General features: G+C 43.3%; 2 protein-coding genes across 3 annotated transcripts; both read left to right on the forward strand.

Annotated features, from left to right (window-relative positions):
* The first annotated feature begins 19,101 nt into the window (after positions 1-19,101).
* Positions 19,102-22,637, forward strand: LOC124702566 (cytochrome c oxidase subunit 6b-1-like). The gene is made up of 5 exons (XM_047234717.1): positions 19,102-19,220; positions 20,967-21,227; positions 21,315-21,397; positions 21,479-21,560; positions 22,304-22,637. Exons 1-5 carry the CDS (start codon positions 19,185-19,187, stop codon positions 22,355-22,357), a joined length of 516 nt encoding a protein of 171 aa, XP_047090673.1. The 5' UTR covers positions 19,102-19,184; the 3' UTR covers positions 22,358-22,637.
* Positions 22,638-24,909: 2,272 nt separating this feature from the next.
* On the forward strand, positions 24,910-28,770 carry LOC124702565 (uric acid degradation bifunctional protein TTL-like). 2 transcript variants are annotated; one of them, XM_047234715.1, is made up of 6 exons: positions 24,910-25,161; positions 25,284-25,357; positions 25,435-25,492; positions 25,574-25,675; positions 26,114-26,270; positions 28,165-28,770. In XM_047234715.1, the coding sequence occupies exons 1-6, from the start codon at positions 25,027-25,029 to the stop codon at positions 28,626-28,628; spliced, it is 990 nt and encodes a 329-aa protein (XP_047090671.1). In that variant the 5' UTR covers positions 24,910-25,026; the 3' UTR covers positions 28,629-28,770. The 2 variants fall into 2 exon arrangements, with proteins under 2 accessions (XP_047090671.1, XP_047090672.1); XM_047234716.1 differs by having other exon boundaries at positions 24,911-25,161; positions 28,240-28,770.
* Positions 28,771-72,089: the final 43,319 nt, after the last annotated feature.

The raw sequence follows: 72,089 nt of genomic DNA on the forward strand, positions 1-72,089 counted from the left end.
CCACCAGCTCCACGACGTCACCAGCAACGCCATAGACATGCCCACTTGGCTGCGGGAACCCTGTGCACGACGCCATGGCCGACGCCATCCGCCACAGATGCCAGGACGCGAGGACGATGACGAGCGCCACGGACCCTTGTTTTCACCGCAATCACGCCCTGCGTCACCGCCAGGACGTCGCCTGCACGCCTGCGTCATCGCCAGGACCCCTCCGCCCATGTAGCTGCGTCGCCGCCGATGACCTCACCGCAGTACCCTGGCCTCGCCTCGCCGCTATAAAAGGAGGCCCTCCCGCGACGGATTTCACACACCACTCACCTCCTCTCATCTCACTGAGCCTCCTCGACCTCTTTCCCCTCGCCAATCCTCACCGTAGCCGTCCAATTTGATCGCCGGAGCCGCGGAGGTGCTGAGAAGGGCGCCATCGATTCCGGCCACCGTTGGAGACGCCACTGCTACCAGCTGCTTCCTCGTCGTCGACAACCTCGCCGCAGCACGTCGCCGACCATCGCCGCGCCGCCGGTGAGCCTCCCACCCCCTGGCCTCGCCGCCAGTAGCCGTGCCTCTCGTCGCCGTTGACGATGCACGAGCGCCGTTGGATCCCCTTCTAATCCTGCGGCGCAGATAGGGCGTACCGGTTCGGCGTTTGAAACGCCACTGACATGTGGCTCACACTGTCAGGCGGCCCGCGGCGTGCGAGACACGCTAGCTGCGCCGGCCCGTTTAGTTTTTCGTCTGTTTAGCCCAATAACGTTTCCCGCCGGCCCTTTTAATTCAAATGCGAATTTCTGTTTAATTCAAAATTGCTCACAGATGCCGTTTTCAAACTTGAATAGTTTCAAATCCACTGGGCCAAATTTGATGAATTTGGTATTGTTGGAAAGCTTGTAAAAAGCTCTATCCAACCCCACTGGTCTCATCTCAAACTTGTTTGTATAATTAATGTGATAAAAATAACAAGGCAGGGACTTTTTTAAATTCAAACAATTATTAAAAATCAACCCTAAGTGATTTTGAGTTGATTCCAACTCTCATAAATCACATTTCACATACTCTACATGTTTATATAAAAACATCACATAGTTGTTTGTATGATCATGGACTAGAGCAAAATAATGGCTATGTGGCTATTTCTAGTTCATTTAAATCATTCAAAATTATTTTCCAATTAGTATGAGAGGTTCTCTCTCATTTAAATAATGGTCCTAAGCAATTCAAAGTGATGTGTTGACTTAGTCTATATCATCTCATATTGGATTACTTAGAGACATTAAACTGTTGTTAAAGTAAGAATGAAAGGGTATGAGGTTAGTACCTCATTTAAATCATGGTTCCCAAATAATAGATATGAAGTGTTGACCTTGATCAATATGAATTCATACCTTATTATTATTTGAGGAAATTAAATTGTAAAAAGATTCAATGAGAGGAAATTATTCCCCTCTTACAAGTTTTCTTAGCACACAAGCCAAATACCCCCTTTGTGATAAGTGTTGTGATAGAATAGCTTGTGTGACTCATGTGTGTGTGCTTAATATAGTCTTAAGACTTGTTTGGTGATGGTATACCTCGTATTCGATTTTTTAGACGCTAGTACCGAGGAGTATCAGGAAGAGGAGGTCTACCTACAGGAAGAAGAAGATCACTTTGACCAGTACATCAACCAAGGCAAGATAATATTCTTGCAAGCTACCTTAGTGTAAATCTCTCCTTGAGAAAGGCACCATTGCCCTTTTTCACTTATGTTCCACTTTACAAATCCCAGTTTTATCTCTCAAAGCTTTACTTTGCTTTACAAGATTTCATTTATAGTTGACTTGAGTCTATTTGTGTAGTAGTACAAGAGTATCAAAGTTAGCCTAGAAAGCTACAAGCTAGTTAGCATCCCTCATGCTTAGTTGCTAGTGCTAAATTAAAAATGACTACTCTAGCTGGGAACTTGTGAAACTTTGGAATTCTGAAAACCTTGGAATGACGAGTCATTCTATTGAAAGATTTTGAAGGTGAATGTGACTTGAATAAGATGGTGTCTTTGATGAAAACTGATGATTGGGTTCGGATGCGATACCATTCCAATTCTTTAGTACCCCCACAATACCTGATTATGGGTAAGGCTTTAGCTGGAAATTTATGTGTCTTAGTATGGGTTCCCTCTCGAACAAGCGTCATAGAGGTTATGCCGAGGCTGCCTCCGTTAAAAGTGAAATGACGTGAACTGAGGTGAATGTACGACCCAAGCCCTGTGCAGTTCCCGGGATAACAGTTGGCTATCACCGGGAGGCCAAGCTCATGGGGAGAGGTGCCTATACTAGAGTGTGTAAGTGAAAGGTTAATGGTTGATGATCTGCGTACTGAGTTACGATTATTCATATCCTTGACGGATGTAATCAAATGTTGTGGCACAAGCGTGCAACCTCTGCAGAGTGTAAACCTATTCGAATAGCCGCGTCCGCGGTCATGGACAGTTGGAAAGGCCATACTGTTCCGTCATCAGAACTTTTACCAAAGTGTGACTTGTGCTGTGAATTTGAAAGATGACTTTGATTTGAATCACAACAGAGTTGTGGGAATGACACTAATGTTCCCACTTGAGTTAGTAGCATATGAGGGGTCTTTTACTAAAGTGTTTATGAACTAAAATTGGCTTTATGCAAATAACTTAGAGCTTAGCATACTTTCCCTCAAACTGTTAGTGCTTACACTAGTATTAGTTTGCGAGTACTTGAAAGTACTCACGGCTGTGTCCCTGGCTATTCAAATGGCCAGACTATGAAGCTGAACAGCAGTATGAAGATGACGGCTGATACGTTGATACGTCTCCAACGTATCTATAATTTCCGATGTTCCATGCTTGTTTTATGACAATACCAACATGTTTTGTTCACACTTTATATCATTTTTATGCGTTTTCTGGAACTAACCTATTGACGAGATGCCGAAAGGCCAGTTGCTGTTTTCTGCTATTTTTGGTTTTAGAAATCCTAGTAAGGAAATATTTTCGGAATCGGACAAAATCAATTCCGGGGATCTTATAATTTTGCGAAGCTTCCAGAGCACCGGAGAAGGGCCAGAGAGGTGCCAGGGGGGCCCACACCACACCCCGGCGCGGCCAGGGGGGGGCGCGCCCCCCTATGGTTTGGGCAGCCCGTGGCCCCTCCGACTCCGATTCTTCGCCTATATAAGCCGTCGTGACCTAAAAACATCGACAGAAAGAACCACGAGACGGAAAACCTTCCAGAGCCGCCGCCATCGCGAAGCCAAGATCCGGGGGACAGGAGTCTCCGTTCCGGCACCTCGCCGGAGCGGGGAAGTGCCCCCGAAGGCTTCTCCATCGACACCGCTGCCATCTCCACCGCCATCTTCATCACCGCCGCCGCTCCCATGAGGAGGGAGTAGTTCTCCATCGAGGCTCGGGGCCGTACCGGTAGCTATGTGGTTCATCTCTCTCCCATGTACCTCAATACAATAATCTCATGAGCTGCTTTACATGATTGAGATTCATATGAGTTTTGTATCACAATTCATCTATGTGCTACTCTAGTGATGTTATTAAAGTAGTTCTATTCCTCCCGCACGTGTGTAAAGGCGACAGTGTGTGCACCGTGTTAGTACTTGGTTTATGCTATGATCATGATCTCTTGTAGATTGCGAAGTTAACTATTGCTATGATAATATTGATGTGATCTATTCCTCCTACATATGCATGAAGGTTACGGTGTGCATGCTATGCTAGTACTTGGTTTAGTCTCGTTGATCTATCTTACACTAAAGGTTACTAAAACATGAGCATTATTGTGGAGCTTGTTAACTCCGGCATTGAGGGTTCGTGTAATCCTACGCAATGTGTTCATCATCCAACAAAAGTGTAGAGTATGCATTTATCTATTCTCGTTATGTGATCAATGTTGAGAGTGTCCACTAGTGAAAGTGTAATCCCTAGGCCTTGTTCCTAAATATCGCTATCGCTGCTTGTTTACTCGTTTTACTCCGTTACTACCGCTCATATTTATTCATACCACCTGTATTTCACTATCTCTTCGCCGAACTAGTGCACCTATTAGGTGTGTTGGGGACACAAGAGACTTCTTGCTTTGTGGTTGCAGTGGTTGCATGAGAGGGATATCTTTGACCTCTTCCTCCCTGAGTTCGATAAACCTTGGGTGATCCACTTAAGGGAAAACTTGCTGCTGTTCTACAAACCTCTGCTCTTGGGGGCCCAACACTGTCTACAGGAAAGGAGGGGGAACGTAGACATCATACGTCTCCGACGTATCAATAATTTCTTATGTTCTATGCCATATTATTGATGATACCTACATGTTTTATGCACACTTTATGTCATATTCGTGCATTTTCTGGAACTAACCTATTAACAAGATGCCGAAGTGCCAGTCCTCGTTTTCTGCTGTTTTTGGTTTCGAAATCCTAGTAACGAAATATTCTCGGAATTGGACGAAACGAAGACCCAGGGGCCTATTTTGCCACGAACCTTCCAGAAGACCGAAGAGCATACGAAGTGGGGCCACGAGGTGGCGACACCACATGGCGGCGCGGCCAAGGGGGTGCCCGCGCCGCCCTATGGTGTGGGCCCCTTGTTAGCCCCCCGACTCTGCCCTTCCGCCTACTTAAAGCCTCCGTCGCGAAACCCCTGACGCGAAAACCACGATACGGAAAACCTTACCGAGACGCCGCCGCCGCCGATCCCATCTCGGGGGATTCTCGGAGATCTCCTCCGGCACCCCGCCGGAGAGGGGATTCATCTCCCGGAGGACTCTACACCGCCATGGTCGCCTCCGGAGTGATGAGTGAGTAGTTCACCCCCGGACTATGGGTCCATAGCAGTAGCTAGATGGTTGTCTTCTCCTCATTGTGCTTCATTGTTGGATCTTGTGAGCTGCCTAACATGATCAAGATCATCTATCTGTAATACTCTATGTTGTGTTTGTCGGGATCCGATGGATAGAGAATACCATGTTATGTTAATTCTCAAGTTATTACATATGTGTTGTTTATGATCTTGCATGCTCTCCGTTACTAGTAGAGGCTCTGCCAAGTTTTTGCTTTTAACTCCAAGAGGGAGTATTTATGCTCGATAGTGGGTTCATGCCTCGCATGGACACTGGGACAATGGATGAAAGTTCTAAGGTTGTGTTGTGATGTTGCCACTAGGGATAAAACATTGGCGCTATGTCCGAGGATGTAGTTGTTGATTACATTACGCACCATACTTAATGCAATTGTCTGTTGCTTTGCAACTTAATACCTGGAAGGGGTTCGGACGATAACCTGAAGGTGGACTTTTTAGGCATAGATGCAGTTGGATGGCGGTCTATGTACTTTGTCGTAATGCCCAATTAAATCTCACTATACTTATCATGACATGTATGTGCATTGTTATGCCCTCTCTATTTTTCAATTGCCCGACCGTAATTTGTTCACCCAACATGCTTTTATCTTATGGGAGAGACACCTCTAGTGAACTCGTGGACCCCGGTCCATTCTTTTAATACCGAAATACAAATCTGCCGCAATACTTGTTTTACTCGTTTTCTCTCGCAAACAATCATCTTCCACACAATACGGTTAACCCTTTGTTACAGCAAGCCGGTGACAACCTCACCGTTTCGTTGGGGCAAAGTACTTTGGTTGTGTTGTGCGGGTTCCACGTTGGCGCCGGAATCTCCGGTGTTGCGCCGCACTACATCCCGCCGCCATCAACCTTCAACGTGCTTCTTGACTCCTACCGGTTCGATTAAACCTTGGTTTCTAATCGAGGAAACTTGCCGCCGTGCGCATCACACCTTCCTCTTGGGGTTCCCAACGGACGTGTGAACTACACGCATCAAGCAAATTTCCGGCGCCGTTGGCGGGAGATCAAGACACGCTGCAAGGGGAGTCTCCACTTCTCAATCTCTTTACTTTGTTTTTGTCTTGCTTTATTTTATTTACTACTTTGTTTGCTGCATTATATCAAAACACAAAAAAATTAGTTGCTAGCTTTACTTTATTTATTATCTTGTTTGCTATATCAAAAACACAAAAAAAATTAGTTTACTTGCATTTACTTTATCTAGTTTGTTTTATTTACTACTGCTAAAATGAGTAATCCTAAAGTTGAAGTTCGTTCATTTAAGCAACAAGGAGGAGAATGTTTAAAAGATGCTTGGTATAGAATTAGTGATGCCCATAATAGGTGCACTAAGAAACACTCCACTACTATCCTACTCAGGAATTTTTATGTTGGTATCTCTAGCTGGAATAGATATGTTCTTGATTGTCTCGCGGGGGGGTAACTTCCTAGGTGCTCCCGCTTTAGAAGCTAGTTGCATTATTGAGAGTTTATTTGGAACACCACCTGTTAATGAAATTAAAATTGAAACCTCCCTTGAGGATGTTATGAAAAAATTGGAAACCATAGAGAAAAATTTTAGTGTTGAAACTAAGTTGGAGATGTTACTTGTTAAAACTGATAAACTTGATAAATCCTTAGGAGGAATTGATGAAAGAATTAGTGTCCTAGGAACTTGTGTTGACCATGATAATCAAATTAATAGGATTGGCGAACTTGAAAAAGCTATGGGAACTTTGGGTTCAACCTTTTCATCTTTACGCTTTAGAGAGAAAGCTTATGTGGGAAAGGAGCAAAAGTTTATGTATGCCTCTAAAGTGCCTAAACCAAAGAAATATTATTATAGGCCTAAAATTGACAAAGCCCCTAGTACCACTACAAATGGGGGAGCTTATGATATCAATGCTCCATCTCGCGATAACACTTGAGTTACACTTTTTGCGCCTAGCTGAAAGGCGTTAAAGAAAAGCGCTTATGGGAGACAACCCATGTTTTTACTCCAGTATTTTTGTTTTATATTTGTGTCTTGGAAGTTGTTTACTACTGTAGCAACCTCTCCTTATCTTAGTTTTATGTTTTGTTGTGCCAAGTAAAGTCTTTGATAGTAAAGTAAGTACTAGATTTGGATTACTGCGCAGTTCCAGATTTCTTTGTCGTCACGAATCTGGGTCTACCTCCCTGTAGGTAGCTCAGAAAATTAAGCCAATTTACGTGCATGATACTCAGATATGTACGCAACTTTCATTCAATTTGAGCATTTTTATTTGAGCAAGTCTGGTGGCCTAATAAAATCCATATTTACGGACTGTTCTGTTTTGACAGATTCTGCCTTTTATTTCGCATTGCCTCTTTTGCTATGTTGGATGAATTTCTTTGATCCATTAATGTCCAGTAGCTTTATGCAATGTCCAGAAGTGTTAAGAATGATTGTGTCACCTCTGAACATGTGAACTTTTATTATGCACTAACCCTCTAATGAGTTGTTTCGAGTTTGGTGTGGAGGAAGTTTTCAAGGATCAAGAGAGGAGTATGATGCAATATGATCAAGGAGAGTGAAAGCTCTAAGCTTGGGGATGCCCCGGTGGTTCACCCCTGCATATTATAAGAAGACTCAAGCGTCTAAGCTTGGGGATGCCCAAGGCATCCCCTTCTTCATCGACAACATTATCAGGTTCCTCCCCCGAAACTATATTTTTATTCCGTCACATCTTATGTACTTTGCTTGGAGCGTCGGTTTGTTTTTATTTTTTGTTTTGTTTGAATAAAATGGATCCTAGCATTCACTTTATGGGAGAGAGACACGCTCCGCTGTAGCATATGGACAAATATGTCCTTAGGCTCTACTCATAGTATTCATGGCGAAGTTTCTTCTTCGTTAAATTGTTATATGGTTGGAATTGGAAAATACTACATGTAGTAACTCTAAAATGTCTTGGATAATTTTATACTTGGCAATTGTTGTGCTCATGTTTAAGCTCTTGCATCATATACTTTGCACCCATTAATGAAGAAATACTTAGAGCTTGCTAATTTGGTTTGCATATTTGGTTTCTCTAGAGTCTAGATAACATCTAGTATTGAGTTTTGAACAACAAGGAAGACGGTATGGAGTCTTATAATGTTTACAATATGTCTTTTATGTGAGTTTTGTTGTACCGTTCATCCTTGTGTTTGTTTCAAATAACCTTGCTAGCCTAAACCTTGTATCGAGAGGGAATACTTCTCATGCATCCAAAATACTTGAGCCAACCACTATGCCATTTGTGTCCACCATACCTACCTACTACATGGTATTTATCCGCCATTCCAAAGTAAATTGCTTGAGTGCTACCTTTAAAATTCCATCATTCACCTTTGCAATATATAGCTCATGGGACAAATAGCTTAAAAACTATTGTGGTATTGAATATGTACTTATGCACTTTATCTCTTATTAAGTTGCTTGTTGTGTGATAACCATGCTTCGGGGACGCCATCAACTATTCTTTGTTGAATATCATGTGAGTTGCTATGCATGTCCGTCTTGTCCGAAGTAAGAGAGATCTACCACCTTTATGGTTGGAGCATGCATATTGTTAGAGAAGAACTTTGGGCCGCTAACTAAAGCCATGATTCATGGTGGAAGTTTCAGTCTTGGACATATATCCTCAATCTCATATGAGAATAATAATTGTTGCCACATGCTTATGCATTAAAGAGGAGTCCATTATCTGTTGTCCATGTTGTCCCGGTATGGATGTCTAAGTTGAGAATAATCAAAAGCGAGAAATCCAAAATGCGAGCTTTCTCCTTAGACCTTTGTACAGGCGGCATGGAGGTACCCCATTGTGACACTTGGTTAAAACATGTGCATTGCAAAGATCCGGTAGTCCAAGCTAATTAGGACAAGGTGCGGGCACTATTAGTATACTATGCATGAGGCTCGCAACTTGTAAGATATAATGTAGATAACTCATATGCTTTATTACTACCGTTGACAAAATTGTTTCATGTTTTCAAAATAAAAGCTCTAGCACAAATATAGCAATCGATGCTTTCCTCTTTGAAGGACCATTCTTTTTTACTTTTATGTTGAGTCAGTTCACCTATCTCTCTCCACCTCAAGAAGCAAACACTTGTGTGAACTGTGCATTGATTCCTACATACTTGCATATTGTACTTGTTATATTACTCTATGTTGACAATTATCCATGAGATATACATGTTACAAGTTGAAAGCAACCGCTGAAACTTAATCTTCCTTTGTGTTGCTTCAATGCCTTTACTTTGATTTATTGCTTTATGAGTTAACTCTTATGCAAGACTTATTAATACTTGTCTTGAAGTACTATTCATGAAAAGTCTTTGCTTTATGATTCACTTGTTTACTCATGTCATTACCATTGTTTTGATCGCTGCATCCACTACATATGTTTACAAATAGTATGATCAAGGTTATGATGGCATATCACTTCAGAAATTATCTTTGTTATCGTTTTACCTGCTCGGGACGAGCAGTAACTAAGCTTGGGGATGCTTGATACGTCTCCGACGTATCGATAATTTCTTATGTTCTATGCCATATTATTGATGATACCTACATGTTTTATGCACACTTTATGTCATATTCGTGCATTTTCCGGAACTAACCTATTAACAAGATGCCGAAGTGCCGGTTCCTCGTTTTCTGCTGTTTTTGGTTTCGAAATCCTAGTAACGAAATATTCTCGGAATTGGACGAAACGAAGACCCGGGGGCCTATTTTGCCACGAACCTTCCGGAAGACCGAAGAGCATACGAAGTGGGGCCACGAGGTGGCGACACCACATGGCGGCGCGGCCAAGGGGGGCCCGCGCCGCCCTATGGTGTGGGCCCCTCGTTAGCCCCCGACTCGCCCTTCCGCCTACTTAAAGCCTCCGTCGCGAAACCCCCGATGCGAAAAACCACGATACGGAAAACCTTACCGAGACGCCGCCGCCGCCGATCCCATCTCGGGGGATTCTCGGAGATCTCCTCCGGCACCCCGCCGGAGAGGGGATTCATCTCCCGGAGGACTCTACACCGCCATGGTCGCCTCCGGAGTGATGAGTGAGTAGTTCACCCCCGGACTATGGGTCCATAGCAGTAGCTAGATGGTTGTCTTCTCCTCATTGTGCTTCATTGTTGGATCTTGTGAGCTGCCTAACATGATCAAGATCATCTATCCGTAATACTCTATGTTGTGTTTGTCGGGATCCGATGGATAGAGAATACCATGTTATGTTAATTATCAAGTTATTACATATGTGTTGTTTATGATCTTGCATGCTCTCCGTTACTAGTAGAGGCTCGGCCAAGTTTTTGCTTTTAACTCCAAGAGGGAGTATTTATGCTCGATAGTGGGTTCATGCCCGCATTGACACTCGGGACGAGTGACGTAAAGTTCTAAGGTTGTGTTGTGCTCGTTGCCACTAGGGATAAAACATTGGCGCTATGTCCGAGGATGTAGTTGTTGATTACATTACGCACCATACTTAATGCAACCGTCTCGTTGCTTTGCAACTTAATACCTGGAAGGGGTTCGGACGATAACCCGAAGGTGGACTTTTTAGGCATAGATGCAGTTGGATGGCGGTCTATGTACTTTGTCGTAATGCCCAATTAAATCTCACTATACTTATCATGACATGTATGTGCATTGTTATGCCCTCTCTATTTGTCAATTGCCCGACTGTAATTTGTTCACCCAACATGCTTTTCTCTTATGGGAGAGACACCTCTAGTGAACCGTGGACCCCGGTCCATTCTTTTAATACTCGAAATACAAATCTGCTCGCAATACTTGTTTTACTCGTTTTCTCCGCAAACAATCATCTTCCACACAATACGGTTAACCCTTTGTTACAGCAAGCCGGTGAGATTGACAACCTCACTGTTTCGTTGGGGCAAAGTACTTTGGTTGTGTTGTGCAGGTTCCACGTTGGCGCCGGAATCTCCGGTGTTGCGCCGCACTACATCCCGCCGCCATCAACCTTCAACGTGCTTCTTGACTCCTACTAGTTCGATTAAACCTTGGTTTCTAACTGAGGGAAACTTGCCGCTGTGCGCATCACACCTTCCTCTTGGGGTTCCCAACGGACGTGTCAACTACACGCATCAACGGCCAGCAGGACGTCTACGACAACTAGGAGCTTCTTCTAACGTCAAGCGTTGCCTGTGGAATAGATAGTCCAGTACTACTTCGCTTCCGCTACGTATTTGTGTATTGATCATTAGATCAAGTGTTGTAATGAGACTGGATCATGTGATCCTTTTTATGTAATGACTACTATGGTATTGTAATGAATGATGACTCTATGATATTCAACTGTTATGTCTCGCAAAAACAATCTTCCTGGGATTGCGATGTATGGCATAATAGGCATCTGGACTTAAAAATCCGGGTGTTGACATCAAAGCCCGAACACATTGTGTCATGAGGCAAGTGAGGGTAGGTTGTTCCGTGTGGAGGTACATAAACAATAGATGCCAGAGAAAATGGAGCATTTGAGTGAGAGAGTTGAACATTTTTAGCGATACCATGTATTGAATGTGATAATGCTAACAATGACAAGGTGCACATAGTCACAAATGATTACGAACAAAATAGTTAGGTAAGGAGTGATATAATGAACTGTCTTCTAACAATCTCTTGTCTTGCATTTTCCTTTCACAAAATGTAGTTTAAATTCTTGTTTAAAATTATATGGCATGATGATTTTATTTAGTGTTAGCATTTGTAAAAAAAATGTTACTATTCACTACCATTTTAATGTCACTAGATGCATTGTCGAGGAGGTGAACGGGTAGTGAAGATGGAAAGCAAGGCAAGTTGATCAGGTGAGTGCATTGCAATGGAGAAGAGATCAAGCATAGGGGAGCATGGTCGATGGTTGGAGGCAAGTCACCAGTGGGAGCGATCTATCATAAAAGAGTGATTATGTACCATTAGTTCATTTCAGATCTCCAAGCTCCGCGGAAGAACAATTTAAGTGCTATAAGGGCCTATCCGATTCAAAGTGGGGGATTAGAAACCGTAGCATTTTCCCCCTTGTGTGGAATGAACCATATAGAAATTTTCAGAAGGATACTTTTGCACTCTACTATTACACAGCGATTTTCAATCAGGCAAACTCCATTTTTTACACCTTTACCATATGAAAATCCCCTACGGTGTAATTTTTATATTAAAACACAAACTCCTTGAGAAGAGGCCTAATTTTTCCAGTGTTGAATCAAACTAACTCTGGTGCAAACAAATAATCTTATATATTTGGAGTAGTTATGACATTGCAATCATTTTTTTCTATTCCCGCATCTTTGAAATCTTGCAAATCGAAAGTCCTTAATCCATCATGTCCAAAAAAAAGGTTTAATCTATGCGTGGAGGCTGGACCACAATCTTTTTCTGATATAGTATGGAAATGGAACTTTAAATCATGCACGAGCAGGTTTCCGGATCTCCGGACATGTGTGCAATCTTTTGGCAGAAAGAGCATTACCTAAATTCCATTCTTAGAAAATTGCACGTACTCCAGCTGATTGGACCAAACGAAGGCGCGTCACCAGATTGTCGAGTCACAAAAGAATATGGAGCAACGCGCATGTGACCATATATGTCTGCCAATCTTGCATCGCATATATAGGGCCATGCGAAAGTTACCCACACATGCAGTTGGTCACTTCTTGGGCAGGATATCTCCGAGTGCTCACGAAAGAACACTCGGAAGAAGATGATGGATGATCACATAGACAACGCACAATGACATGCAACAAAGAGGATATTGGTTAGGCACTCACGGTGCCTTTTCGAGCTTTCGATCTCATCTTGGGTCCTTGGTGGATCGAGCACAACTGCACAAGGGCACAAGTGTATCTATGCTCAAAAAATAAAGGACAGTACGTAGCCATGGATTCCAGACAGGTTTCCAGCTCGACGGCCCTACTTGAATGTAAGATGTGTACATTTTGTACGGCATTACCGTTTTCTATGAGCATTTGGTTTCGTGAGCCTTGGACTCCACGTTTGCAACTCTAGAAGCCCGGGGCCACGTACCTTTCACTAGCTTCATCCAGTGTTTGTGTCATGCTCCGCCACTGATTAGACGTTGGTTTTGAGATACTCCTTCCGTTTCCTTTTAATTGACTCTAAGTACATTAGTAGATATATATAGAACTTAAATAGGTATAAACGGGAACAGCAAAATCGGGCGACAATTTCCCCCCTCACCCCCTCTCAACTCGCTACAGTACCTGAGCCGTCCCTCGTTCTCACCGGGCCGCTCCTCCTTCCTCTCCGCCGGGCTAGCCGGCCGGAGTTGGAGAGGAGATGGCGCCGGAGTAGATAGGTGTAGTTTTAGTTCTAGGTTATGGTCCTATATGGCGTATGGCGTGGATGCCGGGAGGGAGGAGGCAGATCTCTGCGACCAGATCTGGCTTTGCATCGTCTCCAACCTCTGCTTCATGGTACTCCGGTGGTTGGAGTCGAAGGTGTGGCGGAGGAGGGAGGCGAAGAACTCCGTAAATAAGGTGGCTTTCTATGGATTTGGTGGCCGACGAAGCAACAGTAAGCTCTTTCTCCTTGTTCGTCATGGTGACGAGTACGGGGATGAGCTGCTGCTTGCTATCGGTGGATGGCCGCTGCATCCACAACAGGGGAGTATGACTGCTTCTCACCGGAGGACTACAACGACGCCTCCAACCCTCTGTGATGACGGATCTTCGCCGTCCTCAGGGCTTTGCTCACTGGAGGATTCCCACGGCGCCGTTGTCGCCGTATTCTATGGCCGAAGGGCGGCTCCTCCAAACTTCTGTGATGGCGGCGGATCTACGCCATCCTCAGGGTTTCAACAACCTCCAGGCACCTTTGTTGTTGTGGAGGCTCTCTTGCTTAGCTGGAGTTGGCTCCCACCTCTGCGCCCCAAGTGGTCATGTCCGGTGGCGTGGAGGTTGACTCCGGCGAGGCTCTGCGTGGTGGAGCAGGAGCTTGACCTGATCGCGTTTTTCTTCTTCTTTCTGAGGTCCTTAGTGCAAATGTTAAGGGTTGGACTGTATTTTTTGTTTTCTTTAGGACCCTTTCTATGATTTGTAACGCCACCGCTGTTAAAGAAATGAAGCTCTAGGTCCTTCGGGACCTCTCCTGTTAAAAAAAATAGGTATAAACTTACGGTAATATTTGATATGGCAACTGAGCTGCCATGTCGGATGCGCAATATATGTTTGAGTTGTTCGCCTAATTAGCTGCCACATTATCTCGACGTGTTGAATCAACTTGTCACCATAGGAAACCATAACATTTAAAAGTCAAAATAATAAGAATTTTTCAATGGCTATATTTTTCCAGAACTTCAAAATTAAACAAATTCGTATCCTTTTGTTAAATGTTTTGGACACTTAGAGCAGAACACAAGAGACCGAGGGAAGTACCGCTAGTTTATTTAATCATTTTGGTGACATGTTAACAGTGTAAACATGTGAATAGGAGATCCAGAATTGATCTAGGGTTTATGTCCCTCTTGTCAGCGCTGCCCCTGGTCTGTCCCACCTCCAAAAGCTTTTGGGCCTTGGAGGTGTGGCGGACCACAACCCCTCGTCATCGGGGGGATTTTAGTTCTTCTTCTAGAAAGTTTCAGTGTCTTTTTTAAGATGGTGAGGTGGAAGTGACAACCTGAGGTCACGATAAGGTTCCCTGTCCCTTTATGCGCTTAGTACCAGCGGAGGGCACGTGAAGTCATGTGTCCGGCGGATCTTCTAAGATTCGGTCAGTTTTCATTTTCATTTACATGGTTGCATGTTTGTATCTTTTCATCTACGGTTCACATCATTGACGATGGTTGCTGCTCTCGTGTGCTAGTTCATGGAGACCTTAGCACGATAACTTTTCATCTGTCTACTATAACAAGTTTTATAACGACATGTTTTGCCTGGCTCTAGTGAAGCAGAGGTAAAGACACTGGCACGCATTTAGCTGAGCGTTTATAATAATCGCTAGGTGGTCTAAGGGCTGTATGTATTTTTTGTTACTTTTTATATTTATTATACATACGTTGGTGATTATTAATAGATCGGGGGAGAAAAATATGAGCGGAAACAGTTGCTTTCCTAAATAACTAAGCAAATAGCTTGGACTTGGGAGAGTCGGATCGAAGGCGTACCGGCAAGACCCATGTTTACGTACGTGATTGGCTTTGATCGCGTGGAAGCGACCGGGTGTTTATTTCATTTCGTGAGCGCGTCTTCATACTCTGTTCTGATCCAAGCTCGTGAGGAGGCATTGACGTGCACAAGGCGATAAACTGATAATCCATGTTGAATCTTGGTCATCGAGGTGGCTGACCAGGAAGAGGCTACGCAGAGACAGCTACCTAGAGCTAGTTTACGAGAGCAGGGCTGATTGGTTAAGCCATCGATCACTAGTCCTTGTGAAAAGGATTGCGATATTTTGCCGACATAGCTGACGGCACGGAGGCAGCAGCGAAGTCGGAATGAACTGACGTTGATTATAGTTGCTCACGTAGTGTTAATTTGGATCGGACATCGGAGGATAAAATAGTCGCGAAGGAGACGCCGTCCCACCGCCAGCTGAGCACGTCGCATCGACCGTCTGGATGGACGCGGTATTTCATTTTCCAAGCCCGGTCAGCTTGTCTCCAGCATAGCTCCAGTACAGGAGCGAGCCGCAGTTGCTTTCGCATACGGGAGGCTCGTGGATGTCGCGGCACGGCGTCCAAACGGCCTTCACCGCGATTTAAGAAAGGATCCACATAGACGGGTGGGATAACCCGCACTATGTTACAGCCCTCTTCGTGGTGATCATGGGGCTATGCGCGTCCTACTGTCGTCGTGCATACCAATGCCGGTGATCACCGCGCCACGGCCGTGCGTGTACGTGCTCGTTAATGTTGGTGATCACAGCACAACACGACGCTCCTCTCCCAGAGCAGGAGGATAACAGCCCCGTCAACTTGTACCGTGAGCATGACGTGAGCAGAGGGCCGATGTTCATGGAGTGGATGTGCATCTGGCAGCGGGGGGCGAGAGGGGCGTCGTGCACGCTTGGGGCATCAAGATTTCCCTGTTGTACCTCGCTGGTTCTACATGCAGCTCAAGGCGAGCGATTTCACAGGTAGCTCTCTCCTTGCCCACTGAGATTGCGCATGTCATGGCTAGGCAGCTCAAGATCGTTGTACTTGCGCATGTGAGTGTGGCGGCAAGACCTGGTAAGTTCTATGAGTTTGGCATGCATATATAGTGGTACCTGTTAGAATTATATCTTTCTATATATGAACGGAACATGCTAGGTGTATAAAACATATTTTGATCTAGTCAATCCCCTAGTTAAGTCAATATCTCTAATCGTGTGTAACCATGTATGGCCTATTGAGTTGACTTTAAACACGCACACGATATCAAGACAGAGGTATCACTTCCACAAAAACGCACAATACCATGACAACTTGTACTTCATGAGAGGGCAGAAAAGTTCGTCGAGAAGACAACCCCGCGTGAAAAATACATCGCCGTCTTCAAGCTGTTGAGCGATGGCTTCAAGATGATGCTACTCAAGAACACCACCTCCTCCGAGACGTTCATGTTTGTAGATGCCATGGCACGACAATGTAAGTATTGTTAGTTTTATTGGCTAGTTAGTTTGTTGGGAGGTCGTTTAAATCCTTCTTTTTGTGGCAGGGGAGTGTTCCCTTGGTGTAAATAGTAGTCAGATTACATTGGATGCGCGTGATGTTCAACTTAAGTATCTATGTCACTAATTCTCAATTGTGTGTGTTAGTTCATAATTCAACTATGGTTGTGATGTCGTAACCTCACCATTTTTTTAATACGGCGAGCACATCTCATTGTGGGTGTCCCTATGGCAGCTTGGCAACCAAACAACACTACTTTGTCTCTGCTCCTCCTCCCAGAAACGGAAACTTCAAGCATCCAATCAATTGCACCTCTACGTTTCTAGTATATGACCCGACAAACCAAACAACGTCAACGACGTGGATTTTGGGTCATTTCCCTATGGCCATGCCCCCTAGGGCATGCTCCCTCATAGCTCCAAAGTTAGCGCATGCAACCCATCATGCCCTTAGACTATACGCCTTAGTGTGGGGATCCCACAAAACAGACGTGCATGCAAACTCGTATCCAACCATATCGATTATGATTTATCTTCTTTAATCATTTTTTTTTACTTATTTTTCATTCTTTTCTTACTTATGATGCTACTTTTTCATAGGAGATTGGATGATAATCTAAATAAGACACAATTCGACAAATCCAAACTAAAATGTGGCACCACATGCTAGTTGCACCTCTTCGATATGGATTATCATATCTGGAAGGCTATTGGCATGGCTGCATCACATGGGGATCAATAAGGGTGCATGTGGAATCCCACTCGTAAGTCATGTGCAAACCCACAAGTCAACTTTTGAGCAACAAAATTCAAACTAAATGACTTTGATGCAGTCAACCTCACTTACACCCTAAGGATTAAGAGGTTGCAGTTTTGCAGGTGACATGCACGATGGCCTTGGTGTTTTGCGCTATTATTAGATGCATGACTATTTTTGTGTTGACGCTTCACAAAATTCGAGGGGTGTAAACATGGAATTTAAGACTATCACGTGATTTGAAAAGGAAAAAAAGACTTAAGAAAGAAAAAAGACTTTGAAAAAAGGAAAAGATTCGACAAAAAAATGAGGGACGAGAGACCACATACTTTTTGGGAAGGCTTAACGGTGATTTATGGGCATGTGCGCTAGAGAAAAGCGGATGTTTTACACGTTCATGTTACAAAGCAATGGATTAATCTTCCCAACAAATTGAGCATGTGTCAAGCTCTCACAATTGGTGGACGATTTTATGGAAGTTAGAAGTGCCAACCAAATTTCGTTCTTTCTGGTGGTAGCCTGGTAGGGTGATCAATGAGCATATTCCGTGCAGACAAGAGCTTAAAATGAGACATATATAGGAACTTGCATTCTACAAGACTTGCGGTGTGGAGCAGGAGACCATATTCCAGGGACTCTTTGTGTGCACCTAGGTACGTATATTTTGGCAAGAATTAAAGAAAGCAGTGCAGATCAAAATCCTTAAACTTCACCGGCCTAGATCATGCATGGAAAACTGATTTGATTCATGGCACAAAGTCCACAAGGGATGAAACTTGTGTGATTCTATGTGGCAGCTGGTCAGTCTGATAAAAAAGAAACTCGATGGCAACAAAGGCCAACTGATCATCGACTTAGTGCATTGGGCCCTAGAGGCAGAGACTAGAGATGAGAGTTCCGGATATCAATTTTGATGCTGAAGCACATCATGGTACCTCAACCTTGGTGATGAAAGATCATGATGGTAGCACTCTTTTGGGACAAGCGTTGTGGTATAGCGATGCATCAAGCACATTAATCATGGTAGCACTTTCGATTCCTCATCTAGTTCTTCATTACCATATGGTGGATACATTAATCATGGTATCGCTTTCGGTTCCTCATGGAGTCCAATTGGCTCTAGTTCTTCATTACCATATGGTGGATATATTATATGCTAAAGAGGTGTTAAGTCTAATGGGAGACCCTAGAGGTGGTAGAAGTCCAATTTATCATTTTTTTAATTCTTAAAAATAAAAGGAAAATAAACATAAAAGAAAAAACAGAACATAACAGAAAACCATGATTAAAAAAGGCCAACACCCAATTGCTCTGGTATGTACCCCGGGCAGGGTGTGCGACACACAGTACGCGCTGACCTAGTTGGTGTACACGAAAAGTCGACGAACCCACTATTCCCTATTCACCGCCCACTAGGGCACAACCCGCAGCGGGTGCTAGCTTGGTCAGGCCCAATAGCGGGGGTGGGATGTTTCGGGTGTTTTTTCGCTGGTTTTATACTGTTTTTCTCCTGTTTATTCGATTTTATTGCTGGTTTTTCAGTTTTCTTGCTTAGTTTTTTGAACTTTTTAATATTTTGAACATTTTTCATTTTTGAACAATTTTTAGTTTTTTTTTCGAATTTGAATTTTTTCAAGTTTGAACGTTTTTTATTTATTGCTTCAAATTTGAAATATTTTAAATAATTTTTAAAATTTAAGCAGAAAGAAAAAAAGAAAAAACGCAGTACCTATTTGTTGAGCCGCGTTGGACCGGCCTATGAATCATCCGCTTCAGGTCGCTCTAAACGACGAACCCGCCAGCTCGTACGGCCGATATTACAGCCCGGCCCGTTAAGCCATCACGGTAATCTCCATCCTCTTCTTGTATCGTGTTTGCTGGTCTCCCTCGCCCACTCTCTCGCAGCCGCCATCTCTAGAAGCTTCCAGGCTACCCAGACCATGGCAGGCGAAACCAAGGCCCCGACCCTCGCCGAGGTAAACACCATCGGAACACCCCATACCCCGTTTCCTCTTGTACAGGGAAGCTCCCGATCTAGACTTCTCGGCCCGGCAGGGTAGGTAGATCCAGCGGGCGCCTTCAGATCTGCGGTTTCTGATGGGTTTTCGCCGTAGGGGTCTAGGGGTTGCTGTTCAGCGGTTGAGGTTTTGGCTGGCTTACAGATGTTGTTTGTATTTCGCGGATTCCGAGATGAGGAGTGGTTGTCTCATTTGGTCGATGTACTTGCGAGTATAGGAGCCTGTACGCGTCAATTGTCAGGAGTCGGAGTGGAATAGTTAGTAGTTCGTGCCCCCGGCCTGTCTTGATCAGCTTAAACCAGTAATTGGCTCGTGCTAAGTGCCCGTGGATGTGAATTTTACATCTGCTATGCTGTTCAGGGTGTAGTTGGGTTGTTTGGGGATCAATTTTTTTAGTGAAGTGGGCTGATGGTGTGATTCGTGCAGAGGTTTGAGTAGTGTGGTCGATTTGAGGCTGGAGAAACTGAAAATTGTTTTGAAGGATTTGTTGTAAATGAGTAGTAGGAGCTCATACTTTTTTCTAGATTCTAGATGGGTTGAGATTTTTTCAGAAGTATAATTTTGCTGGTGGTTCTAGAATGTTCCAAAACAATTAGGACATCTTTGTATATACTAGATATTGCAGGCGAAGTTTCTAAATATGCGATCTCTTATTTGCAAGCCTCAGCCTCATTGGTTGTCCTAACCATAAATAGGGTCAACTGAACCCACCAATTGGACCACTGCCATTTGCCTCGATCCTTGTGTCGAAAGAGAAAAAATCTAGGTACTTGGAACTTCAGAAGATGATATAAATGGTTCTCGCAATACTGCTGGGTCAGTTACGCAGTTACTTTGTGAATGTGAACCAGGATACTTTATTGGAATAGTTCACTTTACAGATTTTTATTGGTAGTGCTCATTAGTAATCATCCTTTCCTTACCAAAATTTGAAAGTCTGTTGTGTCTATAACATTCTTGAAGAAAATGCATCTCATGTATATATATTCATAATTACACGTCAGCTTCTGGTGTGGCAAAAGGTTCTGCGTGGAAGTTAGTACTGTTGCTTGCTTTTGTATACTGCATTGTTTATTTTTTTATAGATGTGCTTATATTGGTGGTAGACAACTGCTTTAAGGCACTTTGCAATTTTATTTGTTTTTTCAGTTTCTGTGACATTTTCATACAATTTGTTGAAATTTGAAATAGCTTGTGATTTTGTAGGTCTTAGTGATGATTTAGTTATATGGCTTGTTTCACAAAAGAAAGGTAGTTATGTGAATTTGCATGTATGCATTATATAGTAACTATTTGTTGTACATGAAGAATTGTAAGAATGTATATGCAATTTTCTTAGAAACTATGTAGTACTTGGTCTTTCGCAGATGCAAAGAATCTGGAGCTAGGCCTTCTATCAATAGTCATATTTGGCTAGGCAATGTAGAGTAGGCTATGATAATTAAAACTTAGATATGTGTGTGTATGTGTGTCCCTTCTCAAAGTTATGCACCATGTGATTATTAGTTATGTGCTGCATGATAGAATTAGAATATTGTTCATGTTACACGCAGGATTTGATTTCTTTCTTTGTCTGCCCAAAACATAAATAATGATATATTAAGTATTTGTTATGTAAGTTGGTTTGTGTGTATTGTGGTATTCCATCACTTTTGGTCTTTTGAGATCCAGAACCTGTGTTTTAAACTTGACCTCCATTTGCAGGAATATTCACTCCCACCACAAGAGGTTCCAGCGGAAAAAGCAGCTGAGGAGAAACCTGAAATTGCTACTGAGGCTGAACCTGTCCCTGCATCAAATGATGAAGCCCCTCCAGCTGCTGAGGCGCCAGCTACTGTAGAAGATAAGAGTGAAACATCTGTGCAAGATGATGTTGACAAGTCGGAAGCAGAGGAAACCAACACTGCAACAGAGGAAGCAACTGAGACTGCTGAGGAAGAGGCTGAAGAGAAAGCAGAAATCAAGGTTTGATACCATTATTATAAACTAATTAATGGTAAAATAACAGTTCATGTTATAAGTGCCAATTACTGAGCATGTTTCATTTTACAGATTGAGACAGCACCAGCAGATTTCCGTTTTCCAACAACTAATCAATCAAGGCACTGTTTCACGCGCTATGTTGAGTATCATAGGTATGACTATTGCTTTCATAGAGTGGAGAGGTGTATTGGTTCACATGCAGGCATTCTCAGTAATTGTGGTTGCTTAATCAGGTGTGTTGCTGCGAAAGGAGATGATGCCCCTGAATGTGACAAGTTCGCAAAATACTACCGATCTCTTTGCCCTGGTGAATGGGTATGTTTTTCCTGCTTTCACACTGTCTGTAAAGTTTCCTTTCGGTATTGAGAACTTGAGATTAACAAAGTATTTTTGTGCATTCCATGATTTAGCTCGTTTGTGTATGCTCTTCATGTGGTGACAATTGTTGCAATTGGCAGTACTGCCATTAATGTTTTTATATAGATGAATTTTGAAGAGGCCAAAATAAGCTTCTGCAGTGTTATTGGTACAGACATAGTTTATTAAAGATTACTATTGGTATGAAAGTGGTATTCACTGACTTTGGTCTCCTTGCACTGTGGGTTTATTAAGCTGGATATGTAGTTCTTCCAAAAAAAGATGAATACCTTTGGATCCATGAACTTGTGATTCATTTTTAAGTGTCAAATCGGTTTGCCTGGTGAATGACAATCTGGCAGCTCTATTTTCTAGAATCATTTATCCTGCTTACTGTTACTTCTGATAATTTAATTTATAACAACGCAAAACTGTAAACCCTGAAACTTTTTTTTTTGCTGGTTTTCGTATAAACCAGTCTACATGAGCTAGAGAGAATTGAGTTGAGTCACTACTACTGTAATGCATATTTTTTTGTACATTAATCATCAGTTTCACATGGACACTTATAAGCATGATTGAATCTGCCACTTCTTAGTTGTATATTGCATCTAGTCGCAATGTAACATGTTTATATCAGTCCTAAATAACGTTTGGGCTCTTGAGAGTTGACCGTTGTTAATATTGTGTTTGATCTGCAGGTTGACCGTTGGAATGAGCAACGGGAAAACGGCACCTTCCCAGGACCTCTGTAATCTTGCGTAAAGGGAAAACTCTGCCTCTCTGATTGATGACAGGTTATGGGAGCTGGAGGGATCGTCTTTCTTTTTTGGAGAACTTTAAAAATAAATATTCTTCAGTTACCTGGATGATGTCTTAGGACTCTTCCTAACGATCACTTCCCGCCAGGGATACGTGCATTATGGCTATAATTTTCGTGCTACTGTTCTCTCAGGATGATGAGGTTGCTCGCCTGGAGAAAATACATGTTGACATAAATCTTGTCATGTTCATGCTTTGTTATCTTCACTGTAACTTTTACGTATCCAGTTTGGTGAGCGTGCAAGCATGCACTTTAGGATTTCTTCAGACCGTGCTTAAATTGTGCAAATACCGTTTTTATAGGGTTGATCTCCACCTGTTAGGTTGCCATTTCAAAATTTGCACGGAAGTACCTCATACCTCGTTTCTGACAAGACAAACTGCTGTGCTGCTAAGGATGTAGAGTAAACCTGCAAGCCCACATTATATCAAAACTAAAACTTGTTAGTCTGACGACCTGTTTGTGGGTTTATGCTGTCTCTGGTTTGCATCCTTTGCCCTACTCATTTCGCCCTGATATAGTGATATTCATGTTGCTTATCAACTCGCTCTGTTTCATAAATCTTGATGTGGTTTTAGTTCATTTTGAACTAAAACTGTGATAAGAATTTTGAAACAAAGTTTTAAAATAAAACCACGACTAAGAAGTGTGGAACGATGCATGAAGTACATTCTCAGTCTGGCTCTCCTAGCGGCACCATCATGGCTAGAGCCTCTGCAGAAAATATGCAAATGGTTGTACAGTCTCTTACAGCATGAAAGGCATGTAAAATTTCATTACAAAGATGATCATTAGTAAAAAAGAAGAAGGATTTACAACTAATGCCATAAAAAATGTGTCCAATCAATATTTCTTCATACGACAAATTGGTCATATTTGGTTAGAGCAAATACCCCATGAACACCAAGCAATAACTTGGTGTATATCTACAGCTTGTTTACGGTGTGTTAGGAATGTGATGTTCTTCCCTAAAAAAAGGAATGAGATGTTCTAGAAACATGCAATATTTCAAGTTTGAACTCATTCATTTTGTAGCCATGTAAAAGACAAATTCTACAATGGATAGTAGCGTCTACAGCTTGATACCCCATCCATTTCAATGAAGGCACCCTTATTTTCCATGTTTTTTCTTTAACCAAGAATTACTTCAAATACATAAAAATTATTGGCGTAAAATTATCACCATTAGAATGTGTTTTTAATATGAAATCCAACGATACTAATTAGGTACAATATATTTAAGATTTTGTTGCTCAATTTTTCAGTTAAACTTTGCCTTAAAAAACACATGCGTTGTATTCATCGAACGGATGTAATACTATTCATCAATGTATTTAACCTTTTTAGATCTCCTAAATGATTTTGGATCTAAACTTGAAATTTTGCGTGCTCATTGAACTACACCTAGTGAAATAACTGTTTTTCTTTGATATTTATATTTGAAACTTGTAAACATGATTTTATGATATTTTCTTTTTCATTTGTCTATGAATTTTGCTCACACTCTTTTGAAATTTGTAATTGTGCTGACTCAATATGAACACTGAGGTAAAAAAAAACTAGGAAGAAAATTAAACCACGTCTTTTTCGGAAAGTATCATTTGCTCGGAATAAACCTAAAATCATGGTTTACAAGTTTTCAAAAAATCTGAAAATAATTCTGCACATAGTTAGTGTTGTATCCCACAAGCATGTAAAATCCTGACTTGAAATTCTTTGTATTGTGGGCTACACAAAAATGACAAATCTGATAAAGTTTGGGGATTTGAAACATACTTCTACAGATCTACATTTTTCTTATTTTTTACAGCTCAGAATACAAAGTGTTTGGAATTGATATTTTACACGTTTGTGGGATAATTCATGAACTACATCCGAATATTTTTTTTCAAGTTTTTAAAGACTCACAGATATGGTTTTGAATTTTTTGAACTAACCAGGAGCACTGGAGCTCGGGAGCACGAAATCTGCGTTCCGTCTTTTTGGAAAAATTGTTACAGGACATCGCTATTTTCTGGCGTTTGCCAGAACACACCGTTCCATTGTTTCTTGCCGGTACCATTACAATTTTGTGACAGATTTACTAAAACACACAATCTTAAAAAACGGAAAGTTTTGCACTTTTTTTTTCTTCAAAACCAGTCATAGCATGGTCATTCCAACCAAAAGTGTATTTTTTTCCTTTTTAAATGTGATGTGTTGCGGCAAATGTATCATGAAATTGTAATGGTAGCTAGCAAAGACACAATCAAACGGTGTGTTTTGGTAAACGCCAAATACCAAATTTTCTTCAAATTTTTTTGGTTCCTGTTTCTTGTTTCTCGTTCTCAGTCAGATGATGTCGTTAAATTTTAATTACAACTTATAACTAGAACGAAAATCACGATACAAATTAAATGGTGTAAAACTTAACGGAGCATAAAGTTACTTCTAGCAAATCTCTTTTTGTTTTAGCTGAACCACATTTTCTCTTCTGGATCATCATCTTCTTCTTTCCCCACTCCACAGTCCCTACCAAAGCAAAATCTTGGACTGTACCGTCTCCGGATCCGGAGCCTCCTTTTGGGGAGTTTTGCGCAGTCCAGCAAGCCACCAGCGAAGATGGCGACGTTGGCTGTGGAGGATGTGCTGCGCGTGAACGGTAGCCGCCGTTTCGCCGCCGCGCTGGCCGCCGCCTCCCCCTTCGCCTCCCTCGCCGACGCGCTCCTCGCCGCCCGCCGCATCTGGCTCAACGAGGTAGGTAGCCCTCGATCGCCGAGTCTCTCTCTCCCCGCGCTCCCCTTCCTCCCGTCCCGATCCACCTCACTTCCCGTACTGATCCTTGCTGCTCATGCGCGTGCCATCGCTGACGAATCAAGGTCGACGTGAATGGATGGCTGGAGGCCTTCGCCGCGCACCCGGCCATCGGCACCACCTCTCCCTCCGTCTCCAAGTTGGTTTCCTTACTCTTACTTCTGTTGGGCTTCAGTTCGCTTCTTGCTGTCGATGATCTTCAGTCACTGACTGCAGGTGGAGCAAGGAGGAGCAATCGGCAGCGATTTCCACAGCCACTGATTCGACCGCGCAGGTGACACGCCCTTGTTCGCTGCGTCCCTCGCGTCTGTGATCTGATTTGTGGACTCAATTCCCTTTATTCGAACTGTTACAGGAGCTGGCCGAGTGGAACGCCAGATACAGGGACAAGTTTGGTTTCGTGTTCATGATATGCGCGTCTGGGAGGACTGCCCCTGAGGTCTTAGCTGAGCTTAAGGTCTGCATATGTCCATCCTAAATCCTAATACTGTATTTGGTTCCTGTAATTGACGCATATATGCCTGTCTGGGTCATTTCAATAATTCTTGTAGCAGCAATGAGGCTTGTTTGTGCTGAACACTTTGCTACTAGTCCTCTCTCTCTCTCAAATAATGTGGTATTGTCATCCGTGGAATACCAGCAAAATCATCCATGGTATAGTAGTGCCCTTCCTATGTGAATCAGGATTCTTGTACTGAAACTAAATTATGTTGTTCATTTGGCTTTTTTACATCGCTAGGGGTACATAATGTTGAGTTATCCTTGATACAGTGCATTTACATGCTATGACGTGATCCCCAAATCGTACTACTAGAAAGCTTTGATGCGACTTTTTTTCCTTCCTATTTCTGTAATGGCCTTAGAGCTATCTTACCATGCTCCTTCTGTTTTTCAGAGACGTTATGCAAATAGGCCAATTGTTGAACTTGAGGGTGCGGCACAGGAAGAGCTGAAGATCACTGAGCTGCGCCTTGCAAAGCTTTTCTCGTCAGAGGCTGCTGCTCCCACTACTTCAGCTGAAGGCCATATTAGCCAACCAGATAAAGCAGCAGGTATTGATCAACTATATCTATTGACACAGTAGGTGGTAAAAAAAATATACTTTTTTCTCCACTTACGTTACTTGTGCCTTTTCTTTGTTATCTACCATTTAGTTCAAAGAAATTGTCCTCACATGCTTGGGTTTTCTTCCAATGGTAGTCTTATTGGTCTATCTGTTAAATGCTACCAAGCCTGGAAATCATTTTCGTGGCCAGTAAAATTGAGTAAACAGTTCTACTATGCGTTTTTGTTTTTTCCATAGGGTGGTGTTACTTTGCATGCAAAGGCTCGTGTTTGATGTTATCTAATCTTTCTACTTTGAGCTGGAAATATGGTTGCCTCCCATAGGTTTTTCTATAGCAAGCCCCTCATAGTTTTTTTTTAGCAAGCTCCCAATATGTTGGTATACGAACTTTGCAAACATAATATACTGACTTGTATTTATGAATACTAAATAAAGGTCTACTCCTGCAATTATCACATACAAGAACTTTGCTTACTGTGGTTCTAGCACTAGGAGTCAAGGTTGCTGAAACATCACGCAGTTTAGCTGCCATGTTGCTTTCACATGCGTGGGAGGACCCTAATCATTGCTGCAAAAAGATCCTGAACAAATTTTTTTCTGTGTAATTTTTTCAGAAATGCAAACATCATTTTGCAGCATTTTCCCGTGAATCTGAAAAACTTGCGAAGTGTAGCAAAACATGTAGTAACATTTTGGACACACCAATGTAGCAAAAGGAAATAGTGGATGCAACAAATCTCCATTGTTTGGAACAAAACATTGGTAAAGCCTTGTCGATGTTTACAACGAAAAAACCAATACATGCAACATTTGTGCCCAACTCTTCCAACATTACAGAAACACGTATGCAGCCTTGGAGAAATCTCTCTGTAGCATGCGCACAAAAATCATTGTAGCATTTTACCCATGCTTAAACAACAAAATCAATAGTCGTTTATTGAAATCAGAAACACCTTTTGCAACATTGAAATATCCCCCAAAAAACTGACCTCCACCATCATCTAGCCCTTCGTCCACGAGCTTGCTGGCAATGAATCGGACTTGCTGGAGCCTGATCCTGCGACCCTGCAGTTATTCCTCTCTCCACCCAACTTCCCTAACCTGATCGGAGTTCTCCCCTCGAGCGTCCATGGCTGCAGAAACAAGTATAATCCATGGTGGTCCATTGCATCCATGGCGAGCTCGCCGTCCTTCACGCGTGGTGCCACAGGAGGAGCACCCGACGAGGACGGCGGAGTAGCAGTGGCCACAGCAGCCAGAGTAGTAGGCGGAGGAGCAGGGCGATTGGCCACAGCAGACGGAGGAGTAGGTGGAGGAACGGGGCCGCAACAGCTGGAGTAGTAGGCGAAGGGGTGGCTGTCGCCTGTCGCAGCAGCCAGAGGAGCAGTAGATAGAGGAGGAGCAGCGGGGTGGGGGAGGGCAGTTTTGAGAGACAAAAGCCGAGCCAGCCAATCCATCAGCCGGCAGTTTTAAAGAGTTCTCCATTTATTAATCTGAATGCAACTCAATTACATCTAGACAAATAGAAACTAGACTCAAAATGAAGTAAACAATTTAACTTCCATTCTAAACATCGTCTTGAAGATAACTGTGTTGAAACGTCACGGAAATAGTTCATATTGCTGAATGAGCATATGCTGGAAAGACAGTCGTATGGCCTGGATTTTCTCATTCTGGGGCTTTGTCTTTTTTATCCATCTTGGCAGTTGTTTTTGCAGTACAATTGTTCGCACTCTATTTTTCCATAATTAGCCAAATTGTTTTGTGCACGCTTTCTTGTGCGTTTTTGGAAGTGGAACATATTGATAGTATTTTTTTTTATATCTGTGCAACTTCTGGTAATTTTAGCTTCTTAATTTTTTTATTGAAATTTTCAAAAGACCGCATGCGGATTATTGGAGCACACCTTGGAGCTCTACCCCAGCCTTCTGCCAATAAAGCTTCTCAAACTACAGGTAGTTCGAACCGGACACGCCCTCCTATCACAACCCATGTGTTGGACACTGCTCTTGGATCACCAGCATCTGGAATTGAAGTTCACCTGGAGATGTGGAAGGCTGTGTCAAGTCCCCCGTCATTCGAGAACAAAGATTTTAACGGATGGACAATGCTAGGCTCTTCAATTACAAACAATGATGGACGCAGCGGTCAACTGATGGACATCGTCGACAATGTGGCTCCTGGTTTCTACCGCATAAGTTTCAATACCTCCAAGTATGCACCGTCAGGGTTCTTCCCTTATGTGAGCATCATATTTGAGATAAAAAAGAGTCAGACGACCGAGCATTTCCATGTTCCTTTGCTGCATTCTCCTTTCTCCTTTACCACTTACCGTGGCAGCTAAGATGTCAACTTGCGTGTAAGTTGCATCTGATCAGGGAAGTGTTCCTAGAACATGTTTAAATGGCTATGAGTCTGATTACATGTCACTGACACTATTATACTTTACTTAAATAATATTGTTCCATCTAACGGGAACGTTGCAATGGCAAAGGAGCAGTGTGTATAAATATTTTTTATAACTTAATATTTGTTATTAGTTTTGTTACTTCTTAACACATGATATGTATGTCTGCAAGATGATTGCTCGCCACCTTTCCAAGTCCTGGTTTGTACTGGGAAAATAATCCGAACGGACGAACTTGAGCCTATTTGTAACATCACGAATATAATGATGCCTTGTCTCAATTTGTTTATTTTTGCTACTCCGTATGAAATTTGGGATATTTGAATACCTTGATAGATGTCGTATTATCATAGAAAATAGTGACAGGTTGTGATGCACTTTCCATGACCTTAAGCGAAGCAAGAAATTCCCTTAGCCATACACCTGCCTTCACTACCTCACACCAACAATATATTCAGCTTGCATGGACAAAAGAGCAGCCGGGTCCTGTTTTTCCTGCTACTCCAAGAAATAGCACCTCCTGCCAAAGTAAGTACTCCATATAACCTAAAGTAGATATCCGGTCATTTGAATCCCCTTGACAATCAGCAACAACATAACCATGAAATATGAGATTATAACCATTGTAATCAATAATCCCTTTCACGTAATCAAATAAATGTTTAACATGATCTAGCATGCTACTCTCCAGGATTTCTTTTGAGCAAATTATTTTGGACAGAGGGAGTAGCATACATGAGACATCCCAAACCATGAATTTGGGATACCACTCATTCTTTCTTTTCCTCGGGACTTTTTTTTTGGACATGTACAATTCCTTGATGAGCTTTTGTTCCATTAACCAAAGATAAATTACTATGCCTGCAAGTTTCCATAGAAATTTGTTTCAAAACCTTTAAAAGATGGAAAGTTCTTAGGGCTCCTTTGATTCATAGGATTTGTATAGAAATTGTGTAGGATTTGGATCCTATGGAAAAATTTCCTACACAAGTTGTTTAATTCATAGGAACATATCCTATAGAAACTAATCCTACAATAATCATGTAGTGCAAAATCTATAGAAAAAACATTAGGTCATACCTTATAGATTCCTTTGCTACAATCAAACACACATCTTCCCATATAATTCAAGTAGGCATGACATCTCAATCCTTTTGTTTTTCCTATTTCTATACCTTTTCTATCCTATGAATCAAAAGAGCCCTTGCAACCGACTGGCCGATGCATCCGCCGGTTCGTTCGAGCCTCCGATGCCCAGCCCTTCCTCCTATCTCTCCCGTATGCTTCTGTGTGTCGCGCTCCAGCACTGTTGGCCCATCTCCGCGTGTGGCCTGGCTGATGGCCATTCTCTGCGTGAGGTGCTTCTCTGCCCCTCCTCTACCCGCCTTAGCCGAGGTTGTTGACTTGCCACTGCTCCAGCCAAGAGTACTTGCTTCAAGTGCAAAAATTGAAGGGCACCACTGGAAGAGCATTTCCCGCCCCAAATGAGTTTTGCGTGTTTGGTGCCAACACAAGATCAATTATATGTGTGTTGATGTACACATGTTATTAAGTTTATCACACACGTCGATATTGGATGCCTCGAAGAAGAAATTGTGGCTGTTATGCTATGTTTCAGCTTTGCTCACGGTGGGCGGAAGTTCCGGCCAATATGGCTGGTACTACCGCCGAGATGCTCTGCTGACCGCACACCCACACATGCGAAGGCCAGAAGTTGTCCGGTAGTACCCCAGCCGGTACTACCACCTTACTTCCGGTGGAATTCCGGAAATTGGATTTTAGTTAGAAGGTTTGGAGGCTTTTTCGGAAGTTGGGCAGTAGTTGGCCAGTACTATTACCCATACCCCGAGTTTGGCTGCTTGTCTGCCTACAAGTACCAGTCGGACGCGTTTTCGTGTTGAACGGCCATATTTGCTTTGTTCTCATATTAGCAGCTTCTTCTCCAATGAAGATCTGCTCGTTCGTCACAGGAAGCAACCCTAAAACCGAGTCACCAATTTCACTAGATCTCCTCCCTCAAGCACCCAAAGTTATTGATCTTTGGAGAATTGAAGGAGAAGACCACTATCTACATCTTCACCAAAGCGATTTGATTCCCCCCTCATTCACTTGAGGGCCCCTTGTGTTGTGTTGTAACAACCTTGGGAGCCTCCAATTCAGTTGTGGTTGTGGAAATCCTTTAGTGGACACGTGAGCTAGGCCTTTGTGGCGTTGCTCACTGGATAATAGGATAAGACTTTTGTGGCGTTGGTCTGGCCTTCATGGCGGCCACATCCCTCCAACTAGACATATTTACCCTAAAAAGGAAGGAACTACCGGAATCATCCCTTTGTCTCCGTGTGCTCCACTCTCGGTTACCTCTATCCTTATTGTTTATTGCATCTTTCTTAGTGGTAGCTTGCTTAGTTGTGTAGCTTATCATCTAGGTAAATTCACTTAGTTGCATATCTATAGAATTTACCTTTTGTGTCAAGCCTGAACTTTCAATTGGTATCATCTAAAAATTTGGTAGGACTTATTCAACCCCCTCCCCTCTAGGTGCGACATACAATCCTTTCAATTGGTATCATTGCCTCGGCTCTGATTTCGGGTTTGACCTCCTAAGAGTATTGGAATAAGGATGAGGCCGGCAAGCCGGTATCCATGGACGATCTCAAGGCTATGAAAACTACCTTCAAGTCTTCCATGGATTCTCAAATGATAGCAATGCGAGAATATATCATGGAGCTATTGGCGCAAAAAGCCCCTCATGTTAAACCCATCCAGGAGGACACATACCCTTTGTTAGCGGGTAGAGCTTCGGGTTCATCCGCTAGTAAAAGCCCCGTGGATCATCAAGATGGGGACCCAAATGATCAAGTTTATCAAGTGATCCCTCCAAGGACTTCAAGGTCCAAGGAAGAGATTGAAGCCCGTCGTCTTGCAAGAAGGAAAGAAATTTGGAAATTCTTGAACAAACACATGATAAGGTTCTTAGTGATGTAAGAGTAAGAGTGTCAACTAGAATACAATTGGCTAACTTTAGCAATCATCATGCTTACAGCTCCTTGGTGGAACCAAAGAAAGTATTTGAAGCTCTTTAAGATCCGGATTGGCTCGATGCTATGGATGAAGAACTCAATAACTTCAAGCGCAACAAAGTGTGGAATTTAGTAGAGAAGCCAAAGGAGTATCGCAACATTATAGCACTAAGTGGATATTAAATAACAAGCAAGATGAAAGAATGGAATTATTGTGAGGAACAAGGCAAGATTGGTAGCTCAAGGTTTCTCCCAAATTGAAGGAATTGACTTTGGTGAAACTTATGTTCCCGTGGCTCACCTTGAGTCCATCTGTATCCTTCTTGCATATGGCTCACATCACAACTTGAGATTTCAACAAATGGATGTGAAAAGTGCTTTCCTTAATGGTCCTTTACATGAAGAGGTTTATGTTAAGCAATCCCCAGGATTTGAGGACCCCAACTTTCTTAACCATGTTTGTAAGCTTGATAAAACACTCTATGGTCTCAAACAAGCTCCTAGTTCTTAGTATGAGCATCTTGGAGAATTGTTGCTAGACCGGGGTTTTGAAGTTGGGAAAATCGATCCCACTCTTTTTACTAAGAGGGTCAATGTTGATGACATTATGTTTGGCTCTACTAACAAATCTTTCAATGATGAATTTTCAAAGCTTATGACCGATAGGTTTGAGATGTCTATGATGGGAGAGATGAGGCCCCTTCTTGGTTTTGAGATCAAGCAATTGAGAGAAAGGACTTTCATCAATCAAGCAAAATATGTCCAAGACATGCTCAAGAGGTTCAAGATGAAGGATTTAAAGGGAGTAGCCACTCCAATGGTTACCAAGTGTCATCTTGAGCTATATCCCAATGGTAAAGATGTGGATCAAAAGGTATATCGCTCCATGATTGGATCCTTGCTTTACCTTCGCACATCTAGGCCCGATATAGTGTTGAGTGTGGGTGTGAGTGCAAGGTCTCAAGCTTCTCCCAAAGAAATCCACATGATGGCTATGAAAAGAATCTTTCAATATTTGGTTCATACCCCAAGATATGGTCTACGGTATCCTAAGGATCAAGTTTCTGTCTTTGTGGCTACAGACTCGGATTGGCGGTTTATAAGGATAACAAGAAATCAACCTCCAGGGCACGCCAATTTCTTGGTAAGTCCTTGGTGTGTTGGTCCTCTAAGAAGCAAAATTGTATATCTCTCTCCACTGTCGAAGCCGAATATGTTGCCGCCGCAAGTGGATGCACTCAATTATGGATAGGGCAAACTTTAAAGGAATATGGTGTCACTTACGACAAAGTGCCTCTTTTGTGTGACAATGAAAGTGATATCAAGATTGCATATAATCCGGTGCAACATTGAAGAACCAAGTATATTGAGATCCGGAATCATTTCATAAGTGATCATGTTGCCCATGGTGATATTGATCTTTGCTATGTTCCATCCAAATACCAACTTGTCGATATATTCATGAAGCCCCTTGATGAAGCAAGATTTTGCTATTTGAGGAATGAGCTAAATATCATAGATTCAAGGACCATGGCTTGATCATCTTGCAAACACACCTCCACTTTAAGACTCTATTTGGTTAAGGTGTGGGCATGGAGATAGTGGGACCGCAGATCAAAATATTGAGCCATCCCTCCCAAAGTAAGAAATCATTCACTTTTGTGTTGTTTTGTGTAACATTTGAGCTTAATGATGAGTATTGGTTTTGTACCCAACATATATCTTTGTGGTGCCAAACCATAATGCTCATACATGCTGGCCAAGGACACCGCCCTCTTCTTTGTGAAGAGATGGTCTTATTTAGATTTTATTGAGCTTTATTTCCCATCTTTGTGTTCTTATGAGAAATTAGTCATGTTTGGCATTTATTTGCTATTCTTGCTAATATGAGTGATCATGTACCATCTACCCAGTTTGGTATCTCTAATCCTATGTGTATAGTCTCTATATCTAGAAGCCTTCTCCTTTCCATTGCACAAGTTCCAAATCACCAAAATCTAGCCAGTCACTAAAGGACCGGAAGTTATGGTGCCCAAGACCTTAGTACTGCCTGCGTCCTGCTCACATCGATACTATTTTCTCTTGGCGCACTAGAATTCCTGGACCGATAGTACCACTATAAGTGGCCGGTACTACTCGTCGAGTCGATCTAGGCAAAAAGGGGTTGGGGAATGGGGGGATAGTTCAGTCTCCCCACTCGTTCCCCAACCACCCGACCGCCTGGCTCGTCCCTCTCAAGTTCCTGCACCGCCGACCTCCTCTCCTGCCGTCGGATCTCCGCACTCCGGCATCCCACGCAGGATCTGCTCTGTGGGAACCTTCCTCACCCTCTCCTACACCATGGCTCCACCCGGTTCGTGCTTTCGCCATCTCTGTGTGTGGGTTGACCTCACTATATGAAATAGTGCATGATACTTGGTTTAGCCACAATAGAAATCCAATCCCTAGAATTCCCCTACTCGATCTAAGCTCATAGCTGTGACTTTTTTTTTTGAAAATGTGCAACCATGGCTCAAATAAGGATGCAAACCTTGATGTAGCATTGCGGCTAGTAATACCGGAAAATTTGCCCGGTACTACCGCCCTTGCTACTTGGAACTTTCGGCCAGTGCAATTTCTATGAAATTTCATTTCTGGGCTTAGGTTTCCAGGGTTTCCGTTGTAATTATGCACTCATCTACATGCTTTTCCCTCCCATATGCTATAACGTATGGTTCCAAGAAGAGGGGAAAGGAACATGATGTTTAGGAGGAAGTTGTGCACCCCTCTAAGCTCACTGCATGTCAACAAGCTACTCACAAGAAGAATGTCAAAGCCACTGCTATAAGTGGCAAGCAACCAGCTCGTGCAACTATCATCACAATGACCTACCTTGAGTACAAGGAGTTGAGGCAGCAAAATCCATACCTCATTCCTCGCAACCCTCGAGTGACGGATTTGAACTTTCATCGAAAGACACAAGAGGACATCTACTTTGAGATATATATTCCCTTCAAGAAGCAAGTGAGCCCTCACCACTCCATTGACACTACGAAGATGGCCATGTCCATGGCATACTTTGGGGAATCCTATGCCATGTGTGAGGAGTTTGGGCTCTTTCCCATCATGACGCTCAATAAGGACTATGGCACATAGTTAATCATACAATTCTATGCCACCATTCACTTCCAACAAGATGGAGCTCACACATTTCGGTGTTTTACCAATGGTTTACTCCTTGAGGCCAACTTGGCGAGTTTTGGTGAGTCCCTTGGGTATCCTCGCTTTCCTGGAGCAATGCAAATGGTTGGAGGTGCCACGACAGTTCGTTTGCCATCCATAGGGGAGTATTGAAGCCACTCCACTTCAATGGTTGGGCCAATCCACGCAAGAGTGCAGATCTTCTCCCCACTTGGGACATCATGCTAAGGATCTACCATGAGACCTATCATGGCTATCTATTTTAGTTGTAAAGACCTTGTGTGGTATGATCTCTATCTCAAGCCTAGTCTTTACTACTTATATATGATGTCTTGTTATTTGTGCAATTGATGCATTTAAAATGCATACATGAACTTTGTCTTTTATCATACTGAATTCCCACATATTTGCAACATATATGATGATAATACCATGTTTTACATTGATTTATGGGGATTTACCAATGACTCCCTTTATTTGGTTTATAACTCCGCAGAACAGGAATTCCCCGTTTTGTGTATTTTTCACTTTTAGAGACCGATACGGAGTAAAATTGACCTGAGATTTTTGGAGCATCATTATTTCATCGGGAGAAGCACCCTGGGACCTGGAAGAACACCTAAATAGGCATCATGCCCAAAAGAGCCCAGGTAGTGCGCCCAAACATGTAGGGAGCGCCACCTGCCCTCTTTCGACTGTCGATTGTGCAAATCACTTGATTCTTTCGCCCACAAACGCATTTTAACCTAAAAATCACTGTATATATGGCCCCAAAGATTCCTCGGGAGGAGAGCGCCGCATAAGATAGAAACACAAAAACAAAGGCTGCAACAACGAAGATTGGAGGGGGAAACTCTATCGGGATCACCGCTAGAGGGATCTCCACCTTCTCTAACATCTTCATCATCATCACCATGATCAAAGGTGAGTAGTCCACCTCTATACTATGGGTTTGTGGCAGTTCTTTGATCTATTTCTCTCATGTTCTTCATAGTTCTTAGTGCCATATTAGTTGCCCTACATGATTATGGCCATATTTGTAATACCTATGTGGTGGATCATTATTCTATGATATTGTGCTATGAGATATGATCATATCATGTGCAAGATGTATTGATAGATGCATATTATGTACCCCGTTCTTAAGTATTGGTTCTGATCCAACTTTTATGCAAGAGTGTGTGTGGAGTGATGTGTGTATTAGATGGAGTAGCATGGTTTTAGTGATTGAATAGTGACAACAAATTCATGATCTATTATGGTTTTCCTTTTTCTTTTGCTACCTCACTAAGTTAAAGTGAATGAATGTGCTATGTTCTTCACATGACAAAAGTGATGATCTTGTTTGCTCAAGGTAGCATATTTGATATTCAAACACCATGTCAAAGTACTTATGGCTATGCTCTGTTAATTTTAATACAATATTGCATGGAGTTTTCCCTTTCTTGTGGAGTATAAGAGAGATGTGTTGCATCATCTCTATGTTAAGATGTGATGCCCATATGATGCGTATTTTTCACATGTTATTATTTAGCATCTTCATATATCATTGATGAATTGTTATTGCCCACTACAACTTAAAAGAGAGAATAGTCAAGTGAACCCATGAACCCCGGTCCATTTTTTATCATAAGAAACACCTTTATATTGATTTTATCTTTCTATTTTCTGCACTATTTTAATCCGAAATTACAAAAATATTTACTTTTCCTCTTTGCACCCAAACCCCCAAAACAATCAACCCTTTTACCGTTTTTACTTAGTTACTTTATTTTATCAGTTTTACTTGTTTTCTTACTACTTGTGTTTTAATTACTTACGTGAAACCTTGTGCTTGACAACCACACGGTGGAGTTGGGGACACAAGGCTTTATTTTACTTTGCAGGATTGCTAGAAGAAGAGAGGGAGAGATACCTCTTTGCGCAGTTCCCCGAGAGTTCTATATGCAAGTAAATTGGCTAAAATTCCTGAAGTGTCTAAGTCGTATTAAAATTTCAGTTTTGCTGCAGCAAAAATTCTGGATAGATTCTGCCTTTCAATTTTAGATCCATTATTTTGAGTATCAATATGTTTTTTGCTTTGAACTTTTGATATGCTAGAATTAATAGAACATTATGTGCTCTCTGGTTCATAAAGATACAGTTTTATTTATGATAAAAATAGCAGCAAACATGATTTCTTTGTACCACTAATGTCACCCCATAGAAAAGAATGTGAAGAAAAGTTTGTGTTGATGTTTTTTCACAGGGAATGGAGGAATATCACACTAATATTAATTCAAGTATGGTGAATATCATAAGCTTGGGGATGCCCATGACACCCCACTGGACTCATTCTAAAACTCCTAGTTTGAGAAACTATAAACTTTGTTTTTTGAGCAACATAGAATTTTCGCAAAAACTTGAAGCGTCTTTGTTTTATTTGTGTCTAGTTTTGTTTTTAAAATGAATGGACCGTAATATTTAATGTTCATAATGCATATGAATAGCTACTGGACCAAACTCTCTTATCTCTTAATGATTAAAGAAAATTAAGTTGCATGATTTTAAAAGAAAAGGAGGAATTTCTAAAGCTGAAATTTATTTTGTGTATGGTATTCTAGTTTCACATGCTCTTTTGAGTAGTGATTTGATATGTGCCTTATTCAGTGCTACTTCTCACTAGTGTACATAGATGTTTAATTTTAAATATCATTGTTCGATGATGAATGAATAGCTATATAAATACACAATTGCATGCTTTTGGACCTCTTGCTAGCCAAAAAACTGAATTCTTACACAAGCATAGACTGGTTTCCAAGCTCAACTCAAATCCAATGTCTATCATACCTACCTATATATAGAGCTTGCTATTCTAAGTATAACGTGTGTGTGATGCCTCCAAACTTTTCAAAATATCCTTTTTGTAATTTAAAGCTCATAAGAAAGTAAGGTTTGGAATGAAAATACCGCTATGCATATTGTGATTTTGACTAATTATGAGTAATGAGCTATACCATAACCACGCTTACTGGGGAAGTCTTTCAACATTTCACCATCGGGGTATTGCACCCTGCGTCGATCATCATTTCTTTTGTGTTGTTGATGGCTACCTCTCGCCAAATAAGTGGAGGTTATCAAGAGTAAGTATGCATGCATGTTAGAGAAGAGCAATGGCCGGGCCGCTAACGAAATCCATGCCTAATCTCGGTGAAAAAAGAGAGAGAGAGAGTGGAAAAATAAAAGAAAAGAAAAAGAGAGAAAAAAGAGTTAGAGAAAAAGTGAGAGAGACTTAGAGAAGATGCTCAACGTCTATTGTTCATGTTGTCCCGGTATGGATGTCCTATAGTTGAGATATCTATCTCCTTTGGTCCTTTGTACATGCGGCATGAAGGTACCCCATTGCGATACTTGGTTGAAACATGTGTGTTGAAAAGTTTTGGTAACTCGGAGCTGAGTAATAAGAGGTGTAATACTTAGCAACCAAGAAAATGAGGCAACATTTACTCATAAGAGGTCAAACACATGACTCATAGATATCTCCACACAAGATATGCATGGTACCCCATCCTTATCGTTATTGTTGACATGAATTGCATATCTCACAACCTTGTTTTATTATTTCTACTTTTTATTTTGTTGGAGGTTTAGCACATATATTCCCTGCTTACTTTCTTGTGTTCAAGAGTAAAAAATATGCAAAGAAAAGAGAGGACAAAGAGTCTTCCAACAATTCTATAATATTCTCCCAAGCATTCTTTATGATTCATATTAGTTATCATTCATGTTTCTTACAATACTATTTACTATTATGCATGCTTTGTAGAATGTAAGAATCACTTTTTGAGTTCATATTGCTCATTGTCATTATTTATTGACTGAACCTTGTGATGCTTTGCATGATTATTTAGAAGCTATATATAATAAACTTCAAACTTCATATTAGTTTAATCACCTTTATGCTTGGGACAAGGATAGGTTAAGCTTGGGGATGTTGATGCATGAAAAATGCATACATGAACTTTGTCCTTTACCATATTGAATTCCCACATATTTGCAACATATATGATGATAATACCATGTTTTACATTAATTTATGAGGATTCACCAATGATCCCCTTTATTTGGTTTATAACTCCGCAGAACAAGAATTCCCTCTTTTGTCTATTTTTCACTTTCAGAGACCTATACGGAATCAAATTGACCTGGGATTTTTGGAATGTCATTATTTCATCGGAAGAAGCACCCTGGGACCTGGAGGAACACCTGGATTGGCCCGAGGTCCAAAAGAGCCTAGGTGGCGCGCCCAAACATGTAGGGCGTGCCACCTGCCCTCTTTCTACCATCGATCGTCCAAATCACTTGATTCTTTCGCCCACTGACGTATTTTGACCTAAAAATCACTATATATATGACTCCAAAGAGTTCTCGGGAGGAGAGCGCTGCAGAAGACAGAAACACAAAAATAGAGGCTCCAGCAGCGAAGATTGGAGGGGGAAACTCCGCTAGGATCACCGCCGGAGGGATCTCTAACTTCTCCAACATCTTCATCACCATCACTATGATAAAAGGGGAGTATTCCAGATCTAGACTACGGGTTTTTGGAAGTAGCTTGATCTGTTTCTCTCATGCTCTTCATAATTCTTAGTGTCATATGAGCTGCCCTACATGATTATGGCCATATTTTTAATACCTATGTGCTGGATCCTTCTTCTATGATATTGTTGACGAGGGATCACTACAAGAAATGTTCTAATACTCAAGGTCCAATTTTTGTCAGGTATGGCCCCTTTTTCATCGCCTATGGGCCTAACCCGACGATATGGGTTCTGCGGTCGAAACTGCGTCAGGCAAAGTCCTACCACGTTTTTTTCGGTTCATCGCGTTCGGGCACCCTTCCGCCACGGAAAATTGGACTGTTGCAGAAGTGTTTTCGGGAGCCCGTTGACTGCTGACGTCATGCAAACTAACACGTGGCAGATGCCGTTAACTGCCGGTTAACACCGTTAACCGGCTAAAACCCCGTGGTAGATGGTAGGCCCACACGAGGCCTGCCACGCCTTAAGCGGGCCGGCCCATTTAGTTTGCGGGCCGAGCCAACTGACTTAGTTTGACCGGTCAACTATCTAGCTGGGATGGTCTATCGGGTACGTGGGCTGGGCCTAACCTCAAAGGTTGACTGGTCAAAACTTAAACGGGCCGGCCCACTAAGCATGTGGGCCGGGCCGAATGCCTTCGTTTGACCGGTCAAAAGGCAACCGGGCCGGCCCACTAAGCATTTGTGGCCCACTTTCTTGTTACCGGGCCGACCCATTTAACAAGTGGAGTCCACCATAAAGCAAGTGGGCTGGCCCAAGAAGTTAGTGGGCCGACCCAATTAGCATGTGGGTCCCTCTTTCCTGTTATCGGGCTGACCCATTTAGTAAGTGGGGTCCACAATAGAGCAAGTGGGCTGGCCCAACAAGTTAGTGGGACGGCCCAAAAACTAGGTGGGGCCCACTTTCCTGTTAACGGGCCGGTCCAGTTAGTATGTGGGGTCCACCATATACTAAGTGGGCTGGCCCAATAAGCAGGTGGGGCCCACATTTCATGTTAACCGGCCGGCCCAGTTAGTAAGTGGGGCCCACCATAAAACAAGTGGGCTGGCCCACCAAGTTAGTGGGCCGGCCCAATAAGCTTGTGGGGCCCACTATCGTGCTAACGGGCCGCCCCAGTTAGTAAGTGGGGTCCACCAAAAAGCAGGTGGGCTGGCCCAACAAGTGAGTGGGCTGGCCCAATAACTTTTTGGGGCCCACTTTCCTCCTAACGGGCTGGCCCAGTTACCAAAAATGGGCTGGCCAACTAAGCACGTGGGGCCCTCTTTCCTGTTATAGGGCTAGTCCAGTTAGTGAGTGGGGTCCACCTTAAAGCAAGTTGGCTGGCCCAATAAGTAAGTGGGCTAGCCCGTTTAGTTGCTGTTTATATACCGACCTGATAGGCACTTTCGGATTTTGCGGGCCGACCCATATGTGATTTCGCTTAATTGGGCCGTTGAAGGGATGAGAATTTGTGATTTAGATTGTGAAGAACATAGAAAGATACGAACATAGAAAGATACTGGGAATATTTTACGTAGCACAAGATTTCTGTCGGATAGCCTCACTTACCACAAACACTATAGAAAGAATGCGCGAAAGAACTATAGAAACTAACTAAATATTACATCAGCTGCAAGGCTTTGAAAAAAATATTACAGAACACAGAGAAATTGAATGGCAATTAAACCTACCAATACAATGAAGCGATTAGGCAATCTTTTAAGTTGTCCGTGCACCACCTATATCTGAAACAAAGACATTACAAGTTAAGACATCAACAATGGAAAGGCAAAGACACTACAATGTTGTTTGCCAAAGAATTTGGAACTCATCATTTCGTCGTTATAATAAGATCATTGTAATGCGCACAGATAGTCTACCGGTATGGGACTAATATAGACTACCAATAAGCAAACAAAGAGTGCATGCCGCATACCAACATCCAATATAACATAGCATGTTAGAATGAAACAGCAGACTTACTACTGTCGAGTCCCATGCAACTCACCTGGTTGCTGCACTTGAAGTTGTCCAATGTTGCCCTTATTTCTGAAGGGACTTATTTGTTACTCTGCATCAAGACACGATCAGTCATACATACGAGTTCCAGCATGATAAACAGAATTATGTACTCCCTCCATCCCGGTGGTATTCATGCATTGAACACCAAAATAGTGAGCGATGTGGCATGAATCTCCCTAGAATGTGTGTTCATGCATATATACACACATGCAGGCCTATGTGAGCACCACACTAAGAGAAATAAGTCAGTATTGCAGCTTTTGAAGAACAAGATGGCACACAAAATTATTATCTAGTAGTATGAACAGTTTATTTGTACTACATGCCAGATAGCAGAGTGATAGTGTGCAAACTAAGTCCTTACTTTGTTAGCTTACGACGAACTAGATAAAATTAACAATGGTATCACCTGTAGTACACGAAATACAAACCAATATGTTGAGAGAGTACAAAATTGGCATGAACAACATAGTAGCAGACTATAAATTTTGTAACAACGACTGAGAAGGATGAAGTTATGATGGCTACATCTACAGAGCAGGAAATGTACACCAAAAATAGAAGTTACGATGGCAAAAGCTAAAGAGGACGGAATGCGAACCAACATGTGCCAAGTGCAATTACTTCAAATTGGTCGTGAACTAAATAATACTCCTGAACTTATAGTGAAGGGAATGCAAATCAAGATGTTTCGGGATATAAACTTGTAATGAGCAACACGTAGCTGATAGTTAATGCTGGAGCTTAGGATGGACCAGATACAGAATATAGTGGGATCACTCGTGAACTTGTATAAGAGGGAATGCAAACCAATATGTTCAGCATTCCATATGTGAGCTTCATGCCAAGTCAGAGAAACAAGTCAATAATGCAGCATTTGAAGAACAAGATGGCACACAAAATTATTATCTAGTAGTTATTTTTTTCGAAATGGGGATTTAGACCCTAGCTTCTGCATCATGATGATGCATTTTATCTAGTAGTATGACAAGTTTATTTGTACTACAGGTTAGACAGCAGAGTGATAGCATGCCAAACTAAGTCCTTACTTTGTTAGCTTACGATGAACTAGATACGAAAAAATGGCATCACATGTAGTACATGGAATGCAAGCCAACATGTTCATGGAGTAAAAAATTGGCACAAACAACATAGTAGCATGCAATAATTTTTGTAACAACGACTAAGCAAGATAAAGTTATGATGGCTAGATCTACAGAGCAAGGAATGTAAACCAAAATAGAAGTTACAATGCCAAAAGCTATAGAGCAGGGAATGCGAACCAACATATGCAATTACTTAAAATTGGCCATGAACTAAATAATAGCAGGATGCTACTATAATAGCTAGGAATAAAATAGATATGATTTATAATGGCATCACTCATAAACTTGTAGATAAAGGAATGCAAATCAATTTGTTTCGGGATATAAAGTTGTAATGGGCAACACATAGAGGATAATTAATGCTACGGCTTAGGATGGACCAGAAACGAAATATAGTGAGATCACCTGTGAACTTGTAGAAGAGGGAATGCACATCAATATGTTCAACATTCTATATGTGACCGCCATGCCAAGTAAGAGAAACAAGTTAATATTGCAGTTTTTGAAGAATCAGATGGCAGACAAAATTATGATCGAAGTAGCTGCTGTGACGAGTTCTAATAAATTTTTAGTGCAGGATGGCAGAGCGATAGCATGCAGGAACTAATAGCACGCAGTTAATTTGTTAGCTTACGACGAAGTAGATAGAAATAACATTGGCATCACTTGTAGTACAGGGAATGCAAACCAACATGTCCAGGGCGTACAAAATTGGCATGAACAGAATAGTAGCAGGCTATAATTTTTGAAACAACGACTGAGGAAGATATAGAAGTTATGATGGCTACATCTACAGAGCAGGAAATGCAAACCAAAATGTTCAATCGTTTAAAGTTATCGCTTAAAGTTAGCAATGAACTAGAAAATAGCAGGGTGTTACTGTCATAGCTAGGAATGAACTTAAAGAGCTTCAGACAAACAAGCATTTGAACCCAGAACATGCTGCTAAAACAAGGGACTTACATGAGGAGAAACACTATGTGGGAGTCACTGTAGATCTTCCTGGGGTTGATAGATCCGGTGATGAAGTACACTACATATGCTACATGGGGTTGGAGAGACGGCCATTACACTTCATGATTACTCATCTCATCTGCAAAAACGTAATGGTGCGTCATTAGCACAAACAGGTTCCCCCAAGATTAAACAAGAACTTGCAGGCAAGCAATAGAAAAGCGACAATAGAAGAATTTAGATCATGCACGATGCCGGTGAAGCAGATCCGGTTAATGCACAGTGGTGTCGGTGAGCTAGATCCGATGCGGTGGACGACGGATCCGGCGAAGCGGCTCCAGTGGGGTGGACGATACCACAGCTGAAGCGACTTCGTTAGACTGCTGGATGAGTATATGGTTTCGAGGTTCGACGGGGATGATCCGGTCCGGTTGATGACGGCGTCGATGAAGCGGATCCGGCAGACAGCTGGATGACGAGGATCGCGCGGCCTTGGGTAGGCCAGGGAAGTCTGGCGGGGATGTTCCGGTGCGGTGGTCGTGGAGGTGGGAGAGAGAGGGACTTGGGAAGTTCCGGTGGGTGGTCTCAGAGGAGAGACTAAGGAAAATGAATTTTTTTTCCGGGGAGTTTCCGGAGCTAGGGAGGTGGTGATCGAAAAAATGATGGGTTAACCCCCCACCAACCAACTTATACATGGACATTGTTGTCATCTTTACGAGGGTAGAATGGGAAGTTAGAAGCGTGTGAAATATTTTGATTTTTTGGGCGGAAAGTTTTGCCGCTGGAATGAGATTTCGAATTTGTCTATGGTCCAAGTAATACAAAAATATGAGACCGTACTAGTACGGCCAAGTGTCACATCAAGTCATCATCACATTGAAAATCGGTTACCACGATCATAATCATGATGTATCTTGAAAATCAATTTTGAAAAGCCATTCCGAAATATTTCGGGATTGGTAGGAGATTTTGCAGCTTGACTGAGAATTGATTTTGAATAAGGCTATGGTCTAAGTAAAAAAAATTCTTCGAAAAGGGGATATGACCCCAGCTCTGCATCATGGTGATGCACACGGCCTTTATTAATAATCTAGATTACAAAGAATGCTACATCTGAAATTTCCTTGTTTCTTCGTCTTCTTGCCTTGTTCTTGAAGAATCCTTCATGGAAACCGACATGGCGGCCCACCTTGGTTGGTAGATGATCTTCATGGTCCCCTGGTTGGGCCGTAGGAGGTAGCGCAATACTAGTTACCCGAAGGGTAATGCCCACATCAGTAGCTCCGAGTGACTTGCCGTAGCTTCGCTTCGGGCAGGGACTAAAGTTGTCTTCTATCGAACGTCCATTGATCTTGAAAGCTTCATTTTTATCGGGTGCACAACAAGCGCTCCCGATGGGAGTAGCCCTCGAGTCTAGGCACAGATGCTTGCAACCGCGCGTAGACTCAAGTTGTACTACTCGAATGTTTTACGTCTGTCGATATTTTCTGCAAACTGTAGCGGTCACCCGATAGCTTCTTTATATCGGGTTTTCAATATCTTCGAGTCAGGCCATTCTTGTTGATAGTACGTAAAGGATGTTGAGTAATGTGCCTAGCTTTAATCGATGTTGGTTAACTGTCGAATGGCAAAACAATGCTACCCTACTCAGAATCAAGTCCACGGGCATGATCCTGGATCTTGTGATTCCTTCAGGTCCATAATTTCTATCGGGTGCGCGACAAGCGCTCCCGATGGGAGTAGCCCCCTGAGTCTAGGCACGGATGCTTGCAACCGCGCATAGACTCAAGTTGCACTACTCGAATGTTGTAGATTTCTTCGGATGCTTCCTCCAAATGTTTTGTTTGGATACTGATAGTTCCTATGACATCATCAGTGACGTCGTTGTTGCGGAGGTTTGATTGACAAGACATGACCTTGATAGGCCCACCCTACTTCTGTGCGGTCAGTTAGGAAATGACTAGTCCTTGCGAATTGACCAAGACGCCTCCTCGATTTCCGCGTGTAGTGAAGGAAATGTTCCTTGGTAGGATAAATGCAATGACACGTGGTGACCTAATTCCAGATCTCGTTTGTTGAACTTTTACTTTATAACCGTGGGGGATGAGATCCATCTTTTTCATTCTCTCTTTCTCACAGCCCGTCTTCCTCGTTCGCCTTTCTTCCTCAAAGCCGTTGCACCGCCGCCATTTGTAACGCCCCACTTTTGCAACCTTGATTATTTGTCCTTAATGCAAAAATTAGGGGGAACAAAAACTTTTTCTATAAACTAATTAGATGAATTGCCTTGATTTGTTTGTTGTGATGAATTGCTTTGATCTGCTGCTAGATGAATTGTCTTGAATTGCTTGTTGAGTTTTGTCTTGAGCTACCTCAAAGAACAACACCTCTGGTGATGGGACAAACAACTCACCTAATAAAACACATGTGTGACTTAGGAAAATTTGTTTTCCTTTTACTACATCAAACTCTTCTCCTGATGGCAACATGAGTGTGCCAACTTGATTTTTCCTCTTTGTGGTACAAGATAGCTCAATTATCCTTAATTCAAAACTTGGGATCATCTACCCCTAGCTACATCCCTCTCTTGTACCCACTCATCCTTGTTGGTTTTGAGGCCATGTCGACCATCTGTGTTGACAGGCTTAAAATGTCCAGACTTTGGCAATTGATCTCTAAGCACTCACAACTGTTTTAGCTGACCTCAATGCATTGATCTCATATGTGCAATACCATCTGTAACTTCCACGTCTTGCATGTCCCATTCTACTCTTGCAACTCTTATACTCCGTTGATCTTGTACCCTATCAAATGTTTAACCTCAAGATCACTTTCTGCACTTTTGGCTCTTGTGTTTATTCAAGTTTAATCTTCACAAAACCAAGAGTGGAATGATGGGTACATTTTGTAGCCACCATCTACCCTTGAGAACACTCCTACCTAAATTAGTTTTCTATCTCAAAAACCCTATTGTTTTTCCTTCCCTAGTTTGGATCATAAAACTACTCCTAGTTTTATTAAATATTTTCAAGAATTTCTTCAAAGAAAACGTGGAACTGAAATGGGTTTTGTTTTCATCCCATTTCTACCAGGTACTTATTTCTAAAACATTTTTTTTATTTTGCTTCCTTTTTACAAAAAGGCTTGTTATGGTATCTATACCATTTCTTGTTTATTTTAAGTTTGAGAAAACTCTACTTTAGTTGAGAAAGTAAATAGAACATTTTGACCTCCTATTTTCCAACTAATTTTCTCTCAACAGTTTCAAATTTCTTTTCACTTGGGTTCATTCCCAATTGTCTCTTGATAATTGAGGTGTGTCCTATACCTTTAAATTGAACTCTATTTCAAATGGCAACTCTTGCACATCTTATGCACATCTCTGATCTACCATATTGTATCCCATCATCCTCCAATTCATGATCATGAAGATGGTCATTTGACATTTTTCCAGTGAATAGTGTCCCATGTCCATCTCCTTTTTCTTTAAAGATTCTCATAAATCTTTATCTAACTTAATCATGTGACCTTGAGATGATTCCACTTTGTGATCCAACTTAGAAAATGGTATACACTTTCATCTCTCTCTCTCTTTTCATATTTACTTCACCAAAACAACACCACCCCATCCAACATCTGACCAACTCCCTTATAGTGGTCAAATCCCAATTCTTTCAACTTTAAATTCCAATGCAACCCTCTAATCATCAGTTATACCTTTGGGTCTATCTTTTCATCATGTGTTTGACACAACCATAGTGGTAGAAATAATCCCCATAGTGCATATCACTCTCACACTCATTTTTATCTCCATGTCTCCACCTCCACTTTTAATCTTCATCCAAGTCACTCATTGACATTACCTCCCCAACATCATGCTTTGGTCTATTTACAAGAATGTTGTGCATCTCTCTCACATTTCTCACTTGTTCATGACAAGAAAGGAGCCGGCCATGGCAAGAATTTCGGCCAGGTTCCTCTTCATTTCCTTTCTCCACAAGCCGTGTACCCCACCTAACCCAATCATTAAATGAGCAGCCACCCACCTTGGCCAATCAAAGAAGGAGGCAACCACCCCTCTCCCTCTATAAAAGAGGCTTGGCCGGCCACCTCCTCCACCTTTGGCTCTCATTTTTCTTCCTCCACTCCCTCACACTCTCCTCCTCCACTTCCCCATGAAATGCTGATGCCCCTTGCTTCCATGGCCGGCCATGGCCATGAAAACCAGCCAAGATGCAGCTCCCCTCCTCCCTCAAGCTCCTCCTCACCATGAGAGCATCCCTCTCCTTCTTCTCCTCAACCCTAGATGGTTTTATCTCCTCTTCTTCTTCCTCCATTGCTAAGATTGGATCTTGATGCAGGTGCATGTTGGTCCAAGCATGGAGAATCTTGAGCTATCCTCAGATCTGAAGTTCTTGAGCAAAATTCGTCCAAATCCCTGCAGTAATTTCTGCTATCTTGCTGTTTCAGATTCTGTACGATTTTGTAAAATCCGCCAAAACTCGTGTACAGATCCAAATCGAGTGTTCAAAGTTCCACAGATAGATATTGAAAAGATCTACAACTTTGCGTTGGTTTCATCCTCAAATTCGTTATGGATTTTCCTAGGTAAATAAAGTTCTGTAAACAGGCAGAATCACTGTTTGTTAGATTTGTTCCGTTTTACAAAACCTTTTTGAGCAAACTCAACTGTGGGTGAAAGCCCTCTTCAGTACCTTCATTTTGGCGTTGTTTTCACTTCGAATGACCTTCTGAAATTAAAATGGTTCACAGATCAAGATCTGGTCAGATCTGACTTTGTCGACTTAAACTAGGAGCTTGGAAACGAATTTTTGGATTAAACAGATTGGGTAAGAACCACCTATTCAATACCTTTCAGATGCAGATGACCTCATATTTTTATGAGTTATGTACGATTTTTGGTGAATTAAACTTGTTCCGTGTGTTCTGCAGATATGGCTGTTAGCTTTTAAATCACCAAAAATCCATATTTGATCCTAATTGATTGATTCCAATTTGGTAGTACTACTGGATGTTTTCTTAATCATCTCAAACAAGTTTCAAACCTTTATCTGTTATGTAAATCCAGAGATAAAGAAAATGGTGAAGACATGCAGTAACCTTGTTAATCCATTTGTGAGAGTTTCAGAAACAATTTGAACCCAAATCCAATTGTGTATGCATCTCTGTTTAAATATCTTTCAAATGTCGGTGGTCTCATATTTTTTGGATTTTTATACGATTTATGGCTTACAGATCTTGTTTTCTGTACAGTTAGATTCAAAGAAATTCCTAAAATAGTAGGATTAACCTTTTTGGGTGATTCTAATTGGGTTAGTCTTGTATTAGTACTGGCCATCTAGGAAAAATACTTCTAGTATCTGTTCAAGCTTATTGGTTACTGATATTAACATGTGTGTGCTATATGAGTTGTTGGACCAAAACTTTTTGATTTATTTTAAAACCTTTGACCTTCTCTTTTATTAGAAATGGGCAACCTTTGTTTTATGCTTGCAAAACAAAACCTCTGCAACTTAACATTATCTCTTTTGTTTTGCTTAAGTTTTCAAATGGTGGGGCATGTCAATTGCTCCTATTCTTGTGTAGTGTTATGTAAGCTTTATAAAATAGGGAGAAGGATTGCCCGCTTTTCCAAAAATGTTTCAAATTATAATATGAATGTTTGTGATGCCAAACTAATGCACTTGTCCTCTTTATGATGTTATCTACCAGGGGATACTTAATTTGTGCCATGGTGATACCGAGAGAGGCAATTGCTAAGTCGTGGTACTCTCATACCTTTACTAGGTAAATAAATTGGGTTCTCTTTTAGTTGCTTTGTAGTATCTATAAGTCCTCTATACGTTAGCTTTAGTAGAGTGGTTAGCTTTTGATTGATGATTGTTGTATGTTTGTTTTGTTGGTGCAATGTGATTGATTGTGTTCCTTTTATATTTTCCGGCGATAGATGCGAACAATTCCGGAGAAGAAGAAGAAGTGGAATCGGACGAGGATTTTATTTATGTTGTTGGGATTATTATATTGATGGAGTTGAAGAAGTACAGGGACAAATAAGCCAAGGCAAGCCATCTTTGATCTCTGATTTGGTGTCTAGTTGGGTGTCATTTGTTGATCCCCAAAGCACCTTGATTCTATGTGTGTTGTTCTCTACATATTTGTTGCCTATGTATGGTTGCTAGTGGAGTACTCCCTAGTGGTGATACTCCACTATTGGCCTTGTGATCTTGGGATGCATGACATCATGGTCATGCTATTCCACTTGGTTAACTTGTATGCTCAACATGAGCATGTCTCATTTCTAGATAGTGATGTACACCACACCCCCCCTTTTGTTGTATAAAGGAATCAACGTCATGATCTTGGTGTATTCTCAACTTGAGAGGAGTATGCCGTGTACCCCATTGGAGAGTATGTTGGATAGTGATACTCCACTATCTAAGTTGTATGTTTAGCACCACAAATCTGAAAGTATAATCCTCCTTGTTTTGTCATAATACATGCTTACCTTAAGCAAGTGTGATCCACTCCATTACCCCTTCTTACACCATCTATGGCGTGATGACTCTCATCTCGGCCGTAGTGCAATACTAGTTCAACTCATGAAACTTTAGGTTGGGAACCCCTCAAGGCTTACCTTGTTGTAAATGTTTGTGAAAACCTTGGGTAAGTTAACTCTACCCAAGTGTGTGTTTTGGAAAGACAAATGTTTTGGACAAGGTTGTTCGGAGGAATATACCTTGGGTAAGTTAACTCTACCCAAGTGTATGTTTTTGGAAAAGCAAATGTTTTGAACAAGGTTGTTCAGAGGAATATGGTTGGTTGTTGGCAAGTAAAGGAAGTGTGGGTGAAATGTTTTCAAAGGAGCACTGCGTGTAAGTGTTCGCCGTCCCAACTTTTTATCGCGCAACCACACTACCCTGGTGTGGGATGGGGCTTAGCCCGTAGTTTGTTGAAGCTGGCATGGGACACCTCACAACTTTCTATAGGGGTGGATATGGCCCCTGAAGCAGGGTTGCGCTCTGGAGGAGGCAATACACTGTCTTAACTGATAGCCGGACGATTACTGAGGGTCTTCTGCCATGGCGCCGGAGATACGCTCAAAAAGGGGGTATGCTGCTGGGGTGCCGGGAAGGGTTAAGCCCGTAGGGAAGGACTCATGCCAGTGGAGACAAGCGAAAGGTCATGTTCGGGTATCCGTCGTGGCATATGTTGCTATGCGGGGATGATGCCCACACGATAGGTATCCGGATAGTTGTGGGGAAAGTGTGCAAACTCTGCAGAGTCAAATCTATTCGAATAGCCGCGTCTGCGGTCATGGACAAGTTGAAATGGCCATACTTAACCTGGGCTTGAGTTTTGTTTTGTTAAATGCTTTACAAAGGAAATTTGTGTTGGATGTACCGGAAGGGTACGGGAAAGGCGTGTGTCGACCATATGGAGATGGTCGTGTGAAAATAAAGCAAAGTGGGGGACTTCTCATAGTGTTTCATGTAGAGGAACTCTTATTCAATAAAGATATAGAGATGTCATAGGACTTCCCTAGTATCCCCATCACCTGAGATGGCGGTATGCTAACTCTCATTAAATAAAGATATAGGGATGTCATAGGTTATCTTTTGAAGTATCTTCTTCAATAAAGATATAGAGATGTCATAGAAATGTCTTATCACCCTGTTAGTGTCCCCTTCAATTGAGATGCCGGGACGCTATATCCACAAGAGAAACTGACGCTCTTTTGCACGCTATATCCACAAGAGAAACTATTTCTCTTTCACTTGTTATATCCACAAAAGAAACTATTTCTCTTTCACATGCTATTTCCACAAGAGAAATTAGCTCTTCCCTCTTGTCATCTTAGATTAGCCTTTGTTATCTTGCACTCTTGCAAAGTACCTTCTCGATGGTTTGCGAGTACAATTCCAATGTACTCACGGCTTTGTCCCTGGCTATTTACTTGGCCAGACTTGGAGGAACACGACGGATGAAGGAGTTGGCGACGTCTATGCGAGCTAGGAACGTCTTCCCAGTCAGTTGCCTGTAGGGTTATGGCAGATGACTTGGGTACTGCGCTGCTGAAGTGATGATGCTACTCTGATGTTTAGTTAGGCCCTTCGAGGCTATTATGTAAATATTGGTCATGTGACCATGTTGTAATTTTCTTATTCCGCTTTGTAATGGATGGTGTAATTTGATATCAGTTCGGTTATGTGTTCACGGCGCACTGATCATGGGATCGTGAACTGTATACATAACAGGGAGTTTCGGACAGCTAGTCTGGGGTCCCCACACCATTATTCTTGGACTCTTCCCTGATTAAACTTCTCCGGCGATGGTGAAGAAGAGGAACCTCACGCTTGCCACCGATGCCACGACCAGCGGTGCTACTGCCAAAGCTGCATCGAGCGCGTCGAGAAGGGGCGCATGTGAAGTTTCGGTTTCAGCTCCTATGCCACCCAGGCCGCCCGCTCCGGAGGCTTCCGCCGCGGAGCCTATGCTCGGTGACTGGTCTACTTCCACAACAACCAGGCGCGACGAGAAAAAAGCTCGCAATCTTGGTCTGACTTCAGCTGGAAATGGGAACGTCATCCTTCCAGGTTCGGCTTCACGCCCCAATCCTCCTGCCGGTTTTACTGTGATGTTCATGTCCTTCCTATACCGTGGGCTTTCTCTCCCTGCTCACGAGTTTCTCTGGCATTTCTTCATGTGTACGAGATTCAGCTGTAGCAATTGACTCCTAATTCAATCCTTCACCTTGATATTTTCATTACTCTATGTGAGGCCTTTCTGGGCATCGAGCCTCACTTTGGTTTATGGAAGAAAATCTTCTTCGTGAAACGCTATAACTGTAGTAGTGGTTCCTTCGTCACTGGTGGAGTTGGGTTTGTTGTCCGCAAAGAAGTGAACTACTTCAGCTTCCCAATGAGAGAGTCTATTCAAGGATGGAGGTTGAAGTGGTTCTACATCAAAGATTCATCAGTAGCCAAAATGCGTCTGCCGAGATTTGTTGATGTTCCTGAAGCCATGCCCAAAAGATCTTGGAAGATATCTTGTCACCCGAAGAAAATCTGGCAGTCGACAAGTTGTTCGATAGAATTCTTCGAATCAAAGTGACTGATGGCCAAACTACATGTACTGAAATAGCGGCCGTTTTCTTGAAATGTCGAATCCAACCAGTCATGTCTAGAGCTCGCCCGATGTGGTTATATTCGGGCCCCATGGATGAACCCAGAGTGAATGTTGCTGAATTGTCAGAGAAATAATTATTAGATGAAGTTGGGCGCCTGACTCATTTCAGTCAGGAGGATTCAATCCCTCTTCTGTCTCCTCAAACGCCCTTCGATTCCAATCATCCGCCGAGCGATGTAACTTCTCTTACAATAAATGTTGAATTCGAGATGCACACCTTTTTTTATCAAGACCTTTATTTCCTTCGACAGCTCCTATTAGCTCCCGAATATTTCCTGAGTATATCGAATGACAAACTCAAAGATAGAGATTATTCCATTCCTATAGAGTTCCGTACTGAAAAAAGCAGACTTCAAAGATGAAGACGATGAACCTCCAAATCCTGAAGCTCTTTCTATAGACCATAGATCTTTTGTTGATGACATAAGTGATACGGCGGAGTCAAATCACGACGATGATGCTGATCATACTGCCTTTGTTGATGCAGCTCCGGAGAAGGCCAACTTGCAACCTTCAAAAAGACCATCTGGCGACTTTGCAGACGAGGATGATTTGTTTGATCTGCAAGTTTCTTTCATTGCTCCAAGAACTTCTTCGTACTCTAGTACTTGTTTTGATTGGTTTATATGCTTTCAGTGACGAGGGCCTCATTGAGCCTCCTTTGAAGAAGGCAAAAACATCCAGCCCCGGCAGCTTCGGAAGCTTTGGTTCCAGCGACAACCACGGCAGCCCAACTTTCAACGGCTTCTTCCCTTTCTAAAGGGAAGGAGATTCCTTCGACAGTTGTCGTTACAGCTTCTCCTCCTCCTTCCGGAAGACCTGTAAGTTTCTCCATTTTCCTTGATGAAGTCCTGCCTCTAGCAGCCCCCGAGTCTATGCTGGACTAACCACAGCTGAATGTAAACTTTTAACAAGAATACTATTGTTGTTTAACAGATGCTTCTTTCTTCTTCTTCTTTTATAGGATTTCCAAACGATTATTACTACTTTCGAGGCTTTTGCTTCCCAATTCACCTCGCTTGAGGCCGACAAGATTCGACTTCAAAAAGAAGTTGAATCTACGTCGTCAAAGCTTGATAATGCAGTAAAAATAGATGTCGAAGCTCGCAAGAACACATATTCTTTGAAGGAAGAGCTTAAGAAGTTGAAGAGTAAACTGAAGGATGAGGAACCTCTGAGGGCGCAACCGAAGCTCAGAGGAATGAGAAGGACAACCTTCTTCGTCAATCCGATTTGGCCCTGCTCAGTAGTACCCATTGGCTTATCTCTTAAATTTCCCTTTCTTAGTTTTGCTGTTACTTTATATGTTTCCATTTATTCTTTGCAGAACCTGCCGATATTCCTTCTGATTCTTTGGATAAGCTTCCAGACAATTCTCCTGCTGACGCCCTATCCATGACTATCGAGTCAAACAAGGTTTTCGAAGCCCTTCTTCGGAAGAACAAGGAAGTCTTGTCAAGGATGCATGCTATGATCTTCCCTAAGGCTAGCCAAGAAAAGACCCTGAAATAGCTGACGGATGCCTTCGCGGTCGACACAAAGGACAATATCGAGGTACTCAAACGCACCTCGTGTACCTATGGTGCTCTTCTCGCTTTCCAACTTATGATGGGATACGGCTTCAAAGCTGATATGGAACGGATGACAAAAGAATTGCCGAAGGACCAAGATGGGCAATTTATTGACTTGAGCCTTCATAAATTATCAGCTCGCAAGTGTGCACTGCAACTTCTTGCACCCTTTTCAGCAAACAAGTCTCCTGCTGGTCCTAGCTTATCGACCCAAACTCAGGCTCCTTAAGTTCTTTGTCTGTTGAATTGTAATATTCTTCGTTTGATTTCAAACAATACCTTTAAAAGGTTTCTTATTGTAATGAATCATGTACTGGCAATGTTGCCAGTACCTCTTTATCTTGATTGCGATGTTCTTGGTGTTTTGAATGTATGCTCCCGATGGGAGTAAATTCAACTTGGAGCTATGCATATTTCTTCATATACTTAATGATGCATTTTGCAGGTGTCACTTGTACCTTGTTTCACCGAAAGTTCTTCTGTTGGTGATGCTGAAAATGATCGGCTTCGGCAGATAAGGACGCGCATTCATCAGTTGGAATAGGATATGCGAGACCTCCATGGCATGGCTGCTATTATAAAGAGGAAGGGTGAACTAGCCATTGAAGCAGAACGTTATGCAATGACTGAATTACATAAAGCAACGAAAAGCTTGAACTGTAAGTTCTTGTAATTCCCTCCTCTTATCTTTTTTTTAGTTTCCTTAATGCCATCGAAAAATCCTCGTATGATGTGTCAACCATCTCCTTCGACAGTCATAGCTCTAAACTTATCAGAAGAAAACAACCGTGTGCATGAGCGCGTGGATGCTTTGATCAACCTGGCCCGTTTCGATGAAGTCTTCTGGAAGAATCAATCGAAAGCTGCCACAGTCGCTAAATTTCAGGATCAGGTGCATCTAGTACACCGGTTTTTTTGATAAATGCTACACTGTACTAAGGATGATCTGGAAGACGATGTTCCCTTTGAATGAAGTTCCACCAACACTGTTGACATTAATGTCTAAGTTCAGCAACGCCAGGAAAATCCAGAGTCATGTTCGTGCCCAACTTATTGCTAGAGCCGAAATTGCCTTTGCCCTTGTGCTTTCAAGGCATCCTTCTGCAAATTTGACGGCTATTGCAAATGCCGGTGGAAATGTAGGACATCTTTTCGCTAAGGCGAAAATTCCTGTCATTATTGCAATTGAAAGGCTGGAAGATAGTTCAAAAGTGGACGTTGAAGTAGAAAACCCAGAAGAACGTTCCTGAGAACATTCGAAGTCTTGTTAGAGTAATGATACTTATGCACTCGATATTTGCTGTACCCGATTGTTCGGGTGTAGTATGTGTATGATGTAAATTATGTCAATTACATCATATTTTGTTATGCTTATCAAAACACGATTTCTTCTTCAAGTTCCATTGGCACATTGGTGTTTGTTCCAAGGGGCAATTCTTAATGCTCCTTGAGCATCATTGATGCCATTGTTTGTAAGTTTATCGGAGGCAAATATTTGAGTGATTAGCTCTTGTTGCAGGTTCGCTAAACCTGTAGAAATGTGCAACTTTGCTTCAACCGATGATGTATGTTTAGGCGGCAGCCCCTGAATTAAATCGAAGGGATTGTGCCTGCCGTTGTCTCCGTCGCTCTTTAGTACTACTGTAGTTTAAAGTACCGGCATGGGAATTTTTTTAGCCTTGCTATTCGCAGCACTCTCATAATCTTGAGGCTTTAGCAAAAGGATATTTGTGTGTTATAGGTCCCTCTTGTTTTACCTTCTATTGCAACACTCGTATTTCAAAGGCTTTAGATGGTAATAGCGGGTATAGTCTTGGATAACCACCCTCGAGCTTATTAATCGAGCTTTGTGGGCCGGAATCTATGTTCGATGTAGTATGCGAAAAAAGTCTTGATGAGCCTGTTTGGGTGTCCGAAATTATATTATAGAAACGAAACTTAAGTCTTCATTAGTAAGATAAACTAAAGACGATACGGCTAAAAAATCCTTACTGAGAAATGAGAAGACGAAAAAATTAAAGGTGCATAACGCTGCTAGTCTTGTTTTAAACAAGAGGAGGATTCTTCTTATCTTGAGTCTTGTCTAAGGTGCCGGTGGCTTTGGACATGCCAATAATTTCATCAGAAGTACTGGAAGCAAGCGCCAAAGCATTAATGTCTTCGACTAAGGCTTTGTCATCAACTTTTGAGGGCCCAACCACTGATACCCCCAATGCAGTGTCATCTGGTTTCTTTTTCAACTTCTTGACCTTGTCATCCTCCTGAGAGGTCAATTGCTTAGACGGAAAGTCGATAACTTCCTGTTTCATTCCAAATTTTGCAGCAATCCTATGAAACTCGCGATCACAGTTATCCGAGCGAGAAAATCTTCCATGTACTGTGATGTTTCTTCCATTGTTTCCTGGCATCTTGAGCTTGAGATACGCATAATGTGGCACAACCATAAACTTGACGTAAGCTGGTCTTCCAAGTATAGCATGGTACTGCGATTCCCAATTAACTACTTCAAACTCGATCCGTTCTTTCCTGAAATTATCGTGTTTCCCAAAGACAACAGTCAGAGAGGTCTTACCGAGAGAATATGCCGGTAAAGTAGGAAGGATGTCGTGAAAACATGTATCAGATTCTTCTAGCATCTTCATTGTAATCCCCATGTTCTTGGTTGTGTTTGCGAATAAGAGATTTAATCCGCTTCCACCATCCATAAACACTTTGCTCATACTGAATCCTCTTATTTGAGCCTCGACTACTAAGGCAACATGACATGGCTTTGGGATGGTCATCGGGTGGTCTGCTCTACTAAACAGGATGCTCTGTGATGACCAGTCGACATATTCTGGGATATTTGCCATGGTACTTTCTGCGAGGTTGATTTCCTGTGTAAGTTTCTTCATCTCTCTCCTCGAAACACCAGTTCTGTGAATCATACTCATTTGTCCTCGTGGTGGAGGAAAGGACTCATTGGGGTTATGAGGTTGCACTTGCTGGACTTGGTGCTGAGGTGGTGGTGGCAGTGGCAGCGGATTCGACTGTTGCGGCCCCTGAATGAACTTATGCATCTCAATGAACTGTCGGAAGTCTCTGAGCAGATGACTCTACTTCTTCTTGTCATCCTTAGAGTCGATATATGAATGTAGATAACCGGGAGCATTTAGCTGCTTGGCAAAAGGCTGTCTGGGACCCTTAAAGGCCGTCCTTTGTAGTTGCCACAACTTCCTGAATTATTATGATTATCGTGTCGATCGTCACGTCTGTCATCATATCGATCATCTCATCGATCAGAGTATCCAGCAGCTACCATGCTGGTGTCGTCGTACCCGCGATCTTTCCTCCTCTTGCGCCGACCCTTTCGATTGCCCGAGTCATGCCTTGGGTGATTGTCATCTTCATCGTCGCTGCGTGGACGAGGTTTTCTCACATTATCTTCTCCATTAGCCCAACTGTTGGCGATTTCCATCAACTTGGTGATAGTCTTTGGCTTCTTTCGACCAAGTTCTTCAATGTACGATTCCCATCGAATGCCATCACTGAAGGCGTCGATTGCTCTGTTGACAGAAACATCTTCGACAGTGTTCAATAACTTGGTAAACCTTCCGATGTACGCCCGCATCGACTCCTTTTGCTTCTACTGGCAGTGACACAATTCCTTGATTCCGATAGGCCTCTTGTAAGTCGCCTTAAAGTTTTTGACGAAAGCATAGACCATGTCCTCCCATGATTTGATGGAGCCCTTTGGTAAACCCCTCAACCAAGATCGTGTCGAATCCTTTAAGTAAAGCTGCAAGCATTGCATTGCTGCTATCTGATTCCCCTTGTGTAAAGTCAAGGTTTGTAGATAATCATCTATCCAGGATCTCGGCTCCTGCTGCCCGTCGTATTTGGCAGCATCAGTGGGAGTAGGTTTGAACCTTTTGGGTGGCATTGTCTCTCGAATCTTATAACTCAAACAATCTGCTCCTCACATCTCGCCGTCGTACTCCTGAGTTTCTTCGGAATTGCTGCTATCATATTCTCCTCTTGTGGCTCGGCGTCGCCGAGCTTTATCAATCCTACTTTGAGTAATGTCATATCGAGCGTCTCTCGAACGATGCTTGGAGCCACATCCCTGATGTGTGGACTTTTCTTTTTGAGGAACGAGTTTATCTCCAAGGATTGCGAGGCTCTCCATAACACCCCGATGAGCTTGCGCCATGGGCTCTTCAGGTGGTGGTTGCTGGTTGATCAGGTATGCTGCGAGGTTGGCCGTAGCTCCCTCAACGGTTTTTGGTCTCAACATGCTCGCGGTGTCCATAGTCATAAAAGATTTGGACAAGTTCGAAGTTATCTCCCTTGCATCTTCTTCCGAAAGCCGAGGCATCCTTGCTCGATGTCTTCCTGAACCTTGGTTGCTCCGAGACGCGACTGCCTATGAGGCCCTTCGGCGTTCGCTAGATTGATCGGCCACAACCCGATGTCGGTCGAGAGTTGCCTGCTCATTTGACAGCCGCACTCGATTTCTCACTAATATGGAACGATATGCATTAAGGGTCCCTGCTGAGGTCCTAGAGGGGAGCCCAGTATTGTTGAGTATAGAAGCTCGAGCCGCCGTCCATTCTTCTTCAGCGATAGTGTAATCGTTGTCGTCATTGTTGGCGCTATTTTTGGGGTTACGGCGCCTGCTAGCGTGTGGCGTATGTTCTCCTTCTTCTCCTCCGTTCGCTGCATTGAGGATGGCATAGATCTTATGATGAGCCACCCTCCAAGTAGTCATCCTGACAACGGTGTTGAACATTCCTCACCCGAAGAATAATTGGCACTGCAAACGAATGGTGTGTCGTCCGAGCCCAACCCATGCCTGGTATCGCAGTTTAAACAGTAATATGAAATTATGTTGGATGACATAGAATCATAAGATCCAACTGACATGGATGACATTGATCGAGGGGTCGTTGGCGGTGAAGAATTTGCTGATGCAAGTAACTCAGTTGAGAATCAACAAAGCCCGGACTGGTCACGGTTGACTCTGTCGCCATCGAGGATGACGTCCTTGCTAAGTTGGAGACGATCGGTTCGGGCAGTCGAAGGATGCCCTCAGCATTGATGTTGTAGTGGATGATCCCGAACGTCATGCCAAATCCTCCTTGTAGATCCGAAAAGGTCGGGCGAGACGAGTTGTCATGTGGCGTGAATTCGAAGGACCCGAATCGAATCGAGTTCCCCAAACTTGGTGACGAAGGGGCCAACGATACCGCCGGTGGTGATGATGAAGTTGCTTATAGCATGGCCGAAGGAGCCGATGCCGAGTCTTGTGTTGACAGGTTTCCCACAGACGGCGCCAATTGTCGAGGGTACTCCTTGGCAATGCCCACCTTTTGGGGCTTAGGTTTGACGGAATCCTGGAGGCTAACACGAGACATCGGATACCAAACAAACGGGGAGAGGGATTGTCCCAGGTTTGGGGCCCTCTGCGAGGTAAATCCCTTACTTCCTGCTTGTCTGATCTTGATTATTGTGAATATCGGGTTACAATGGGGCAGTCGAAGGCTTTGACTAAGAACTCGACGAAAAGCTAGGATTGTGTATGACCTAACTCTCGACTTACAGTGGTTATGGCTAGATTGATTGTGTGTCCCTCGACAGCCTCTCTCCTGGCCCTTATATTGTGAGCCAGGTCTCGAGAGGTATGACAAAGAGTGCTACATCTGAACTTTCCTTGTTTCTTCGTCTTCTTGCCTTGTTCTTCAAGAATCCTTCATGGGAAATGACATGGTGGCCCACCTTGGTTGGTAGATGTGGTGACCCGGCATACCACTGCATGGTGTAGTATGCAAGTCTGATATAACACCAATGAAACACCGTTCCACTAGTATTATATCACTCAGAGTGGTACAACATAAACTTATGCGGGTCCAAGGCATGTCTATAGAATTACACACAGACTCTGTTACATAAGATCAACACAGCCTCCTACTTTACAATGAGGTAAACTGCAAATAAACTCCAGAAGAACGACTCATAGTCTAGTCTTATCACGAACTCTATTTGTAGAGTATTTAACTAGCTATAGAGGCTAAGAATAGATTCTAGCTAAATAGGAGCTAGGTTTAGAAAGCTAGTTCCTTTCTATGGCTAAACTAGGTTTTCTCCTTGTTGGATGTGGTATCTGACTCCTCTGACAGGTTCCTGTCTCTTGAAGTAGTTGTTGACTCCTCGGCCTTCGAGTTGCACTGTAGATCCTCCTTCGTTGCCTCCATATCTAAGCAGGGGATTTAAGAGTGGGATGAGTACGAGCGTACTCAACAAGTTCATTATAGGAAAGAGGTGTTTAATGCACTAGCTACGGCATTAGACCAGAAAGTCTAATACCATTGCAGGTTTTCATAACCATTTCTTTCAAAAGGTTGCTTTTATTCAGAAGAACTATGTCCGTCAGCCTTCACCGGTTTACTAGAACTTCATGGAGCTCCTTTCCGGCAGCGTTCGTAGTTCCATATCCCGGAACAGGGAGTGACAGATCACGATTCATTACACTCTGCAGAGGTGTGTTGCTTTACCCATAAGAGATCTTAACCTTGGTGCCAACCGGGGGCGACCCGTCCACACTTCCTTTGGTATGAGGCCCGGTATAAGGTCATAGCCAATCATATTCCTCCGCTACCTCGCACACCCACCCTTTGTTGCATACCCCGACCACAGGTCCTCGCCGGTCCTCTTACACCAATTAAGGATGGACCCCGACCACGACGACAGTCTGGGACTCGTTAACCAAACTCCTTCGCCGGTACCTGCAACCCATCATAGACCACATTACTGTAACGACCCGGAAAAACCCCATAGATTAGTTTTCTCTGTTGCTTGTTTTTCCGTGTCGTTCCAAGTTCATCATGGCATATGCATCATATCATCCATGTTTTACAAAAATAAAATTATTTTATAGAGCCTTCTTATTTTATTTTAACCTCTCATATGGTCTTCATATTAAGCCCCCCTTCTATGTCTCTTTTCACAAATCCTAAACTCCCAAAACTATATGATAAACAAAACTATTTTCAAATACTTTCAAATTTAAAATCAAACTGGTTCTATTTGAATTACAAAAATAGTTTCAAAACAGTTTTCAAAAAACATAAGGGAAAACAAATTTTAAAAGAAAGCCCTATCCTCTAACCAGGCCCAGCTCTTCCCTGGCCCTTTTTCCTTTTCCCTCGGCGGCCCAGCTCTCTCTTTCCTTTCTTCAACCCAATCCAACCCACTCTTTTTCAGCCCACCCCTATCTGTCCCGTACCCCTTCGATGAAATATCCTCTCTGGTCGTTGTCCTCTTCCCCTCACGCAGCTCATGCCGAAGCAGAGAGGGAGAAGCACGGCGCCTCCACCACCTGCCCCGCGTGGTCCTCCCTTCCCTCCTCTTTAACTCTGGACCACGCCCCTCTTTTCCCCCTCGCACACGCCTCTCTCCCACCTTTCTTCTTCATCTGCAAGCAAAACGGGAGAAGAGAAAACCCCACAGACGCTTGCCCCCTTCCCGCCGTCGATCCGCCAACTCCGGCCACCTCCCGGTGATCTGAGAGCACCTACGGCACCACCTCCTTCTCCTCCATCTACCGGTGCAAGAAATTGGGCCGGGGGTGCTTCCAATCATCGCCAAGGACCTCCGCCCCCAACTCCGGCCACCACAGTTCATCGACGATGGTGATGTCGTCTGTCCTCCCCCGTCTTATCCGACCGTCTCCACGCGTTCCTCGTGAGGTAGCGCATCTCCCTGACCCCTTCCCGCTCCTTCTCCATCTCTGTATTGTTCCCCCCACGTTGACCCGTCGCCACCGCTCACAGATGTCCACCGCCGGTGCCCTTCCGGTGACTCCCCGACGATGGCGTCGCCTCATCCTGTTCCGCGCCGACGAGGCGCGTCCGACTCCTCCTTCCTCGTGCCCTGGGGCGTCCTGCATCGCCCGCGCGCGACGACGCCGACCCGCGGTGACCGTCTCCCCTGGAACGTGCACGGCGTCGAGCATCTGGTGTGCGTGCGCGGATGGTTCGCTAGCATGGCGTCCACGTCGACCCCCTCCGGCCCCACTCGTCAGCGACTCTGGCTAGCACCCAGCGCGGTGAGAATCTCCCCAGATCCAGATCCAATCTGGCCTTTTACAGTTTGGCGCCTGTATCTTCTTCAGCATCAAACCGTGGCCCCTGGCTGCTGTTCTTTCCAAGAAAACCCCCTGTATGCTTATAAAATAAACCCGGGGCCCCTCCCTAGCAACTGTTTTGCTTTCGGGTCCTTTTCCTAATAAAATAAATCTGTTTTTCTATTTTAATTAATAATAAAACCAATTTGTTAATAACTTTTAATCTGTAATTCGAAATAAAAAGTGTTATACATGAAAATTGATCAGAAAAATGTGCTGAACATTAATATGCCATCCATTCATCTGTTTGCATCTCGCATCATGTCGCGCGTTGATAGTTCGTGCATACCACCTAACATATATGCGGAGTATTTCGGATATTCACCTAAGATTTCCCCGCTCCGTTTAATATTGAAGTAGATCACCCTTGCCATGTTACTGCCATTCTAACAACCATTAACTTTGCCGGTAAATATGCAACTCCAACCTAAACTGTTTGTCGGGGTTTCGACTCCGCTTAAATTGGATAAGATGCATTGCACCATCTATGCCATGTCATGCATATCATCTTGATTATGCTGGATCTTCTTTATCCGTAGTAGTAAGACTTGCATGCGTTGTGTGTTCCGAGCATTTGCTTCTTCCCGGATAGGATCACGAAGTGGTGCGGTGAGATACGACAAGTTCTCCGGATGTTCCTCGGCGAGCTTTAACAGGCAAGCATTTCCCTTATACTCCTGTCCCTGCAGGAGTCGCTCATCTATTTTATTTTGCCTTCTCCCTCATGCTATCCTTAAGTTGTGTTCTTGTCACGTGTCCCTTCCATTTGTTACCTCAAGCAGCCTATATTGACTCCACCAACCACCTACAGCTATTGTTTGGTTATCGGATTACGCCTTGCGAGTCGTAGTGCATGCTAGTGTTGTTTTATCTCGTTACAGATTCTTGTTATCTTATCGGGATATGTTGGGTTGTTTGGATGTTATCACATGCTATATCAGTTGTTGGAGATACTCATGCTTTACTTTAATGTTAACAACTAAAATTGTAAGTAGAGGCATCTGTGAGCCCCTTTGCGAAAGCATCGGAACTTTGACTTGCTAATGTCCCCTAGGACCCGAGTTCTTGTTATATGTTCCGAGATTGAGCGCTCTACCCATGCGTGGGGACAATTATTGGGACCCCCCTCACCCATTACCTTTTCTCAAGTCGGTTGAAAAGGGGGCCACAACCTTGGTTTTATTTGGCGCATGCATGTTTATATCTTGTTGCCTTCGGGTGTTTACTTCCTATTGCCTTCGGGTGTTTATATTCATGCTCGTACCCCGCGGAACATTTAGCGAAGCGTGTGGTTTGCACGCCTAGCCGTTAACGCAAACCCCGAGTCCGCTTCGAGTACGGCCGGACTTCGTTACGGGTAGCTTAGTCGGGTGGCCCCCCTAGACTTTCTTGTTGAACTGGGAACGGTCTTGTTGTGAGACATCCACCTGTCGTAAGTGGGTCGAGCATGCGTATGGTTACATTTGGCAACCCCTGCAGGGTGTACATCTTATAGATAAGCCGTGTCCGGGGTTATGGACGACTTGGAGCTGTTTAACTCGATCATAGAACAACTTACACCGTTATCTTGTTACTAATAATCTGATAATAACTTGCGTAGTAATATAGCCTTACTACAACCGTTACCCAATAAAACTTGTCCACCGTTGAGTGCCTTTTACATTGCCTCTTTGCAATTGTTGGAGGGGATATGTGTAATCGGCTGGGTTATGTTTGTGTAGTATTTTATCTCGTTACCTTATGCGCTCTCTCACCTTCTCTGATTAGACGAATGTTGTAGAGTGTCTCTATAGGTTTTTAGTGCTTGCGCTGCCGCTTAACCCCACCATATTGCCTATGACGTTCCTCTTGCGTCCTCTAAGTCCCCTGCGTGCCTCAAGTACAAAGGACGATCGGTTGACGAATGCTTATACGTCTTGAAGTCTTGTTAAGTACAAACCCGTACTTATTGCTGCTTCTACGAGATATAACCGGGCAGGTATGAAGATATGTTCGATGAAGACGACGTTAGCAAGGTTACCCTTCCGGCTTGGCCTGGGCAGGGTTATGGACGCCGCTGGTTATCTTCAGGACTCTTAGTCCAATTTGTACCTTGTCCGTACTCGGACGTATTCGATCTTCTGTATGATTCGGATCATTGTATTGTATATTTGTATCTTAACTCGTTGGAGTCGTTGTTGTAATATATGTATCTTGTGGACTCTATCGTAATCCTGTTGTAATGTTACCACTCGTGTTAATTCCTCTGGCATCACGTGTGAGATTCTTCGCGCACGTCGTGTCGGAGGGCGTCTCTGAATCGATATCATGCGGATTTCGGCGGGATCGCTGGAATCCTCATGGTACCGGTTCCGGGGCGTCACAAGTTGGTATCAGAGCTCAGGTTGACTGTACCCCACTAGTCCAGCCTGTAGGATAACCTTGCCAACGGACGTTGTTGTGTAGAGTGTCAAAACTATTTTCGAAAAATTCGTTGGATAGATCTGACTAGCTCTGATTTTTCTCCTTACCTATATTCTTTCTTCTCTTACCTTTGCGAGTTTTGAGTCTTCTCTCTTTTCTGCTTCTCCGAGTGACATAGGCATCCCAAATGGGCCTGCCGAAGATGGTACCCGGGGTTTACTGAAGGCCCACTACTCGAAGAATAAGAAGATTCGGAAGCCCAAGATATTATTAAGGAAAGCTAGAGTTGTAATAGGAAGCATTATTTGTAATCTTGCGGGATGAATTAGAAACCTTCCCGGACTCTGTAACTTGTACAATACGAATCCCTCGGCTCCGCCTCCTATATAAGGGGGAGTCGAGGGACGAAGAAAGCATCGAATCATTGTCTCTCAAACCCTAGTTTTCATAATCGTCGAGTACTTTTCGGCTGAAACCTTCGAGATCTACTTGCCCTCTACTTCCAACTAAACCCTAGTCTACAACCCGTAGGCATTGACAAGTTGATACCTTGTCAATTGGCGCTGTCTGTGGGAACTAGAGGCGTCAAGGATACGATTTCGATGGCACGTTCAAGATCGTCGACTTCATCAACCGCAAGCAACGCAATGGATCGAGGTAAACAGATCGCAACTGGTCTTGTCGATTTTGTTCCTCACCCGCCCTCCCGTTTGGATGCATATGCGTATCTGGAGGAGCCTATGGAGATGACGTTCGGAAGATTTCACTTCCGCGTCGAGAAAGAGGGATCGTATCGTGTCGAAATTCCGATTTCATCGGGATCGTCGGCGGTCGATTCCGATTTTTCAAGCTATACATCGTCAACCGAATCAGGAGAGGAAGAAACTTCTTCGACACGCTTCATCAGCACCAGGGCGAGAGAAAAACTTGCCAAGATCTTCAGCGACATGTCGTTTGAGTCATCTGCGGACTCCTATATAAGCAATGGCTCAAGCAGTGTCGATAGCTATGACTTCATCGACAAATCTACTACAGTGGGCAAGGTCTTCGCCAATCTTCATGATGGTGTCACCAAACCCAACATAGATCTCAATACGAAGTATCATCAGATTTATGTCATCGGAGAGCCAAGTCATGATCAGGAGGAAACATCTGAGGCTTTCGACAATTTGGGAAATCCATACGTTGATCCCTCTGATTTGCGACGAGGCCTAGGCAATAAATATATCGGGCCACAGCCGCGAGACAGAGTTCGACTCCCGCAAGCAGCATGGGATAGAGCCGCAAGAGCTATGGATGGCTCAGAACCAATGGCTACCACAGCCACGCCGGAAGAATTACAAACATATCAATATAGGCTTGCACGAGCTGCAAGGGAATTGGAAAAACAGACAGCTGAGCTAAACAGAAGAAAGGAGGCAGCCTCTGCATCAAGTAGGCGAAGGGCAGAGCTGAGTCGACAATCTAGAACTTTGGGTGATAGCCACAGAGAAGCTCGGAACAGAGCAAGATCAAGGTTACAAGCTTCTTGGTCGAAACCTCGACATGTCTTTTATGTCGATAGAGAGAGCGATTGATGCGTTTGTCGCAGGAATCAGTCGCACGATCGTGGATAAAGAAACTTCCTCCAGGATCTATCGACAGCTGGGAAAGCTTCGAGGACGTGTTCGTCAAGAACTTCCGGTCCACGTGCAAGAAACCTGCATCATTAGAGGAGTTGAGAGCATGCCGACAAAAGCCAGACGAGCCAATGAGAAAATATATCCAAAGGTGGAACATCATCAAAAATTCGGCAGAAAATATATCTGACGAGAGAGCGATTGATGCGTTTGTCGCAGGAATCAGTCGTGGAGATTTTGTCGAGGATTTGGGGAGGACCAATCCAAAGACAGTATCTGCTTTAATGGAAATAGCAAACAGATGGGCAGATGGAGAAGATGCTGTTCACAACAAACGGCACAGGTCGCCAGAGGAAGACCGTGGTCGAAACTATCAACCAAGGCGACGATTTCCTCGGCAGTACCCGAGCTATGACGCCCCAGGTCAAATTTCGGCAGGCTTCCGAGCAAACACCGGAGGAAACAACAGAGATGATTATCAGAGAAGCAATGAGCAACGAGGCGACAATAGAGATGACTCTAGAAACAATAGGAAAAATAGTGGGCCAAGGTTTCAGAGGCCTTTCGTGTCTCCCGAAGAAATGATGAACGGGCCGTGTCAGATGCATTTTTTCCTCAACAGCAACGGAAAAAGACAGTCAGGACATCTGCAGAAAGATTGTCGCAATTTCCAGGCAATGTTAAGGTGGGCAGGGCATGCTAATGCTCAGGCAGCACAGAGAAATCCTCGAGAACCCAGGAGTGAGATTCACTTGCCACCTCCTCCCGCGATTACGGACGACAATCGACATCAGCTCAGAATAGCGGCAGCACCTCCACCATCGCCCTACATTGATCCTAACTCTAACGGAGCGGTCTCGATGATTCAGAAGGGAAGGCCATCCAATAGAACTCAGAAAGTAATTTCGCGGCAAGTGTTCATGGCAGAAAAAATGCCTCCACCAATAGTTGAGTACCTCAATTGGTCAGGGCAAGACATCGGCTTCACCATAGCAGATCATCCACAGCAAGTTCCTCGACAAGGGCAGTCAGCACTTATCCTACTAGCAGTTATCGCAGGGTTCGATGTCTCTCGCATGTTCATAGATGGCGGCAGCAGCTTAAACCTTATGTATGCAGATACACTAAGGAAGATGAATATATCCTTAGCAAACCTGAAACCAACGGACACGAGGTTCCATGGTATCACACCGGAGAAGCCAAGTTACCCGCTGGGGAAGATCAATCTCGACGTTCAGTTCGGAACCCGAGAAAATTATAGAATCGAGAAGTTGGAGTTTGAAGTCGTCGATTTTCCGTCACAGTACCACGCTCTGTTGGGTCGACCAGCTTATGCTAGATTTATGGCGGTACCACATTACACGTACCTGTTATGGAGGATTCCTGGACCTAAGGGACCAATCACAGTCAAAGGAAGCTTCGCCCTAGCCGATAAATGTGATAAGGATTTTCATCGAATATCAGAAACTTTCGGGATGCAAGCTGAGTATTTGGCGTCAAGGCTCATGGCCGACTACGACGTGCTGCCGGACGTTGGAAGGCCAAATAAAGAATCAACTTTCAACACCGAGAAAAATTCAAAGGAGGTGCGGATTCACCCGACGGATCCAAAAAGACGACATCCATCGCAAACGACATGGACCTCGCATAGGAAAGCGCGCTCGTCGAGTTCCTCCGTGAGAGCTGGAAAATCTTCGCATGGTGTCCAGCTGACATGCCGGGAGTACCCGGGGAACTTGCCGAGCACCACCTAAACTTGGATCCACTAGCGAGACCAATCAAACAACCCTTGCGACGTTTTTCGGAACCAAACCGCAAGGCTATCGTTGTCGAGAAATTGATCGACTAAGAGAAGTTGGTTTTATCAAGGAGCTGCATACGGAGGCCACATGGGTAGCTAATCCAGTGTTGGTGCCGAAGAAAAACACTAAGGTCCTTCGCATGTGCGTCGACTTTACATGTCTCAATAAACATTGTCCAAAGGATCACTTTCCCCTCCCGAGGATCGACCAAATTATCGACTCCACGGCAGGATGTGAACGTCTTTCCTTCCTGGACGCATATTCTGGTTATAACCAGATCAGATTAAAACAAGAAGATGAAGTAAAAACAGCGTTCATCACACCTTACAACGTGTTTTGCTATAGAACAATGCCCTTTGATCTGAAAAACGCGGGAGCAACATATCAGAGGATGATGCAGAAGTGTTTGGCGACACAGATTGGAAAAAATGTGCAAGTATACATCGATGACATCGTCATAACATCAAAAAAGGGGACGACGCTGATCGAGGATCTCAAGGAAACCTTCGAGAACCTCGACAAATTCTGTCTCAAGCTGAACCCAACGAAGTGCTCCTTCAGCGTCCCAGCAGGAGAACTTCTTGGGTTCCTAGTTTCAGCAAGAGGAATTGAAGCAAATCCCGACAAAATACAAGCTATCGTAACAATGAGGAAGCCAACAAAGTTAAAAGAAATACAGCAATTGACTGGGCGAGTCGCAGCTTTAAGCAGATTCGTCGCCAGGCTGGGAGAAAAAGCATTACCATTCTACGCTTTGATAAAGCAGGGGGAGAAATTCCAGTGGAACGAAGAAGCCGATAGAGCTTTCGAGGATCTGAAACGCACAATCTCGACACCACCAATCTTGGTGGCGCCGAAGGAAAAGGAACCTCTCTGCTGTACATTGCAGCCACACCCCGAGTGGTTAGCACGGTGCTAGTTGTCGAAAGAGAAGAAGAAGGAAACTCCATGGAGTGCAAAGGCTGGTATATTTCATCAGTGAAGTTTTATCGCCTTCCAAACAGCGGTACCCGCAGTACCAGAAGCTAGCATATGGAGTAATTACAACGGCAAGAAAGTTGCGCCACTATTTTTCGGCACACCCGATAATAGTAGTCAATGAAGCACCTCTCTCAAATATACTGAACAATCCAGAAGCTACAGGGCGTGTCTCCCTTTGGGGAATAGAACTTTCCCCTCGGGACATCACGTATGAAAAAAGAAAGGCAATCAAGTCGCAAGTTTTGCCAGATTTCATTGCAGAGTGGATGGAGCTGCAAAACACGGGACCTCCAGATTTGTCGAGAACTTGGACCATGAACTTTGATGGATCCAAGAGAGTAGAAGGAGCTGGCGCAGGAGTGATACTTATATCACCTGAAGGCGACAAGTTAAAGTACGTCCTACGGATGACGTTCCCAAACGCATCCAACAATGAAGCGGAATACGAAGCCCTCATACACGGGATGAAGATGGCGAAAGCTTGCGGCGCAACTCGACTAAAAATCTTTGGCGACTCACAATTGGTAGCTCAGCAAGTTATGAACCAATGTGATGCAGTCAATGATAGCATGATAGCATACAAGGAGGTGTACAATGAGCTTGAGAAGCTGTTCGATGGATGCGAGGTAAATCACATCAGTAGGTTGAGCAATGATGAAGCCGACGTTCTCGCAAACATCGGGTCGCAGTGCCTCCCAATCCCGCCAGGTGTATTTTGGGAAGAAATAGCGGAGAGATCCACAAAGCCGAAGAAGGCGCAGAAAAAAGCAAAAGAAGAAAAAACTTCGGTGCCCCTCAAAGAGGCCGTGGAGGACGAAGAAGACCAGGAGCTTGTGATGATGGTAGAAGTCCCTTGGATGCAAGCCTACATATCGTATATCCTCAGGAAAGAAATACCCGACGATCCAGTTGTGGCAAGGCGAATTATTCGACGGTCCAAAGCTTTCACAGTGATTAAAGGGGAGTTATACAAGCGAAGTATCTCAGGCGTCCTGCAAAGGTGTGTCACACCCGAAGAAGGAAGAATAATCCTAAAAGATGTGCATGAAGGAATATGTGGTCACCATGCGAGCAGTCGAGCTATTGCAGCAAAGGTTTTTCGGGCAGGATTTTACTGGTTGACAGCAATCGAGGATGCGAAAGAGATAGTAAGAACCTGCGACGCGTGCCAGAGATTCGCCGCAAAACCTCACTCTCCGGCGGCAGAGCTGATGCCAATACCATTGTCGTGGCCTTTTGCTCAATGGGGACTCGATATGGTGGGCAAGTTGCACAAAGCCTCGCCAGGAGGATATGAGTACCTGTTGGTTGCTGTCGACAAATTCACAAAGTGGGTAGAAGCGAAGCCAATAAATTCACCAGACGCAGCGTCGGCAATAAAGTTTGTGAAAGGCCTCGTTTTTCGGTTCGGAGTGCCTCATAGCATCGTCACAGACAACGGTACAAATTTTACATCCAAGGAATTCAAGGAGTACTGCGCAGAAGTAGGCATTAAATTGCACTTTGTGTCAGTTGGGCACCCGCAAACCAATGGCCAAGTCGAGAAAGCCAATGGCATCATCTGCAACGGTATCAAAAAGCGCTTGCTAGGACCGCTTGAAAAGGCGCGACATACCTGGCCAGAAGAATTGCCAAGTGTTTTATGGAGCATCCGAACAACACCAAATACGGCGGCACAAGAAACTCCGTTCTTCCTCGTCCACGGAGCTGAGGCAGTACTACCAATTGAGATAGAGCATGATTCTCCAAGAGTAACAGAGTATGACGAGGAAACATCACGAAGAGCTCGAGAGGATGATATGGACGCACTCGATGAAGCTCGAGATGAAGCACTTTCACAAGTCACCAAATACCAGCAGGACCTCAAAAACTACCACAGTCGACGGTTAAGGCCAAGATCTTTCCAGGTCGGAGATTTGGTCTTACGGTTAAATCAAAAAAGTACTGAAAAGCTCGAATCACCATGGTTAGGCCCTTACGTCGTCACGGAAGTCATCGACGGAGGAGCATATAGGATCAAGGACAAGAAGACGGGGGCTCCCGAGAAAAACCCCTGGAACGTGGCGCAGCTCAGGCGGTTCTACGACTAGAGTCGAAATATAGTCCTCCTTTGTAAAAATACAATGTACTGAAACGCCCGCGAGTTTTCAGACGCACTCTTTTCCTTTTCGGGGCACCGAGTGGGGCCGGAAAGGTTTTTAATGAGGCGGGCTCGCGGTGCTGCAATATAATAAAGATAGTGGAGATATACTTCTTATTCTTCGACACGCTCGGGGGCTCAACGCCTTCAAGTTACAAAATATATACAATATAGATAAACTAGATTTACCGAAATATTTCGCCTTGGTACAATAATACCTCGCCAAATAGAACATCGGAAGCTAACAACTATAAATATAGCATACTCGTCAAAATCTTATTGCTTTGGTCTGAAAACCTCGCAACAAAAATATAGAACTTCGACACCAAAACACTCGGGGGCTTGTAACCCATCGATGGAAAAATAAATATACCTTCTTGCAACAAGAAGAAGAATTTTTGAGATAGCAAAATAGTATAAACTCTAGCCAGAGGCTCGGGGGCTCCAACAATATAGGCTGCTTTACAATATAAACAAATTCTTCGGAACAAAAGAGATAGACAAGATATAGACATAATTTCTCGCAATATAGTACAGTTCAGTTCATGCCTAGTATACTATCTATGGATAAACCTCTGGTTGTCTTGTGCTCAGCATAGGTTCCCTTGATGAAGAATTCCGAATCCATTCGAAGAAGTTCATCCATCATCGCCTCAGCCACAGGAGTAACCAT

This window comes from Lolium rigidum, chromosome 3, assembly GCF_022539505.1.
Source record: "Lolium rigidum isolate FL_2022 chromosome 3, APGP_CSIRO_Lrig_0.1, whole genome shotgun sequence".
Taxonomy (NCBI): domain Eukaryota; kingdom Viridiplantae; phylum Streptophyta; class Magnoliopsida; order Poales; family Poaceae; genus Lolium; species Lolium rigidum.

Bases quoted from the DNA above. Each gene is read 5' to 3' on its own strand.
- LOC124702566 (XM_047234717.1), top strand. From the start codon at position 19,185: ATGGCAGGCGAAACCAAGGCCCCGACCCTCGCCGAG. The intron at 21,228-21,314 runs GTTTGATACCAT...TTCATTTTACAG, and splicing joins AAGAGAAAGCAGAAATCAAG to ATTGAGACAGCACCAGCAGA. The intron at 21,398-21,478 runs GTATGACTATTG...TTGCTTAATCAG, and splicing joins CGCTATGTTGAGTATCATAG to GTGTGTTGCTGCGAAAGGAG.
- LOC124702565 (XM_047234715.1), top strand. From the start codon at position 25,027: ATGGCGACGTTGGCTGTGGAGGATGTGCTGCGCGTGAACGGTAGCCGC. The intron at 25,162-25,283 runs GTAGGTAGCCCT...TGACGAATCAAG, and splicing joins GCCGCATCTGGCTCAACGAG to GTCGACGTGAATGGATGGCT. The intron at 25,493-25,573 runs GTGACACGCCCT...GAACTGTTACAG, and splicing joins CCACTGATTCGACCGCGCAG to GAGCTGGCCGAGTGGAACGC.